The sequence below is a fragment of the Pituophis catenifer genome, unplaced genomic scaffold, assembly GCF_029215685.1.
Source record: "Pituophis catenifer annectens isolate HBS135680 unplaced genomic scaffold, rPitCat1.0.hap2 SCAF_5, whole genome shotgun sequence".
Lineage (NCBI taxonomy): Eukaryota > Metazoa > Chordata > Lepidosauria > Squamata > Colubridae > Pituophis > Pituophis catenifer.
Genome location: NW_027256885.1, coordinates 45,740,357 through 45,812,445, shown reverse-complemented (window position 1 = coordinate 45,812,445; position 72,089 = coordinate 45,740,357). Strand labels below are relative to the sequence as shown.

Sequence of the window (72,089 nt, the reverse complement as noted above, 5' to 3'; positions counted from 1 at the left end):
GAAGATAGCTAGGCCCGATGCCATGGAGCGCTTTAAAGGTGATAACCAACACCTTGAAGCGCACCCGGAAGACCACTGGGAGCCAGTGCAGCTCGCGCAGGAGCGGTGTTACATGGGAGCGCCATGCTGCTCCCATCACTACCCGCGCTGCTGCATTCTGGACCAGTTGGAGCCTCCAGGTGCTCTTCAAGGGGAGCCCCATGTAGAGAGCATTGCAGTAGTCAAGGCGAGAGGTGACGAGGGCATGAGTGACTGTGCACAGGGAATCCCGATCAAGAAAGGGCCGCAACTGGCGAATCAGGTGAACCTGACAAAAGGTCCCCCTAGTTACAGCTGTCAGATGTTCCTCCAAGGACAGCTGCATATCCAGGAGGACTCCCAGATTGCAAGCCCTTTCTGTGGGGGCCAAAGACTCGCCCCCAATAGTCAGTGATGGAGTCAACTGACTATATCGGGATACCGGGAGCCACAGCCACTCAGTCTTGGAAGGGTTGAGCTTGAGCCTGTTCCTCCCCATCCAGATCCGCACGGCCTCCAGGCACTGGGACATCACTTCAAGGGCATCATTGGGGTGGCCTGAGGTGGAGATGTACAGCTGGGTGTCATCAGCGTACTGGTGGTATCTCACCCCGAAGCCACGGATGATCTCGCCCAGCAGCTTTACATAAATGTTGAACAGAAGGGGCGAGAGGACCGATCCCTGCGGCGCTCCACAGATGAGAGGCCTCGAGGTCGACCTCTGCCCCCCTGCCAACACAAACTGCGACCGGTCGGAGAGAAAGGAGGAGAACCACCGCAACACGGTGCCTCCCACCCCCAACTCTTCCAGCCAGTGCAGCATGATACCATGGTCGATGGTATCAAAAGCCACTGAGAGATCTAACAGGACCAGAACAGAGGAGCAGCCCCTGTCCCGAGCCCTCCAGAGATCATCAACCAACGCGACCAATGCCGTTTCCGTGCTGTGCCCAGACCTGAAACCCGACTGGAACGGATCTAGATAAGATGTTTCCTCCAGGAATTGTGGGAACTGTCGCGCGACCACACTCTCAACAACCTTCGCCATGAAGCGAAGGTTGGAGACAGGACGATAGTTGGCCAATATTGCCGGATCCAGGGACGGCTTCTTGAGGAGAGGCCTCACCACCGCCTCTTTCAAGGCAGCGGGGAAGTGGCCCTCACTCAGCGAAGCGTTGATAACACCCTGGAGCCAGCCTCGTGTAACCTCCCGGGAAGCCAGTACCAACCAGGAGGGACACGAGTCCAGTAAACATGTGGCCGCACTAAGTCTCCCCAAAATCCTGTCCACATCATCGGGAGTCACAGCGTCAAACTCCTCCCAGATAACATTCTCAAGACTACTCCTCGTCACTCTGCCCTGATCTACCCAGTCAGAGTCCAAATCCCCCCGTATCTGAGTGATTTTGTCATACAGGTATTGTCCAAAATCCTCCGCCCTGCCTTCCAAGGGATCCTCCCGCACTCCCGGATGGAGCAGGGAGTGGGTCACCCTAAACAGGGCGGCCGGACGATTCCCTGATGACGCAATAGAGGCGGAAAAGTAATTAAACTTTGCCGTCTTTATCGCCACTAGGTAGGCCTTAATATGCGACTTTACCAGTGTTCGATCAGATTCAGCGAGACTGGCCCTCCAACCGCTCTCCAGGCGTCTTTTCCGGCGCTTCATTTCCCTCAGCTCCTCAGTGAACCAAGGAGCCTCACGGGATCGGCACTGGGTCAGAGGCCGCAAAGGCACGACTTGGTCCAAGGCCCCACCAGCCGCCCGATCCCAGGCGGCTACCAGGTCCTCGGCCGAGTCATGTGCTAGAACCTCAGGAAATGGCCCAAGCTCCATCTGGAACCTCTCAGGATCCATCAGGCGCCTGGGGCGGATCCATCTAATTGGATCCGCCTCCCTGCGGCGGGGGGCAGCGGTTCGAAGATCCAGGCGAAGGAGTGAGTGGTCTGTCCATGACAAGGGTTCCATGTCTATATCCCCAATAACAAGACCACTCAACCACTGGCCAGAGACAAAAATCAGGTCCAGAGTGTGACCTCCCCTGTGAGTAGGGCCATGAACTAACTGGGTCAGGTCCATGGCCGTCATGGAAGCCATGAACTCCCGAGCCACCTCAGACGTTTCACCAGCGGATGGCAAGTTGAAATCACCCATGACTAAAAGCCTGGGTGTATCTACTGCCACCGTGGCTATCACGTCGAGTAGCTCAGGTAGGTCTGTTGCCACGCGGCAGGGAGCCAGGTACGTAAGCAACAAGCCCATCTGAACCCCATGACCCCACCTCACAAGGAGGGACTCACATCCGGCTATCTGAGGCACAGTGGTCTCCCTCGGACCCAGATCCTCGTTAATAATAACCGCCACCCCCCTGCCCCTCCCCTGGGCCCTCGGCTGATGGAATGCTCTGAAGCCTGGTGGGCACATTTCGACCAGAGGGACGCCGCCCTCCGGGCCCAACCAGGTCTCCGTAATACCCGCCAGGTCCGCTCCACCCTCTTGAATAAGATCGTGAATGAGGGGGGCCTTATTTACCACGGACCTGGCATGCACAGCATCAGCCGAAGGCCCAGATCCTGAGTATCTAAGCCACCTAGTGTCCGAGTGGAGCCTTGGGGCCCGGGGCAAGCAATTGCTCTCAGATAGCAAGTGCGAGCCCCCGACACATGATATGGTCCCCTGCTCCCGCCATATCTGCCCCTCCCATTCACCGTGCTGATGGAAAATTCCTCCTCCGGATAGTCCTCCAGCCCCTCCCCAATCCCTCGACCTGCACCCTCCAAACCGTCCCCCTGTGCCAGGCTCGGCTCTGACCCTAGTGGGTTTGTCCCCCCAAACCCCTTGGTCTTCCTCCCGGTTCCCCTTAAAAAATCATTATTCCCACCCCTTAAAAATTTCATTAAAAATTTACGTAAAAAACCCCTCAACCCCCTCTTCGCTGCATGCCATCTCTCGGGGTTCCAAGACCCGTCATCAAGATAGGCCCTCGATAACATGGAGGGCCAGGCCTGCGAGAGGGGGGAGTCTCGCAGTGTGAAGAGATCAGCGGATGAATACATCTTAAGGTTCCAAAAGTCTGTCTGGGGAAGATGGAAAGAGGCCAAGGATTCTTAATGATGGTTTAAAGAAAAGTCCAGGGGAGAGAGTCCACCATTTCGGCCGGGGGTCAAACCGGACTCCACTGTCCTCCCACGACAGTGGAGAGGAGTCTCAGGCAGCTGTCCCAGAAGGCAATGACCCGGTCACCCTCTCACGGTGGCCAGTGTCAGCTGGTCTTATGCAGTGGCAGCTGCAACAAGATGACTCCCTCGGTGCCCCCGCCCAGGCTCACATCTCTCCTCACAGCAAGTGGATGTTAATGTCAATAGGGCCGATGGAATTGCCGGAAACTGGGGCCAGCTGTGAGCATACAAGGAGCTATTAAATCCGGGTGCAAGAAAAATCTGGTCGGGGAGATAGAAGTCCAGGCCGCGCCCACAAACCAGGCCGCGGCGGAAAAAAGAAAGAGGGAAGGAAGGGGGGGTGTGGAGACAAACCAAGAGGGGGCGGGACAGTCCACACCATCTTCCAGCTCTTCCCAGCTCCCCCAGTCTCCACCAGATCTTCTTCCCCCCCTTAACTCCCAGATCTTCAATAAAGCCTCCAACCAGAGAGCTCCAAATCGATGGTTTGCACTCTCTCCCTCACAGCTGACAATAGACCTAGTTTGTAGAGGTCTAGATTCAAAGAGATTCAGGCGGGGCCCGGCAGTCCTCCCTTGGCGTCGCCCCAGCGGACAGCATTTTACTCGTCGCCACCGCAGCCCTACGTCACCATCGCTGCTGGTAGCCTTCCCTTCGGGGGGGGGATGCTCCACCATCATCTTCGTACCCCCCCCACCGTTCCGGCCCTTGCTGGGGGGACATCGAGGCAAAAGAAACACCGCCCCAGTGCCGTCCCAACGCCGTCCCTGCCGCTGCTAGTTCTTCCAAGTGGGGGGCAGCGACGCTCCGGCCCTTGCTGGGGGGACATCGAGGTGAAAGAAACGCCGCCCCAACGCCATCCCCCGCCGCTGCTAGTTCTTCCAAGGGGGGGGCAGCGATGCTCCAACGCCATCGCCAGCACACTCCCACCCCCATTTCGGCCATCACAAGGGGACCGCTGGGGAGACGCTAAGGCAGGAAGCACCGCTCGGCCGTACCTGAACCTCCCATCAGCGTCGCTATAATCCCGCGGCGCTCTTCGGGTCCAACCGGCCACATGAGTGACCCAGGGCAGCCGAAAAAGATCACAACAGGCTGTCCTCAGTATTCTCTTGCTGGGCTGGGGCTCATAGATAGAAAATTCAGCCCTCGAAGAATCCAAAACGGCCCTACATTGCCCCAGGCTTCAGGAGCCTCAGTCACAAACCGCCATCTTCGGGCATGCGCAGAGGGTTTTGTTTTTGGCCATAAATAAAATCTGCTTCTTTTTACAAGCCTCGTCTTGAGTCTCTCTCTTTGGCATTCTGGTGACTCAAGTACATTTTGGGACCTTACAATCCTTTTCCTGAAGCATGTGAATCCAGTTTTTTCTTTCTCATCTGTTGTGTCTCCATTTTGTTGAAACTGATTTATCTGTTTAGCAACTGCAATAATGTCTTTTTTTTCTCAAACTCTGGCTGCAAGCTATCTACCCCCCCACTCCAGCCCCCTCCCCCATCTCTAATCCTGTTACAATGCCTTTCCTGGGAAGATTACCCACAAAAGGGGGGAGGGGACCCTTGTTCTCATGTCTTTCAGCCCTGTACAGATGACTCTGCAACCTGTGGAAGCAGAGCACATGGATCCAGATGCTGCCTCCAGAGGAGACTTTCCATTCATTTGAGCCAGAGAATTGGGTTTGGATCCAGTCACCAAGAGTCGTCTCAGCTAGCAAAGCACAGGACCTTCTGTTAGGGAAAAGATAGAGTGTGAAAATGGAATGGAAAAGTGAATGAGAGAGTTAAACTTGGGTAACCAGCTAGGAAGTCACTGAGCAAAGCCCTGTGTTAGGAGGTGCCAGTACTCACTGCGTAGGGGGCAGCAGGTCCTCCCAGATCCACAAGGGGTCTGAAAACCGTTGGCAGGAAAGGAGGTGCCAGTACTCACTGCTTAAAGGAAAAGCGGCAGGTCCTCCCAGACTGTTTTTTTCCATCAGTCTGAAAACCGTTGGCTTGAGTTCCCTTGAGGGGAGGGCCCATATTCTGATAGGGAACCAGAGTCTCCCCCGGACGCTTTTTTGTCCGAAAAACCATGAGGTGGAAGGTTTTTTTTCTCCTTTTGTACCTGACTGAGCCAAAGTGAGCCCCACATCTGAGAGGGAACATGGGAAGCAGCAGTTCAAAGGTGACAATTAGGACTCCCCTAGCAGATTTGCTTGAGGCTTGGGATGAACGGGAGATGCCTGTCCTAGCTGGTAAGAAGATGTGAACAAATTGTGTAAAGAGAGTGCTTTGCTCAGGGATGAAGTTGGAAAACCAATTTGGCTAAATAAAGGTACTTAAAAGAAAAGGGAAATATATAAATAGGAAGGTTGGGGTTTTTGTTTGTTTTCTCTTCCTCTCTGTCTTCCATGCAACCATGTGGTATGTTTGTTAAGATTTGTGCCCTCTCTAATTTAACTGAGATTTATGGTGGGATGACCAGTATGTGTAAACCTGAGAGTTCTGTTTTCCTTTCCTTTTCTGTTTTGTTTCTCTGTGTGTGTCTAAGTCTTCATGTGCCCTTGAGATAATTACAACTGTTAAATGTATCTGATCCCTAGAGACAAGAATTTTAAATTGTTAAGGGGGAAAAAAAAGAGCTGAAGTAATGAGGGGAGAGAGAAAGAAAAAAAATGAGCCTTTGCCCAGTGTTTGTTTGGCCAACAAAAACAGAGTCAAGAGAAGTGTTCTTTTTTTCCCTTCCCTTTCTGTACCTTTAAGAAAAGCCGAAGGTTATGAGATAATGTTTTAAGTTCACTTACAGGAAAAGTTTCATTCTTGCATTTACTGTATGGTTTTATCTGTCCATCCTTTTTCTGAAGCATGTGAATCCAGTTTTGTTCCTCATCTGTGATGTCCCCATTTTGTTATAACTGGTCTATTTGTTTAATAACTGTAGTACTGGTGGGTTTTTTTTCTCAAACTGTGCCTGCAAGCTATCTAACCACCCCCCCACTCCACCCACCCCCACCCCCCCACCCCATCTCTAATCCTGTTACAATGCCTTTCCTGGGAAGATTACCCACAAAAGGGGGAGGAGACCGTGTTCTGTCTTTCAGCCCTGCACAGATGACTCTGCAACCTGTAGAAGCAGAGCACATGGATCCAGATGCTGCCTCCAGAGGAGACCTTACATTCATTTGAGCCAGGAAATTGGGTTTGGATCCAGCCCTCCACTAGAAAGTCATCACAGCAACCAGAGTGGAGCAGACCTTCCCAAGCCTGACTGACCACCCTTACCACCAAGCCAAGCCTAATGCCACCCAGCAGACATGAAAGAGAGGACCCTGAGATGGACAAGTAAAGACTAAAAGACTCTTTTCAATCCCCAGAAGACAGCTGGAAAGACTATGGGAGAGTGTGAAAATTCATTGTAAGGTTTTCTTTCTTGTCTCATTTATGTTGTAATCAGTTAAATGGACTCATGTAGGAATTGTATTTGCCACAATTTGTCCAGAATTTCTGTATTGTCTGTATTTTAGAAGTAGCTGCATACACAAGCACACACACACAGACATCCCATTCAGAATTAGACTGAAACTATCCCCTTCACCTACCTCCTCACAAAGCTTCTCCTTTTTGCTCTGTGGCACTAAGGCCCAAGCAGTCACTCCCTGCTAATCCCATGGGGGAGGGGGCAATTCCCCCACAAAAGGGGATCATGTGATCCTGGGACACTGCAACCATCATAAATATGAGTCAGTTGTCAAGTGTCCAAATTTTGATTGCATGACCATAGGGATGCTGCAATGGTCGTGTGAAAGATGGTCATAAGTCACTTTTTTCAGTGCTGTTGTGATGTTGAACAGTCACTAAATGAACTATTGTAAATCGAGGATTACCTCTGTCTCCTGTCTTGGTGCATAGGCTTGGTAGTTCCTGCTGCCACCAAGTGTTTTCAAAGGGGCAGCCCTCTTGGCATCCTTCTCCGGCATAAGTGGGACAGAGGATTCCCATGTGCTATGTTGCTTGTCTGGCAATTTAAAAGAAAAAAAATCTAGAGTCCCAAATCCTGGACCTTTAGTATTTAGGTACATGCCTTTCCTAGGGATAATTTAAATGCAACTTGAGGAAGAAGCAATTTTTAGCTTTAAGTTCTCCCATGCCGAACATTAATTGGCAAAAATAGAGGGGGAAAATAAAGCTACTCAATTTCCAGAGGACTTTAGAAAACTATAAAAGAAAATATGAACCTCTGAGCAGAGCCATTGGTCTGGATCCAATGTAGAAGTAGCTGCTTATAAAGTTGCAAAAAAAACCCCAAAACAAATACTGAGTTTGCATAGAGAGGATACATTTCAGACACGATAAAACCTAAAACAGTTTTGCTTAGAGGTACAGGTGAAACTCGAAAAATTAGAATATCGTGCAAAAGTTCATTTATTTCAGTAATGCAACTTAAAAGGTGAAACTAATATATGAGATAGACTCATTACATGCAAAGTGAGATAGTTCAAGCCTTGATTTGTCATACTTTTGATGATTATGGCTTACAGCTCATGAAAACCCCAAATTCACAATCTCAGAAAATTAGAATATTGTCAAAAGGTTCAATATTCTAGGCTCAAAGTGTCCCACTCTAATCAGCTAATTAAGCCGTAACACCTGCAAAGGGTTCCTGAGCCTTTAAATGGTCTCTCAGTCTGGTTCAGTAGGAATCACAATCATGGGAAAGACTGCTGACCTGACAGTTGTGCAGAAAACCATCATTGACACCCACCATAAGGAGGGAAAGCCTCAAAAGGTAATTGCAAAAGAAGTTGGATGTTCCCAAAGTGCTGTATCAAAGCACATTAATAGAAAGTTATGTGGAAGGGAAAAAGTGTGGAAGAAAAAGGTGCACAAGCAGCAGGGATGACCACAGCCTGGAGAGGATTGTCAGGAAAAGGCCATTCAAAAGTGTTGGGGACTTTCACAAAAAGTGGACAGAGACTGGAGTCAGTGCATCAAGAGCCACCACACACAGACAGATCCTGGACATGGGCTTCAAATGTCGTATTCTTCGTCAAGCCACTCCTGAACAACAAACAACGTCAGAAGCGTCTTACCTGGGCTAAAGAAAAAAAGAACTGGTCTGTTGCTCAGTGGTCCAAAGTCCTCTTTTCTGATGAGAGCAACTTTTGCATCTCATTTGGAAACCAAGGACCCAGAGTCTGGAGGAAGAATGGAGAGGCACACACTGCAAGATGCTTGAAGTCCAGTGTGAAGTTTCCACAGTCTGTGTTGATTTGGGGAGCCATGTCATCTGCTGGTGTTGGTCCATTGTGCTTCATTAAGTCCAGGGTCAACGCAGCCGTCTACCAGGAGATTTTGGGGCACTCCATGCTTCCTTCTGCAGACGAGCTTAATGGGGATGCTGACTTCATTTTCCAGCAGGACTTGGCACCTGCCCACACTGCCAAAAGTACCAAAACCTAGTTCAATGACCATGGGATTACTGTGCTTGATTGGCCAGCAAACTCGCCTGACCTGAACCCCATAGAGAATCTATGGGGCATTGCCAAGAGAAAGATGAGAGACATGAGACCGAACAATGCAGAAGAGCTGAAGGCTGCTATTGAAGCATCCTGGTCTTCCATAACACCTCAGCAGTGCCACAGTCTGATAGCATCCATGCCACGCCGCATTGAGGCAGTAATTGATGCAAAAGGGGCCCAAACCAAGTACTGAGTACATATGCATGCTTATACTTTTCAGAGGTCCGATATTGTTCTATGTACAATCCTTGTTTTATTGATTTCATGTAATACTCTAATTTTCTGAGATTGTGAATTTGGGGTTTTCATGAGCTGTAAGCCATAATCATCAAAAGTATGACAAATCAAGGCTTGAACTATCTCGCTTTGCATGTAATGAGTCTATCTCATATATTAGTTTCACCTTTTAAGTTGCATTACTGAAATAAATGAACTTTTGCACGATATTCTAATTTTTCGAGTTTCACCTGTATAGCTATGGTAATTCCTCTGGGACGCACAGATTCCTGAAGTAAAACATTATGTTTGCTTCCCTGCATTTTTCCCCATTTCCTAATACAATAGTTTTCTACCTTGACAACTTTAAGGGGTGCGGACTTCAACTCCCAGAATTTTGACATCCATACCAGTCGTGGGTTGCTACCGGTTCTCCCCAGATTGGGCGAACCAGTGGCGGCGGGAGGCCACTGGTTGTGAAGCAGGAGGCCACTGGCTGTGGAGCACACCCACAAGCGAATCAGTAGCGATGGGTTTTGAAACCTGCCCCAATCCATACCTTTTAAAATTGTCAAGCTTAAGAAACACTTCCCTAATAAATTCAGACTTTGATCAGGAGGAAAGATGCCATTTTCCCTGGCTTTGAGCCTGTGTCTTTATTTTCAAACAAAACTTTCCAATACAGGATGGTAGGGGCTAGGAGAATCTGCTTCTTAATCTCTCTCTGAGATTATTGTAGATTTGGATCATTGGCTGCCTGTTAGTGCTCACGGGATGCCACCCATTCAGTTTACCTTTGCTATACAGTAGTCAATAAATCATAGGGCTGTTTGACAGGTTCTAAGCCACAATGCTGAAGTTGGCAATTTTCGGTGCCTTCAAATCATTTTTGGACTCTGGTGACTCGTGGGATACGTCCTGGCAATTTTCTTGGCAAGGGTTTTTGGAAGTGGTTTGCCATTGCCTTGTTCCCAGGGCTGAAAGTGACTGATCCACTGTCATCAATTGACTTTGTGCCCAAAGCAGGCCTAGAACTCACGGTCTCCTACTTTCTAGCCTGATGTCTTAACCACTACATCAAACTGGGTGTCCAGGGAAGTCACACCTCAGCCAAACCCAAGTAAATTGTGGTTTAGTTACATTATGTCATCCTTGCTCTGCCCCCCAGCTCACCAGAAAGGTGCCTCCCTCCCTCTTTTTCTATTAAGTATCAAAAGTAGTGTTGTCTTGGGACTTCCGGTGGCACCGTAGGCGTTGGCGGTTGCTCCCTTCAGAGCGCTAGCCCCGCGATCGCATTAAAGCCGCTAGAACAGCGAAAATCAGCTGTCTAGCGGCTTGGAAACTTTCCCCTTGGGAAAAGGGGGAAAAGAGAGCAGCCGGGCATGGGTAGAGCTCCCCAAGATCCCCAGGAGTAATTCTGGGGCTTGAAGGGTGAGAGCTCCCTGGAAGCCCGACAGAGCTCCGGATCCAGGACGCTTCTGCTTTAAGCAGAACAAGATGCCGTGACCACCCCTGCAACAATCTTTCAAAATACTGGATACAAAAGCAGGCAGAGCAAAGGCAGGAGTGATCATAATTGCAAGTACCAAACTTTAACTCTGAATGTGCATTATATACTTCCTTCTGGATTATTAAGGGAAGAAAGAGAAAGGAAATGGCGCCGGAGCTTTAATGGGGCATGAAAGTGAAAGTTAAGAGCAAAGTATCGTCTAGTGCTGACAGCCCCTGTTTAAAATTATTGGATTTTACTTTAAAAGAATGAAGATTTAAAATTGACTTTAGATGAATCAAAAAATTTACAGAGGACTGGAAATTAACTTGATTTAGTGGACTTATTGTTTTGGCTGCTGCAAAAGTTTAAAATTAAAATTGAAAATTAGAAAATGGCTTCAAGGCAAATAAAAACTGTTGTGGCTAAAAGTGCTGGGGGATCACCAGCCCAATTATCTAAATTGCAATCTTTGTCAGCTCCAATGGAACCACAAATATTAACACTGGAAGCTTTGCAGGAAGCTTTAAAGACACAAGCCTCTGTTTTAGAGGAAAAAATTACTTCTGTCTTTGAAGAAAAAATGCGGGATGTGGCTGAAGAGATGGCAGAAATTAAAGAGGTAATTTAAATTCGAAATAAGGAAATCAGAGAAGATATTGTTTTGGCATTTCAGGGTCTGGCAAGCCATATTGAAGGGCTGGATGAAAGAGTGGAAGAAATTAATCAATTGAATGTGGATTTGGAAAATAAAATGGGCGAGGTCCAGACAAAGATGGAGAGGGCAGATTTAGAAGTGACAATGATACAATATAGGGCGATGGAGTTTGCCCTGAGAGTAAGAGGCCTGAGAGAAAATAATCAAGAGAATTTGCGAGAGACCTTTGCAGAAGAATTAGCACAGATAATTGGAGAACAAAAGGCAGATCTTGAATGGCAAATTGACAAAATTTATCATGTTAACTCATGGGTTGCCAGACAGAAACATTTACCAAGAGATATTGTAATCTACTTTACAACAAGGAGGATACAAAATGAAATTTTACAAGCGTCCTACAAAAATAAACTTCAAGTGGCAGGGCAGGTGGTTTTAATATTGAAAGAAATTCCCCCCAAAATGCTGAGAACCAGAAAGGACTATGCTTTTTGGTGGAAGAACTTAGAAATCGCCAGATACAGTACAGATGGGAGGTTCCAGTTGGATTAGTGGTGAATTACTCAGGAGAAAGATATCATCTCAATACAGTTTGGAAGGCAAGAGACTTTTACACAAATGTATTAAAGGTTAGATGCCCACCGTCCCCAGAAGCTAGAAGAAGAAAGGAAGCAGAGGAGGCAAGAAAGGGAGAGAAAGAAGAAATGCAGGCACAGGCCCAAGGAGGGATTTTGGTTACTCAAGAAGACTTAATACAACTCTCGGGCACTGTTCAAGCTCCGGTGTTATTGGAAAAAATAGAGGAACCAAAGGATCAGAGACAGACCCGAACGGCAACTAAGCACAGAGAAGAATTAAAGGTGCAGCAAATTCAGACGAAAACTCAAGAAATCACAAAAACAGAAGCAGTGGGAGGAGCAAGGCCGAAGAGGAAAATGCAGGAAGATTTTCAGCTGATGCTCCAAAAGCTTCAAGGTGCCAAGAATGGCAACTAGATTTTTAACTTGGAATGTCAATGGTTTAAACTCACCGCAAAAGAGGAGGAAAATATTTCATTATTTGAAACAGTACAAAAATGAAGTAATTTGTTTGCAAGAGACACATATTAGAATGAAAGATCAAAAATATTTGATAAACGCAAGATTGGGAACACATTTTGTAGCATCTGCACCAGAAAAGAAAAATGGCATAGTTATATACTTAAAAAAAGACTTAATAGCTAAACTAATTGAAGCAGATGATCAAGGAAGTTATATAGCAATTGAAATTTTAATAGAGGGGGAAAATACTTTTAATTGGAGTATATGCACCTAACCAACAAGAAAAATTTTAGACTTCCGGTGGCTCCGCGTTCCCCGAATGGACGCTCCCTTAGGAGCTCCAGCCCCGTGATTCCATTTGCTCCTGGAACAGCGAAAATCAGCTGTTCCAGCGGCTCGAAACTCTCCCCCAGGGAAAAAGGGGGAGAGAAGAGCAGAAGGGTCTGGGTAGAGCTCCTCTAGACCCCCAGGCTTTTTTTTTTAAGCCTGGGGTTTGTAGGGTGAGAGCTCCCTGAAAGCCCTTCAGTGCTCGGGATCCGGGACAATTCTGCTTTATGCAGAACAAGGGGTCGCGACCACACCAGCAGAGCAATTTTAAGGATTGTGAGAAAATTTGAACCTGGACGCTGGCAGAGCAAAATCAGGAGAACAGAAAATGCAAGTATTAAACTTTAACTCCGTTGAAAAGAAAAGGAAAAAAGATGGCGCTTAAGGGCATTTTCACTTACTAGTGAAAGTGATCGTTAAAGCTGCACCATTGTAAAAGCTACTGGATTACGCGGCAAGGAAAAGATTTAAAGTGCTAGTGGATTGAAAAAGACTATGGTGCTGACTCTAACTACTTTATACTTCTAAACTGTGTGGAAAATTATTGGACTTATTGACCTGATAGCTGAATAAATTTAGACTGGAAATTGAAATATGGCTGACATCAAGGATGGAGGATCATTATTATATGAGCCAGCAAATTCACAAGTTGTGACTGTAAAGGTTTTACAAGAACTCTTAAATTTTTATACTTCTGTTATATTAGAATCAATGGAAAGAACTATTCAAAATTATAATCTGGAGAACAACAATGTTTTGCTGGCTGGAAAAGAGGAAGGAAATCAACTTATTTCGACTTTGGAGCAGGGAAAAGAAGCTGTCAGGATCACGATGGAAGTTAGCACACTGACAGAGGTTTTGGCAGAAACTTCTATGCAGTTAACTGAAAAGCAGCAAATAGACTCTTTCCCGCAGACTGTTTCAAGGAAGGAAGTGACTGATTATATAAGCAGGAAGAGTCGAAATGGAGGTTTTGGATTGAAGGAGATAACTTTTAGAAGACAACAATTTCCAAAGATGCATCAGCCTCAAATTATCAAGGTATTAAAATGGTTAACTTTAAATTTAATTGATAACTTTCTGAAAGTTTTGAAACAGATATTTTGAAGAATGAACTCAAGAGTTAGAAATAATTTAACTCAATGGATTAATTGTATTTTTAAGGTTATACTGGATCCGGCAATATTGGCCAACTATCGTCCTGTCTCCAACCTTCGCTTCCTGGCGAAGGTTGTTGAGAGTGTGGTCGCGCGACAGTTTCCACAATTCTTGGAGGAAACATCCTATCTAGATCCGTTCCAGTCTGGTTTCAGGCCTGGGCACAGCACGGAAACGGCATTGGTCGCGTTGGTTGATGATCTCTGGAGGGCTCGGGACAGGGGTTGTTCCTCTGTTCTGGTCCTGTTAGACCTCTCAGCGGCTTTTGATACCATCGACCATGGTATCATGCTGCACCGGCTGGAAGAGTTGGGGATGGGGGGCACCGTATTACGGTGGTTCTCCTCCTTTCTCTCCGACCGGTCGCAGTTCGTGTTGGCAGGTGGGCAGAGGTCGACCTCAAGGCCTCTTATATGTGGAGTGCCTCAGGGGTCGGTCCTCTCGCCCCTCCTGTTCAACATTTATGTGAAGCCGCTGGGCGAGATCATCCGTGGCTTTGGGGTGAGATACCACCAGTACGCTGATGACACCCAGCTGTACATCTCCACCCCAGGCCACCCCAACGATGCCCTTGAAGTGATGTCCCAGTGCCTGGAGGCTGTGCGGATCTGGATGGGGAGGAACAGGCTCAGGCTCAACCCTTCCAAGACTGAGTGGCTGTGGCTCCCGGCATCCCGATATAGTCAGTTGACTCCATCACTGACTATTGGGGGCGAGTCGTTGGCCCCCACAGAGAGGGCTCGCAATCTGGGAGTCCTCCTGGATAGGCAGCTGTCCTTGGAGGAACATCTGACAGCTGTAACCAGGGGGACCTTTTGTCAGGTTCGCCTGATCCGCCAGTTGCGGCCCTTTCTTGATCGGGATTCCCTGTGCACAGTCACTCATGCCCTCGTCACCTCTCGCCTTGACTACTGCAACGCTCTCTACATGGGGCTCCCCTTGAGGAGCACCCGGAGGCTCCAACTGGTCCAGAATGCAGCAGCGCGGGTAGTGACGGGAGCAGCCTGGCGCTCCCATGTAACACCGCTCCTGCGCGAGCTGCACTGGCTCCCAGTGGTCTTCCGGGTGCGCTTCAAGGTGTTGGTTATCACCTTTAAAGCGCTCCATGGCATAGGGCCTAGCTATCTTCGAGACCGCCTGCTGCCACCGACAATCTCCCATCGACCCGTGCGCTCCCACAGAGAGGGCCTCCTCGGGGTGCCATCAGCCAAACAGTGCAGGCTGGTGACCCCCAGGGGGAGGGCCTTCTCTGTGGGGGCACCTACCCTCTGGAATCAATTGCCTCCAGAGATAAGGAGAATCCAAGACCTCGGTGCCTTCCGCCGTGCCCTTAAAACCTTCCTTTTCCAGCAAGCCGGGCTGGCCTAATTTTTTTAAGTGTTTTTAAGTGTTTTGTTTATTGTTTTTAATTAATGGGGCCAAATTTATATATGTATATTTTAACTGTATTTTAATATTTGTACTTGATGTTTTTACTTGGCTGTTCACCGCCCTGAGTCCTCAGGGAGAAGGGCGGTATACAAATTCAAAATAAATAAATAAATAAATAAATATTTTGAAGAAAAATGTTTAACTAAAAACTTTAAAGTTAATGGATAGTTTTCTGAAAGTTTTGAAATTGATATTTTGAAGAATGAATTTAAGACTTAGAAATAACTAAACTCAATGGATTAATAGTATCTTTAAAGTTATATTCTGAAGAATATTTTATTGAAGTATTTTTTTTGAGAGAGAAAGAAAAAATAAAAAAAAGAACTTAATGAAGTAGTAAAATGGTTAATTTAAAATTGAATGGATGCAAAATAATATTTTCTTTTTTTTCTTTTTCTTAAAGAGATATGCTTTAAAGAAAGTTTTAAAATGTTTAAATTAGAATTTTAAAAGGGGAGGCTGATGAACAATTTTTAAAAGAGGAGTTAAAGAGGGTGAGGGAGTTTTGAATCTTGTAGCAAGTTAGTATATTTTAGCTTATGTTTAGTTTAATGCTATACCCTGTTTTTGCTCTGGGAAGTCGGGGGTGGGGGTGGGGAGGGGGGGTGTTGAAGGTTGAAGGTTGTGTGGGGATAAAATGGTTGTCTAATTTTTAATATAATTAAAAGATAGATTAAGGTATTAATAGAGAAGTAAGAAAAACATATTGGAATATTTGGGGAAGAACCCAAAGGACCTTCGCAAAATATTCAAATGCGCGCTAGATTGCCTAAATCTTTCTTTGATATGATGGAAGATATGGAGTTGAGAGATATCTGGCGAGAACGGAATGTTGAAGAAAAAGACTTTACTTTTTTTTCTGATAGACACCAATCCCTTTCTAGGATTGACTTTATATTAATTACTAATGATTTTCTTTCTAGGGTGAAGAAGACGAAGATATGTCCAAGAATATTAACAGATCATAGCCCGGTTTGGATGGAACTGGAACATGAAAAGGGACCCAGGAGGTCCTGGAGGTTAAATGAAAATTTGTTTAGATATGAGGAAAATGTGAAAGAATGTAAAAAATTTTTGAAAGAATTTTTTGTTATGAATATGCATAAAGGTACATCTATGGAAGTGGTATGGGATGCAAGCAAAGCATATATGAGAGGTATTTTAATATATTTGAATAATATACACAGATGTAGACAGGAAAAAAAACGGATTGATTTAGAAGAGGAAATAAAAAAGAGAGAGCAAGTATTAACATTGAACCCAGCAGATAAGAAAACAAAAGAAGCAATTAATTTATTGCGAGGGCAATTTAATATGTTGATGGCAGATCCAGCTGCAACTAGTCTGCAATATGCTAAACATCATACTTTCTGCAATGCTAACAAACCAGGTAGATGGTTAGCATATTTGTTAAGGAAAAAACAAAAGCTACGTACTATAGAGAAAATAGAATATAAAGGTAAAGAGGTGTATCAGCAAAACATGATTAAAAAAGCATTTTTAGAATTTTACACGAGGTTGTATGCTAGTGATAAAATTCAAGGTATAGATATAGATAGATATCTACAGAAGGAGAATATTTCTATAGTTACAGAAGAGCAAAGGGAAGGTTTGAATCAACCGATAACCTTGGAAGAAATTGTCTTAGCAATTAAACAGTTGAAAGTGGGTAAAGCTCCTGGGACAGATGGATTGACAGCTGTTTATTATAAAAATTTGCAGTTAGAAATGGTGGAACCACTTAAGGAATTATTTATTAAAATACAATCTGGAGGAGATGTACCCTCATCTTGGAGAACAGCATTTATTTCTTTAATTCCAAAAGAGGATCAAGACCATAGTCAGCCAAAGAACTATAGGCCTATATCGCTTTTAAATACAGATTATAAGATTTTTGCTAAAATATTAGCAAATAGGTTAATGCTAGTTATGCAACAAACGATTCATAATGATCAAACTGGTTTTATAAATGGGAGACAAATGAAAAGTAACGTAAGGCAAATAGTTAACATATTGGAATATTTGGGGAAGAACAACCAAGTCCCTGCGGCGCTTAGATTTTTGGATGCGGAGAAGGCATTTGATCGATTGAATTGGAATTTTTTATTGAAAATAATAGAAAAGATGCAGTTTGGGGAGTATTTTACACAATCTATTAAGGCAATATACCAGAAACAAACAGCACAAATAATAATTAATGGTAGTTTAACAGAAACTTTTAATATTGAAAAAGGAACAAGACAAGGATGTCCTTTGTCTCCATTACTGTTTATTTTGACTTTAGAATTTTTGCTGAATAAAATACGTGGTTCAGATAAAATAAAGGGAATTAAAATTAGGCATTATGATTATAGATTATGAGCATTTGCAGATGACTTGGTTGTTACTTTAACCCAACCAGCGCAATCGGTTATAGGTTTAATGGATATAATTAATCAATATGGACAAGTATCTGGATTTAAAATAAATGCAGGGAAAACAAAGATAATGACTAAAAATATGACTATAAATCAAAAAGAAGAAATAGAAAGAGTAACAGGATTTGAAATAGTAAAGAAGGTTAAATATTTAGGGGTTCATATAGTGACTTCAAATATAAAATTATACAAGTATAATTACGAACCGTTGTGGCAAAAAATACAGAAAGAGATGGAAAACTGGAAAAAACTACAACTGTCTTTGTTGGGAAGAATAGCAGCAGTAAAAATGAATGTTTTACCAAAGTTTTTCTTTTTCAAATGATACCAATACTTAAAAAAGATGCAAATTTGAAGGAATGGCAGAAGGGTATCAGTAACTTTGTTTGGGCAGGAAAGAGACTGAGAATAAAGCAAAAAATAATGCAAGATATATGTGAGAGAGGAGGTATCAAAATGCCCAATTTAAGATTGTATTATGAGGCAGCTGCCCTTTCAGCAATTAGTGATTGGATTAACTCAACAGAAGAGAGAATATTGAACATAGAGGGATATGATTTGGTATATGGCTGGCATGCATATTTATTATAGGATAAAAAGGTGGATAAGAATTTTAAAAGTCATATATTAAGGAATGCGTTATTACGTGTCTGGAAAAAGTATCAATATAAACTAAACAATAAAATACCTATATGGGCAATACCCAGACATGCGATAGAGAATATAAGTGTAGAACAAAAACAAGATGTGATTACTTACAAAGAGCTTCTTATTATGGAAAGAGGCACATTGCAGTTAAAATATTTGAATGTATTCAAAGAAGAAAGGATAATTCAAACTTGGTTTCAGTATGGACAGCTGCAAGCTAGATGGAAAGAGGATCAGAAAATTGGTATCTTGCAAAATGAGGAAAACTTGGTAAAACAAATTAGAGACCAAGGTCAAATGCACATAAAAAGGTTGTATAATGTACTGATAGAGATAGATTCAGAAATGGAGTTAGTCAAAGACTGTATGATAAAATGGGCACAAAATATTGAGGAACCAATAATGATGGAAACGTGGGAAAAAATATGGGTTAGAAACATAAAATTTACGCAAGCCCAAAACTTGAGAGAAAATTTTTATAAAATGTTTTATAGATGGCATCTAGATCCTAAAATGTTAGCTTGTATGTATCCAGGTTTACAATCTAAGTGTTGGAGATGTAAGTGTGATGATGCCACGTATTATCATATATGGTGGACGTGTAAAAAAATCAAGGCATTTTGGATAAAAATATGGTGGATTATGCAAAATATTCTTAAAAAGAAGATAAAGTTTACCCCACAGTTGTTTTTATTGGGTATAATTACAGATTGTATGGTTATAGAGACTAATTTGATTTTGAACTTAATAACCGCAGCCAGACTTTTGGTGGCGCAGCACTGGAAGAAGGAAGATCTACCTACTATTGAAGAATGGACACTAAAAGTAGTGAATTTAGCGGAGATGGCTAAAATTTCAGCATATTTGAAGGATCACTCAAATGAAAGATATATATTGGAATGGAGAAGATGGATTGACTATATTCAAAATAAATATGGGACTAAAAAGTTTCAAATAGTTTATGAATGAAAAAAAAAGATATTTAAGGGAATTCTTATATTTAGTCATGTAAAGGGGAGTTAAAGTGCAAGAGGGAGATAGGAGTTTATAGATAGTTGCATATGTTAGCTTATGTTTGTTAAATGCTATACCCTGTATTTTGCTCTGGGAAGTGGGGGGGGGGAGGAAGGTTGGATTGGGAGGGGGGAGGAGGGGTGGGAAAATTGTTTGTAAAAATTTTTTTAAAAAACTTTTCAATAAAAAAAAATAGTGTTGTCTAGTAGTGCTAGTAGTAATACGTGGTTCATCTGCTGCATTTCCTTTCAAGGTAAGCAAACACCACTCCAACCTACCTACCGACAAGAGGAGGGGAGAGGCATGTGGCCCAGAAACATGCCTCTCCCCTCCTCTTGTCACTGTTTTTTTTTTTTACAAAGAATAACTTCACCATATAGAGCACTTGATTTTTCAAAATAAAAAAAAAAGAAATCATTGTTGAAACACTAACATGTCTTGAAAACTGGACTTGCATGGTTTTTTTCTCTGCTAGGTGAAATCAACAAGAATTCTGCCATTTTCTCCTAAACCAAGCAACAGAAAAAATGGTAAGTTTTCCCCCTCTGTGGTCAAAATTAGGTCAGCTGTTGGGCACCTCAGTGTTGAAGGCTGAAGTATTCCCATGAGCATTCCTGAGATTTAAGTGATTAACAAAGAGAGTTCATGGGGTAAATGCATAATGCTCTAGTTCAGTGTTTCTCAATCTTGGGAAGGTTAAGATGTGTAGACTTCTATTGGCTGGGGAATTCTGGGATTTGAAGTCCAAAGTTGCTAAGGTTGAGAAACACCACTGTAGCTACATCCCTCTCCCCACTTGTGTTTAGTAGGTCATGAGGCACTAAAAATATTAGTGCTCTTGGACTCACACCTCCAACAGGTGTGAGGAAGGTGGGAGCATGTCACGAGTGTTTCCAGGATTGCTGTGGCTATCTGCCTACTCACAAACAGTATGGTTTTTAATCAAGCCATCTGCTGTTGGCAATTACCTGCAAGCCTTCCCCGCCCTAGTTAATTGCAGGTTAACTCCCTATATAAGCAAGGACCTTTCGCTTGCTACTTGGGCCTAGTCTTCTAGGCCTAAAATGCACTGCTCCTGCAGGAAGCTTGGTGCAACGCTGCAGATGGGAGAAGAATGCAGATAAGGACTCCAGACGTCGTTACAGACTCCCACGGATGCTTGCCTTTTGCTGTTTTGTAGCACGCAAGCTATCATCGGGACTGCTGTTGCTGGACTTTCTTCCTCCCACAAGCTTCAAGCAATGTTTGCTGTTTGAACTGTTTTTACTTCAGGTGACTTTCAGCTGTGAAGCTCGTGCTGCTCCCACCATGATGGCCTTGATGATGTATCGACGCCGAAGCTGCTTACCTTCATGCTAGCTTTATTCTTTTGTGAACTGTTTCGGTATTGTGGAGAGGGATCTAGGGAGATAGCCTTGCTTCACATACCCAGATAAGACTTTGTTTTTAATGTGTTTTCTTAAAGACATAGTGCTTTTTAAATGTTTTAAAGTAAATTATATTTTTACACAAGATGCCTCTGTCAGAATTATTTCATTCTCAGTGTGTTTACTCATGAGCTGGTTCACGGTCCGGGGTACCCCTCAACCCCATTTCGTCACAGTTGGTAGCAGAGGATGGTTTAACGAACTTACGCTCATGTGGTAACACGCTAGACTGGAATGTCTGCAGTTGAATAGATGTTGACTAGGGCAGCAGCAGCAGCCAAAGTATGAAGTCACAAACTGGACTGTCTGGGGCTCAGGCCAAAAATGTTTTGGCTGAAAAACCCCAAACTCTAATTGACTTAGAGAATAGTGGAGCTATAAGTTTTGGAGCAGAGGCCTCAACTTCTGAAGGGCCTAAAATAGTGAGTAAACCATCATCACCTATAGAAGTAGAGACTGGAAGAACGCCACTTCAGGTCTTGAAAACAAATACAGAGGTGGATGATGAGTTTAGGAAGGCAATCCTTCAGTTTTTAGGTTTGCCCACAGTAAGTCAGAACCCGACTGCTGATTCTAGTGAATTATTAAAGAATTCAGCCGTGAAAGGAAAGAAGATCGAAGTCCTACAAAACACCGGATCGGTAAGAGACTTTCAATCTTTTCCTAAAACCCCCACCTCAGACCATAAGTGGAGAATGGGGGATAACAGACTGCCTGATTCGAATGTTCCTGCTTCTTTGTTAAACCAGCATGGCCAAGTTGATATTGCGCCACCTGCTGTTGAAGCCATCATAGATCAGGCCATAAAGACTTTAGCTCCCTTGATGACATCAGTGACTTCTGCTAAAAGTTTAAGAGACTCTCATGTTGAGCGTAAGGTTGCAAGTGTGATAGAGACTTTGGCAACCATTTTAGGCGATGGTTTGCAGGCACCATCGGCTCAACAAATAGGAGCTGCGCATCCCAAAGCCCCCCTGATGTCTGCGACTAATTCAGCGCACGCCACGAGTGGGATATATCCATCCGTGACGACATCGACATCCAGGACGGTTCCGGAGGCTACCTCAACTGAAGATAGGAATTTGGGAGCACGTCCAAAAATTCCTAGGGATGTGCACCAGAGAGGACCCTCGAGTTTTTGTGATCAAGCCAGGATGAGTTTTGCATCCGCACAACCTGAAGTTTTAATCCCTCCCATTGGGGAGGAACGATCGTCAGAATGCCTGATGGAAGACACTGTGCTGTGTGCTTCCATTCCAATGCCTTATTGCCCATTCCAGGACGGACCACATTTTGAACATCAATTAATGTCTATTTCCATGTTTAATAATGTACAGGTCCTTCCCCCTAATTTTAAAAGTTTAAGTGTGGGTGGAGGAAATTTTAAGGAATGGGTTAAAAGTATTCAAGTAATTTTAATGAAAGAAAATGTTTTATCGTTGCTGTTAAAACCCCCACCTAGACCATGGTCCTTAGAAGTTGATATTTTACACCATAAGGCCTTTTGTATTTTATTGATGTCCATTGACCCTGCACTATATCCCAGTTTACCTAGTAACCTGACCGTAACAGAAGTTTGGGTGAAACTCCATAAGCTATTTTGTTCAAAAAGCTCCCATGTTACAAACAGAGTTTATAGGGAGTTCTATTCCGCAAGGTTGAGGGCGGGAGTAGATATTAATGAACACTTATGTGAGTTAAACAGGTTAAGGCAGGAATTGATGTTGAGGGGGGAAACAGTGTCTGAACAAACCCTCATTACTGTTATACTCAATTCCCTTGATCCCAGCTGGGATAATTTTATATCGCAATTGGATAATGTTAGTTGTAATAACTTATCTTTAGAAGTGTTATCTGGCAGACTGATTGCTGAAGATAACTTGCGAAAATGCAGGGCGGCTTTTCACAAAAAGGAAAAACCTTTAAGAAGGCCCGATAGTTCAGATAGAGCATATACTATCGGAGAATGCTTCAATTGTGGTTCAAGAGAACATTATAGAAGGGATTGCCCACAAAATGTGAATGCTAGGGCATGTTCAAAGGCACCTTCTGATAATAAATGTAAAAGGAGGCCATTGCCTCCTGGTAGAAAGTCAAGTATAGATGTTCCTAACCACAGAAGGGGTAAAAAGCCAAATAGACGCAACAAAGGGAACAATCCCAGGTTTAATGATAGCTCTGTAGGTATAGTGGAAACTACTGAGTCAGAGCTTACAAGGGAACAGCGAGAGCAACTATGGTTAATGGACAGTGGAGCCAGCAACCATGTTGTCAGTGACCGAAGATTGTTAATATGAGAAGGCATCAATCCATGGTCAAAGTTGCAAACGGTAAAAAGGTGAATGTTGTTGGCATTGGAGATGTTTATATCCCTGGGATAGGGGAGATTCACGGAGCATTGTATGTACCAGAGATAGATCATAATCTGCTAAACCTGATGAGGATATGTGAGAACCCTAGAATGGAGATTCTGTTCTCAGGAGGAACAGCTGTGATCAAAAACAACAAATGTGTGATTGGGGAGGTTTTGAAGATAGGTGGCTTGCCTTATTATTCCCCCAATACGAATGCGGAGTCCTGCAGTGATAGCAATTATGCTATCTCATTTGGTAGTAACAATGAATCACAGTTAGAACTAGGTGATGAGGATCAAGACTTTCACCAGAGGAAGCCTTGTAAAGACAAATGTAAAGTTAATAAAAAGTTTTTAAATTTTAACTTAGAGTCAGATAATAGGGAACCTGAAAATGCTAATGCAATTGCTATAGGTGAGCCGTTGCACAATGAATGTGCTCACTTGATGCATCGCAGGCTAGGTCATGTGAGTTTTCCTATAGTGAAGAAGGTAACCGAACACTCAAGGGGAACCAAGATCAATGACTGTAACACATTCCTAGACTGTTCAATTTGTAGGAGTGCAAAGTTGAAGGCGAAATCTGCGCCCGAGAAGTCTCAGAGGTACTCTGAACACCCGTTTCAGCTCGTCCACATGGATTTGGTGGGTCCATTCGCACCTTCCGTGGGTAAGAGATGGTACTTTCTTACCATAGTAGACGACCATAGCAGATTTGGATTCGTTTTTCCCCTAATGTCCAAGAGTGAAACGTTGACTAAGTTTAAGGAATTTTGTAACTTAGTCCAGAACCAGCACCAGGTCAGGGTTAAGAAGATCTTAACTGACAGGGGGACTGAATTTAATTCCAGGCAGTTCTCCAACTGGTCAAGGAGTAAGGGCATAGTCCACTTACGCACCGCACCTTACTCTAAGTTTCAAAATCGCGTTGCAGAACAGCGCAGCGACGTATTACAAACTATGATGCGGTGCGCCCTAGAGGATTCCGAATTAAACTTCGCGTATTGGGTAGAAGCAGTTAGATACGCGAATTACACCCTGAACCGTGTGTGGTCTAGTGTGGTGCAGGAGACCCCATACGAGGTGCTATACGGCCATAAGCCTAGCTTGGCACACCTCCATGTTTTCGGGGTGATGGCTGATGTTCATGTCCCGAAGGAGCTCAGGAGAAAGGGAGACCCAATCTCTGTTAAACTGAGATTTGTTGGTTATGAGCAGGGCTCCAAGGCATTTAGGTTTGCCTACCCTAACGGGAAACTAATGATATCAAGGTCTGCCACCTTTCACGAAGGGGCCAATTGGAGTAAGATCCATGCCAATGAGATTCTTACTCGGAACCCTTCCCGTAGTTGTCATAGGCGAGCGGAGGATGTATCGGGAAACCTATCTGAGGATAGGGATACATCTGGTTCTGGGAAGCGTGCATCCCAGGCACCCTTGAAAGGGGTATTGAAGCGTAAGATGGGGGTAGCCAAGAAGGATAGGCACCCAGCTTCTGAGACGCATAGTGATAGTCACGAGGTAGATGACTCATCGGACGACTCTGATGTGAGTGACTCTCCTAAAGGCAGACCAGTTAGGGTTACCAGGGGCAATAAGCCTAAGAGGTACGATGACTTTGTTACCTCAGTCGACCAGGTTTTGGCCACCCCTCAGAGATATGAGGATGTGTTGGCCTTACCTGACCATGAACGGCAGAAGTGGCTGGCCGCTATGGATACAGAATTAGATAGCCTGAGAAGGCTCGATGTATTCATGCCAACAAGATTGCCCAAGGACAAGAGGGTGATCGGCACCAGATGGCTTTTCAAGCAAAAGCCCATTGAAGGTGGGGGCTTTATCTATAAGGCGAGACTAGTGGCGCAGGGATTTTCGCAGAGATTCCCTGACGATTATGAGGACACCTTCTCGCCCACGGTGCGCCCTGAGAGCGTGAGAACAGCTCTCACCATCGCTACCATGCGAGGCGAACATGTATATCAGTTCGATATTCAGACCGCGTACCTGCACGCCCAGTTAGACAAAGAGCTGTACGTGAGGATTCCTCAGGGAGTAAGCCATCGGGAAGATGATGTGTGGTTGTTGAACAAGAGCCTATACGGCTTAAAACAATCTGGTAAACGATGGTACGAGTGTCTCACAAAAAGCCTGATTGAGATGGGCTTTTTACCATCGTCGGCTGACGAGTGTGTTTTTGTCAAGGAAGATCAGGGCATTAGGGAAACAGTACTGTTGTACGTTGACGACATACTATATATTTGCAGATCAGAGAACAGGTATAAGAAGTTCTCTGAGGACCTAAGTAAGAGTTTCGCCCTAAAACCATTAGGTCACATTAGCAGATTTTTAGGGGTGCAATTCGTAAAAACCGAGAAGGGGTTTCGGCTCTCTCAGGAAGATAAGATTCAGGAATTGCTTAAAAAGTGTAGCATGGTAGAGGCGAAGCCATGCGATACCCCTATGGCAACAGACTTCCTTAAGAATATGTACACTGAGAGCACGGAGTTTGAGGATAAGACCCTTTACAAGTCCGTGATTGGGTCGTTGTTGTACATTGCAAATTGGACTAGACCGGACATCAGTCTAAGTGTAAATGTGTTATCTAGACATTCTGAGCATCCCACACAGTACCATTGGAGTGGAATCAAACGACTCCTGAGATATTTAAAAGGTACTGTGAACTATTCATTGTTATTGGAACCAGAAGCAACTAGAGAATTAAGATTGAGTTGTTTTTCGGATGCCGATTGGGCAGGGGATGTTAGATCTAGAAAAAGTACCTCGGGGTATATTGTATACCTAAATTGTAGCCCCGTGTATTGGTACTCTGGGAAGCAGGAGTTAATTGCAACCTCCACAGCGGAAGCTGAGTATGTCAGTTTGTCCAAAGCTTCCAATAACCTAGTTTGGTTTGACGATCTTCTGGTAAGCTTATGGAGGCAGCCCATGCAACCTATAAAAGTCTATGAGGATAACATGGCTGCCATTAACATATCGGAAGCCGATGGTGTAGGCCAGAGATCGCGCCATATTGATATACAAAACAAACATGTGAGGCAATTGGTGAAAACAGGTTTCATTAAGACTGTGTATTGTGAAACCAAGGAACAGGTAGCGGACGTGTTTACCAAACCGCTGCCCCGTGACCAACACCTCTATCTTCTGGGAAAAATGTCGATGGCTATGTGAATGTACTTACCATTGATGTATATATGTACCCAATGAAGAATGTATGTTTGTTAACCAGTCAAATAGCTGCAGAGAAGGGGATTGTCACGAGTGTTTCCAGGATTGCTGTGGCTATCTGCCTACTCACAAACAGTATGGTTTTTAATCAAGCCATCTGCTGTTGGCAATTACCTGCAAGCCTTCCCCGCCCTAGTTAATTGCAGGTTAACTCCCTATATAAGCAAGGACCTTTCGCTTGCTACTTGGGCCTAGTCTTCTAGGCCTAAAATGCACTGCTCCTGCAGGAAGCTTGGTGCAACGCCGCAGATGGGAGAAGAATGCAGATAAGGACTCCAGACGTCGTTACAGACTCCCACGGATGCTTGCCTTTTGCTGTTTTGTAGCACGCAAGCTATCATCGGGACTGCTGTTGCTGGACTTTCTTCCTCCCACAAGCTTCAAGCAATGTTTGCTGTTTGAACTGTTTGACTCCATCACTGACTATTGGGGGCGAGTCTTTGGCCCCCACTGAAAGGGCTCGCAATCTGGGAGTCCTCCTGGATAGGCAGCTGTCTTTGGAGGAACATCTGACGGCTGTTACCAGGGGGACCTTTTATCAGGTTCGCCTGATTCGCCAGTTGCGGCCCTTTCTTGATCGGGATTCCCTGTGCACAGTCACTCACGCCCTCGTCACCTCTTGCCTTGACTACTGTAATGCTCTCTACATGGGGCTCCCCTTGAAGAGCACCCGGAGGCTCCAGCTGGTCCAGAATGCAGCAGCGCGGGTAGTGATGGGAGCAACATGGCGCTCCCATGTAACACCACTCCTGCGCGAGCTGCACTGGCTCCCGGTGGTCTTCCGGGTGCGCTTCAAGGTGTTGGTTATCACCTTTAAAGCGCTCCATGGCATAGGGCCTAGCTATCTCCGAGACCGCCTGCTGCTACCGATGACCTCCCATCGACCCGTGCGCTCCCACAGAGAGGGCCTCCTCAGGGTGCCATCAGCCAAACAATGTAGGCTGGTGGCCCCCAGGGGGAGGGCTTTCTCTGTGGGGGCTCCCACCCTCTGGAATCAGTTGCCCCCGGAGATAAGAAGAATCCAGGACCTCAATGCCTTCCGTCGTTCCCTGAAAACCTATCTTTTTCAGCAAGCCGGGTTGGCTTAAGAAGAAATTTTTAAAATTTTTAAATCCTTTAATTAGTCTGCGATTTTTAATTTTTTGGGCCAAATTTTATATATATTTTTTTAAATGTTTTAATATTTGTATTCTATGTTTCTTATCTTGGCTGTACACCGCCCTGAGTCCTCAGGGAGAAGGGCGGTATATAAATTTGAAATTAAATTAAATTAAATTAAATTTACTTCAGGTGACTTTCAGCTGTGAAGCTCGTGCTGCTCCCACCATGATGGCCTTGATGATGTATCGACGCCGAAGCTGCTTACCTTCATGCTAGCTTTATTCTTTTGTGAACTGTTTCGGTATTGTGGAGAGGGATCTAGGGAGATAGCCTTGCTTCACATACCCAGATAAGACTTTTTTTTTTAATGTGTTTTCTTAAAGACATAGTGCTTTTTAAATGTTTTAAAGTAAATTATATTTTTACACAAGACGCCTCTGTCAGAATTATTTCAGTCTCAGTGTGTTTACTCATGAGCTGGTTCACGGTCCGGGGTACCCCTCAACCCCATTTCGTCACAGAGCAGAACATGGCCATGATGACCATGATGGCCAAAGAGGAGGAACTTCTCTGTAGTGCCTAAAAACCACTAGACAGGCTGGAAGGCTGAGTCAACTTTGAGCTGGTGAGAATCGAACTGCTGGCAGTCGGTAGAAGTAGCTTGCAATACTGCTGCATTTTAATCACTCCACCACCATAGCTCTTTAAGCATGATTTAAACATCATTTGCTAGTGAACTATAAATTGCCCAGTCTGCTGGGAGAAATAATCCCACACATTTGGAAACCCGGTTTAAGGAAAAGTGCTCAGCTCAGTTCCTCTTTTAGCTCCTTCATCTTCCTCTTGTATGTTCCCTCATTCCTGTTTTCTATTATTTTCTCTCCAGTTTCAGAGCCAATCTGCCACCAAACTTCACATCACCAGCATTCTTACCTCTTCCCACCTGGATCAGCCCCCAGACCAGCAGGGCGTCTTTTACAAGAATAACCGCACTGCTTCCCATCAGCGCTGCTGATGCGAGTTCCGAGGAAATCTTATCTGCCGGGAACAGTCTGGAGTCCGGGCTTCTTGTCAGCTCATTGTGTTAGAAGGCTGCATAGTGGAGTTGCAGGAATCCTCGGAGCATCATACTTTTAAAATCTGCTACCCTGATGACTTGCCTGACCAGTCCTATAAGATGGCAGTTGAGGATCAAGAGACCATGGAAGACTGGGTGTGAGCTGTGAGCACAGCGGGATTCGAGTACCTCCGAGCGTTGGTTACCAAGTTAGGCCAATTTCACGGGTTGAAGAGCCAACAGTACTCTAAGGAAGAAGCAAACTACAAGGCAACAGACCTTGCCCCGCCGCCTCCGAAACCGGTAGAACAAAGAAGATTCTCCCACATGAATTTCGCTTGCCTCCATCAGGAATTTGGGAAGGATGTCAAAAGGGCTAGGAAACAGTGGCAGCAGGGAAAGGGGAAGCATGTCCCAGAAAGGGAGAGTTTGATGCATTTTAAATAGGACAACCAGCAATCCCCAAACATTTGGCTGTGACTGATGAATTTGGAGGCACCTACAGTAGTGGCCAAAATTGTGGAAAGATAATTTAATCAAGAATGTAATGCAATAACTTTTATGAAGGATTTGCTATTAGAATAGCAGTTACAGTATAAAGAAGAAAAGTGAAACATGTAGAAAAAATTATCACCATAGAAAAAACGACATATACAAAAATTATCACATCAGTTAATACTTAGTTGGGTAACCTTTAGCATGAATTATGGCCTTACAACGTCTTCCCATGGAGTGAACCAAGTCTTTTAGTTCTGCAGCTGTTATGTGAAACCAAGATTGATCAAATGATTGCTTCTATTAATTGGATTTTATTGCTGGGTTGCTTCTGACTAACAAGTTTCTTTAGTCGGCTCCATAGATTTTCAATTGGGTTAAGGTCTGCGCTATTCCCAGGCCATTCCAGCAGTGGAATATGATTATCTTGAAACTCCCCCCAAAAAAGTGGTGTTATTAGCCATCAAACCTCAAAAATACTTTCCCCAAAAGGTTTCCACAATTTTGGCCACTACTGTAAAGTTTCAATGGAGTCGGTATTGGTGAAAAAGATCATTTTTGTTTCAAAATATTGGTTCTTCTTTAAACGCTTTTAATAAATGTGTCTTTGGATAAAATTGGGAGCCTTTTTTTTTTACAGAAATGCAGCAGCATTCAGGAAGATCAAACACTCTTAGGAAAGGAACATTTGTGGGTTTCTTATTGTGAGTTTTGATTACACCAAGGTCTAGTGAACAAAATCACCTATCCAGAATGAAAGAGTGGTTCCCCCCCTAGGATCTTTTCCAAGAAGACTCAAAATACTGTTTTCCAGCTAGGCAGGATTGGGATCCTCAAATACTGCAGCCTGATCTATACTAGACAGCAGGGGCCTATTACTAACAAAGATAACCACAGATTCCCAAGTGCATATTTAGAATAAAACATGGAATCCAGTTTTGAAAAAATGCTGTCTAAACTGGTTTCTGCTGTCTGATACTATCTAAACAGCTGGGGTTACAACGGACAACTTCTAGCCAGGATAGCCACTGGGGTGCAGATATGCTAATTAAACAAGTATTAGCAATAGCGCTTAAGACATATATCACCCCATAGTGCTTTTACAACCTACTCTGGGACTGGGAGGGTTTACAAATGTCAGCTTATTGCCCTCAACAATCTGGGTTCTCATTTTATCAACCTTGGAAGGCCGAGTCAACCTTGAGCCGATCAGGATCAAACTCCTGGCTGTGGGCAGAGTTAGCCTGCAATACTGGATTCTAACCACTGTGCCACCAGGGCTATTAGCTGAGGTCAGCAGTATCTAGGTTAGAGGATCTTATCTGGCCTGCTATCAAATACCACTGTAGATAAACCACGGGTGATGGTGTTTCCCAAGACGCTCTGGACTATAAGATGCACATTAGCTTTAGAGAACAAGAAAAAAAAAATCTGCCCGCTCGCTGCGGCCCGTTTGCTGCCACCAACCCGTTTGCTGCTGCCGCTGCCATGTCCCATTTGCCGCCGCTGCCCGATCGCTGCGATCAGGCCGCAGCGAACAGACAGCAGCGGTGGCAATAGGCAGCGGCGGTCCACGCTGCCTAGAACAGCTGTTTGGCACCACACCAACATCCCTCCCCCGCCGCAATATTCACTCTATAAGACGCACAGACATTTCCACCCACTTTTGGGAGGGGGGGGGAAGTGCATCTTATACTCCAAAAAATACTGTATCTTTTTCTCCCACTTTGAGTGGAAAGTTTTATACGTATCATTTCTTAAGGATTCCCTCAAGCTTTACTACAAGTTGCATCATCTGTGATGTTCTACCTTTATTTAGCTCAGCTTCAGAAAAAAAACAACAACCCTTACTTCAGACAACTCTTTCAAGAGTCCACACCTTTTCTGAAGTCTGATTCTGCATAGAATCATTGGGCAGCGATTCTCAACATGATCTCCCAGTAGTAGCAAATTGAGTCTGGAGGATGTTCTTACTTTGGGGAGCCAATGGAGGAAGTGCACCCTGGGAATACCTGCTTCCCTTCTGCAGGAAACTCTTGACAGACAGCAGAGATGAGATGTTGCATACTACTTATTCTGAAGAAAATCTCAAATCTCAGGGACTTCCGGTTTGCGAGCTTCGGCGACGGCGGTGATTTTTTAAAGACCGCCAGCCCCGCCGCCTGTAGAGCCGCCCCGCGAACGAGGAGCGGCTCGAAAACTCCGAAATCTTGAAGATTGCAGGAGCAGAGACAGCAGGGTACAGGTTGAGCCCCTGTAACCCTCCCAGGGAATTGCTTCTGGGGGTGAAAACAGGAGCGGCTCCCTTCCAACCTGCGGAGACTCCGGGCGGCGTGGGACGATTCTGCCTTCAGCAGAACAAGCCGATAGCAGCAAACTTTTAAAGTGAGAGGAACTAATTCTAACAAATAGCGGAAATATCAACTTGAATCCAGAAACCTGAAAATTGCAAGTATTAGTGCTTTATTGACTTTTTAAATCAAAGAGAAAGTGAGCGAGTGAAAGTGATTTGAAAAAATATGGTGTCCAGCATTTGAGTTAACGAGCTAGTGAAAGTGGATTTGCGAAGCCTCCCTGCTTTGCTACAAAGTTGAAAAGTTGCTACAAAGTTGTTCTACCTAAAGAAAAAAAAAAATTTTTTTTTTGCTAAAATTTGACTTTGCTTTACTTCAGTTTTACTTGATTAAATCTGGGGGACTTTTTTAGAAGTTTCTGTGGAAGAGGGAAAGGAAAAAGAACTTCCCTCTTCAGAAAAACTAGCTTACGTGGCACGATGGCTTCAAAGAAGCAGGAAGGGAAGGCATCAGGGGGGGGATCCCCCACACACAAACATCAAACGCAACTTCCCCCTGTTCAACAGCTACAAACTCAGAAAAAAGAATTTGATGTGGGAGATTTAAAAGAATTTATTTCTAAAACTTTGGATGACAAATTTCAAGAATCTCAACAGGAAATAGATTATAAACTTCAAAAATCACATGAGGAATTTCTGCAGGAAATTAATGAAGTTAAAGATATGGTGAAACAGAATCAAAATATGGTGACCAAAAAAATATCAGAAGTGGCGTCTGGCCTGGCAAATTTTATTGGGAAAGTTGATTTTAAAGTTGAAGAATTCAAATTAGAAGTTAATGTTAGGATGAAAGACAATGACTATAAAATTGATGAAGTTGACAATAAAATGCAGAGAATTGAAGATGAGATTGTCATGATACAATTCCGGGCGATGGAATTTGCCATACGGCTTCGGGGAATTCGAGAGGAGGAGAGACAGGATTTGAGACAAATTTGCTCTGAAGCCCTGGCTAAGATTTTACAAGTTAATCCTGATTTGGTATTTCATAAAATAGATAAAATTTACAGAGTGAACTCCTGGGTGGCCAGACAAAGACAACTGCCTAGAGATGTGGTCATATACTTTACTGAGAGAGAAATTAGAAATGAAATCCTCCAAAAATCTTTTCACACCTCTGTACAAGTGGGGGGCTCACGACTTGTAATTTTTAAAGAATTACCTCCTAAAATGCTGAAAGCTAGAAAAGAATTTGGTTTTCTTGTTAAGGAATTGAAAGATTTACAGATACCCTTCCGGTGGGATGCACCAGCTGGGATAATTTTTAGATATAAGGGAGAAGGATATCGGTTGAATACCGTGGAGAAGGCACAACATTTTTATAGTACTATTCTTAAGGAAAGAACACCATCTCCACGTACATCTACAGTTTTGGAGATTAAGGAGAGTGAAGAGAGGCAACTGGAAGAACAGTCTAAGCAGGAATTAGAAAATGTGCAAGGTGCAGAAGGAGGTTTTCTGAGTGAGCCCTTGTTGGATTCTTCTCCAATTTTGGATTTGATTCAGTTGACTGAAGTTAAAGATCAACGTATAACTAGAGCTCAATCCAAGTTACTTAAACAAAAGCAACAACAACAACAGGAAAGACAAGACAAGAAGGCAGCTAAGAGTACCCCACAAGAGAGTGGAGCTATGGGAGGAGCAAGATCGAAGCTCTTGGATGAACTTCAAATATTTTGCTCTGCGCTCCAGAAACAGGCTGATGACCTTTAAGTGTCTATCTTGGAATGTTAATGGGTTGAATTCAGCACAGAAAAGGAAGAAATTATTTACATATTTGAAACAATTTAATAATGATATAATATGTTTACAAGAAACGCATATTACAACTCAAGATCAAAAATATTTGATAAACTCAAAATTAGGAGCACATTATATATCTTCAACTTCGCAGAAAAAGAATGGTGTGGTTATTTATGTAAATAAAAAATTAACAGCAAAAGTTATAGAAGTAGATCAAGATGGTAGGTTTGTAGCAATTGAATTGCTCACAGCAAATGGTCAAATTCTTTTGATTGGAATTTATGCTCCCAACCAACAACAGGATTATTTTTACAAGATGTTACATACTAAAATATTGCAATGGGACTATAGATCTATTTTACTTATGGGAGATTGGAATGGAGTAATTGATTCTAAATTAGACAAAAAGAGCTTGGCAAAGTCTAGAATTAGACTACCGCAGACCTTTTTTGATATGAAAGAAGATATGGAACTAAAAGATGTTTGGAGAATACATAATCCAAATGAATTGGATTACACTTTCTTTTCCGATAGACATAGATCTTTTTCTAGGATTGATTTTATCCTGTTGTCAAATGATCTACTTGTTAAGACAAAAAGAACAAAGATTTTTCCAAGAACTTTGACTGACCATAGCCCTGTATGGATAGAAATCGAGATGGATAAGGTTGAGAGACGTTCTTGGAGATTAAATGAGAACTTGTTTAGATATGAAAAAAATACAATAGAACTTAAAAAGCATTTGAAAGAATTTTTTGAAATAAATTTGAACAAAGGTACCCCAATTGAAATTGTTTGGGACGCAAGTAAAGCTTATATGAGAGGGGTACTTATCTACATGAATTCTAAACATAGACTGTTCCGACAAAAGAAAAGATCTGAGTTGGAAATGGAAATAAAGAATAAAGAACAGTTACTTATTAAAAACCCAACAGATGAAAGAATACGAAGTGCTATAAAACTTTTGAAAGACCAATTTCAAATGCTTATGGCGGAACAAGTTGCAACAAGTTTACAATACGCGAAGCATAATACATTTTGCAATGCTAACAAACCGGGCAGATGGTTGGCTTACATACTGAGGAAAAAACAAAGTATACGGACTATTGATAGTATTGACATTGGAGGGAAAGAAATTTTTCAACAAAAATTAATTAAAGAAGCTTTTGTGGATTATTATACTAAATTATATGCTAAAGAAGAGGTGCAGAATGGACTTATAGAAAAATATTTAAAGGATAAGAGAGTTACAAAAATTACTGATCAACAAAAGGAAAGAATGAATTATCCCATAACAGAGGAGGAGATAATAGCAGCAATCAAGCAGCTAAAAACAGCCAAAGCTCCTGGTACGGATGGTTTGACTGCAGTGTATTACAAAACTTTACAAGCTGAAATGGTGGGACAACTTAGAGATTTATTTTGCAATATTCAACAAGGGGGTAAAATACCCCCATCTTGGACAACTGCTTATATATCTTTGATACCAAAGGAACAAGTTGGTCCTAAAAAACCAGAGAACTACAGACCAATATCTCTTTTGAACACAGATTATAAAATTTATGCGAAGGTATTAGCCAACAGGTTGATGCCAGTAATCCAAAAAGTGATTCATGAGGACCAAGCGGGATTTATTGAGGGCAGATACATGAAGGACAATGTAAGGCAAGTAATAGACTTATTGGAATATCTTGATAAGAATAAACAGATTTCTGCAGTGCTGGTTTTTTTGGATGCGGAGAAGGCCTTTGATAGAGTGGATTGGAACTTTCTACTAAAGACTTTAAAAAAGATGGGCTTTGGGGACCAATTTATACAGGCGATCTCAGCAATTTATCAAGAGCAAAAAGCACAGATTATTATTAATGGAAGTTTGACGACAGAGTTTAAAATTGAAAAAGGAACAAGACAGGGATGTCCGTTGTCCCCACTTTTATTTATTTTAACATTGGAAGTCTTGCTAAATACAATACGGGACTCAAAAATATTGAAAGGCATAGTGATAAGGCAAGAGGATTATAGAATAAAGGCATTTGCAGATGATCTGGTTGTTACCCTATCACAACCAATGGAATCAACAATCCTGATGAACGACATTATACAAGACTATGGTAGAGTTTCAGGTTTTAAACTGAATTCAAAAAAGACTAAAATGATAGTTAAGAATATGACACAAGATCGTAAACATGAGCTTGAAAGGAGGGCAGGTTTTGAAATTGTACCTAAGGTAAAATATCTTGGAGTTCAGGTTGCAGAATCAAACATGAAATTGTTTCAAAATAATTATGAGGTGTTGTGGCGAGAGGTTCAGAAAGACATGGAGACTTGGAAAAAGCTGCAACTGTCTTTACTTGGAAGAATAGCAGCAGTTAAGATGAATATTTTGCCAAGATTTCTGTTTTTGTTTCAAATGATTCCGGTGCTTAAAAGTGATAAACAACTGAAAGTCTGGCAGTCTGGTGTGAATAAGTTTGTCTGGAACGAGAAAAAGCCGAGAGTGAAATTGAAAATTATGCAAGATGTTCCAGAAAGAGGAGGCCTTAAACTCCCAAACCTACAGTTATATTATGATGCAGCAGCTTTAACTTTAACAAGTGATTGGTTTGGAAATAAAAAGGCTGGAATATTGAATGCAGAAAGTTTTGATCTTGAATTTGGATGGCATGCTTACTTATTTTATGATGATAAAGTTGACAAAGTATTTAAAAGTCATATACTCAGGGATTCTTTGATGAGAGTTTGGAAGAAGCACCGACTCAAATGGGATTATAAAATACCGCTATGGCTGGATCTTGGTCATACCTTGTGGAATACAAATATAATGTCACTCGGGGGGTTTTTATACAAAGAGGTTCTTTTTACAGATGCGGGCAGATGGCAGCTGAAGACATTGCAGACACTGTTGGACGAAGGGATTAATTTAACCTGGTTACAATATAATCAATTACAATTGAGATGGAAAGAGGACCAAAAAACTGGTATTATACTGCATGAGGAAGAATTAGTTAGACATATAAGAGAGAAAGGTCCAATGCATATTAAAAGGCTTTATAATGTTTTGTTAGAAAGGGACTCAGAAACTGAATTAGTTAAAGATTGTATGATTAAGTGGGCACAAAATTTTGAAGAACCAGTGATGTTGGAAACATGGGAAAAAATTTGGGTTCAGAATGTTAAGTTCACACAGTCGCAGAATTTGAGGGAAAATTTTTATAAAATGTTTTATAGATGGCATTTGGATCCTAAAAAGTTGTCATGTATGTACCCTAATGTTCAGCCAAAATGTTGGAGATGCGAATGTTTGGATGCTACGTATTATCATGTATGGTGGACCTGTAGGAAAGTTAAGGCTTTTTGGATAAAAATTTGGTGGGTCATGCAGAATGTTTTGAAGAAAAAAATTCAATTTTCTCCACAATTGTTTTTATTGGGTATAGTTAAGGGTTTTACACGGGGTGAAATAAAACTAATATTGTATATGATAACAGCAGCAAGATTGTTGATAGGTAAATATTGGAAGAATGAAGCTTTGCCTACTATCGAGGAATGGACTTTGAAGATGGCCAGTTTTGCAGAGATGGCGAAGATTTCAGCGTATTTAAAAGATTGTTCACAAGAGACTTATGAATGGGAATGGAAAAGGTGGATAGAATATGTTCAGAACAAATACCAAACTAGAAAGTATCAAATAGCTTTTATTTGAAAATAATGTATTAGAAATATTTTAATGTAAAGAGACAAAGAGGAAAAATTATATAGGGGGAGGGATGGGTTCAGGTTTATATATTAGTGTTATTAGTATGTAATAGGGAAGTCTGGGGGGGGAGGGTTAGGGAGGGTTAGGGAGGATGGGAAGTTTGGGGAGGGAGGTGGGAGGGTGAAAAAAGGGGTGAAAATGTAATTGTAAAACTTTTGCAATAAAAAAAAAAAAAAAAAGAAAATCTCAAATCTCAAGATTTTCTGTCCAGATTCTTAAACATAACAAAAAAGAATAAAACCAAAAGCCTAGCATACACTACTGTACTTTATTTAAAATTAAGCCAATATATGTGTAATACCAGAATGAAAATTTAGTGGGGTGTGTGTGTGTTTCAGTTGGCAACAAAGAGAATAGAGAATTGGGTTCCCAAAATAATCCCAGTATAATATGTATAATTATAATCCTAGTATATTTATCTTTTACTCCTTGTTTTAACTTCCAGAATATAGTGCTTCATTTTCCTTTCCTACTTCCGCCAGGTTTCCAATGAAACATGAACACTCACAAATGTGAGTGACAAATAGTTCTCCAGGTGATGTACAGCTGTTAATGGCTACACCAGTGGTCCCCAACCCCTGGGCCTTGAGCTGTTCGGAACTGGTGCGTGGAAGTGGCAGGCAGGCCTGCACAGCAGGCCTGCATGCCCGCAGCTCATGCAAATAGAGCTGTGCATGTGAGTATGCTTGCTCGCCGCTCGTGCTGAACCATCCCCCCCCCCCGCCACTGGTCTACAAAGCATTGGGGAACTCTGGGCTAGACCCAAGGAGTTGACTTCAACATCTGGAGGGCTAAAAAATCACAGAATGTATGGGCTAGGAAGAGGGGAAGGAATCTGATGGAAATTACTTGTAGAAAAAAGGGATATGAAATATTTACAGTGGTAAGTCTTGGTACTCAGCTGCTTTGAAACATTTTGACGTGAAATGTTTGTCCCGGAACTCATTGTTTGGCACTCAATGCACCAGCTAGAACCTGTCAGTGTTGGCTGCCTTGTGATTCACTACATTCTTCTTTATGGGAAAAAATTGTTTGGTATTCATCATTTTTGGTATTCATCACACCTCCCGGAACCAATTAATGATGAGTACCAAGGTACCACTGTATTTCCTTATCAGCTTCATAGCCTCCCTCCCAGTTAAGCATTTCCCCAGCCTAATTAAACTCATAAAAATGCTTAAGGAACTGCAACAGAAACATGTGGAGGGAAATGCAAGTTCAAATCTCCAATGACCGTGGCAGATTCATCATAATTCATATTACTGATCAGCAGGAGAGCAAAGTGAAATTCCATCAGGTGCCCACCCAGGTACTATTCAAAGAACAGGATGTGCAATGTGTCCAAATCATTGTAACAGACCCAGGGGGTAAAATGCTTCAAAGGGCTGATCCAACTGGAGGCTTTGCTGTGAACCAAGACTTCTACCTCTTCCCCCATGCCAGGCCTGTCCACACGAGTCTTGGATGATCAGATCATTCATTTGGCCAAAGAAGCCGTAATCTCCCTTTCCATTTCCTAGTTTTCCTTCTGAAGGGGAAAACAAATCTGTGGTGGCACCGTAAGAGTTGGTACAACCTTAGACAGGTTTAGGGGAAAAGCAGACTCTCACACATCTCTGTCCATTTTGCCCCCTGCCCTCATAGGGCATGGGATGAAACGTACAATGAGATGGAGTGCCTAGAAAAACCAGGTTTTAGCAAAGCTTCTATAGGACTTGATTTCAGTCACAAATGTCAGAGAATGCAGTTAGCTGTCCAGAAGAAATTTGTCTGACTCTCAGCACAATCTGGACTATTTAGGACTAAATCTAAATCACTCTGGGTTGTCTGAATCCACCTCCCTCTGGTTAACTGAAATTTGTGTGATACAGGCTTTCTGAACTTGGACTTCTTCAATAAACAAACCATTGCTTTTGATCTGAACCATCCCATAAAAATAAATATCTTAATTCAGAATAACATAAGAAAGTGGGAAGGGACCTTGAAACTCTTCTAATCTAGCCCCCTGCTCAGGCAGGAAACCCTACACCATTTCAGACAAATGGTTGTCGAATCTTTCCTTAAAAACCTCCAGTGTTGGAATTTCAGTCCAATTCATCCTTGGTTAACAAAGTCACTCAACAAACTTGGTCTCCATTTTGTTTTGTTAACATTTTTAGACAAAGCAATGCAGAAGGATGGGGAAATCTAATAAAAATGAAGCACAAATTACAAAAAAACAAAAAACAAAGAAAAAGTATTAACAAGTAGGACAGCAAAGAATTGTTATTTGTAATTTACTGCTTGACCAAATTAGGGGCAGCGGTTAAAAAAAAACTTTAAAAATAACAATAAGGCATGGGGAGATGATGGATTCCTAATTTCCAGTGTCTGTCCCATTAAATAAGAGCACAAGATCAAAAAAAAAAAATAATAATCCCAAGGATCTGTATACATAATTACAATACTGAAACATATATATAATATATGTGTTAGAGAGAAAAAGTATATACAGAGAGGTGAAAGGGCTAATAGAACATTTTTGTTAGGGATGTGACTCCAAAGAGAAACTGCTATTTGGTACAGATACAGGTGAAACTCGAAAAATTAGAATATCATGCAAAAGTTCATTTATTTCAGTAATGCAATTTAAAAGGTGAAACTAATATATTAGACTCATTACATACAAAGAGAGATAGTTCAAGCTTTGATTTGTCATAATTTTGATGATTCTGGCTTACAGCTCATGAAAACCCCAAATTCACAATCTCAGAAAATTAGAGTATTACATGAAATCAATAAAACAAGGATTGTACATAGAACAACATCGGACCTCTGAAAAGTATAAGCATGAATATGTACTCAGTACTTGGTTTGGGCCCCTTTTGCATCAATTACTGCCTCAATGTGGCGTGGCATGGATGCTATCAGCCTGTGGCACTGCTGAGGTGTTATGGAAGACCAGGATGCTTCAATAGCAGCCTTCAGCTCTTCTGCATTGTTCGGTCTCATGTCTCTCGTCTTTCTCTTGGCAATGCCCCATAGATTCTCTATGGGGTTCAGGTCAGGCGAGTTTGCTGGCCAATCAAGCACAGTAATCCCATGGTCATTGAACCAGGTTTTGGTACTTTTGGCAGTGTGGGCAGGTGCCAAGTCCTGCTGGAAAATGAAATCAGCATCCCCATAAAGCTCGTCTGCGGAAGGAAGCATGAAGTGTTCTAAAATCTCCTGGTAGACGGCTGCGTTGACCCTGGATTTAATGAAGCACAGTGGACCGACACCAGCAGATGACATGGCTCCCCAAATCAACACAAGACTGTGGAAACTTCACACTGGACTTCAAGCATCTTGCAGTGTGTGCCTCTCCATTCTTCCTCCAGACTCTGGGTCCTTGGTTTCCAAATGAGATGCAAAAGTTGCTCTTATCAGAAAAGAGGACTTTGGACCACTGAGCAACAGACCAGTTCTTTTTTTCTTTAGCCCAGGTAAGACGCTTCTGACGTTGTTTGTTGTTCAGGAGCGGCTTGACAAGAGGAATACGACATTTGAAGCTCATGTCCAGGATCCGTCTGTGTGTGGCCCCAACACTTTTGAATGGCCTTTTCCTGACAATCCTCTCCAGGCTGTGGTCATCCCTGCTGCTTGTGCACCTTTTTCTTCCACACTTTTCCCTTCCACATAACTTTCTATTAATGTGCTTTGATACAGCACTTTGGGAACATCCAACTTCTTTTGCAATTACCTTTTGAGGCTTTCCCTCCTTATGGTGGGTGTCAATGATGGTTTTCTGCACAACTGTCAGGTCAGCAGTCTTTCCCATGATTGTGATTCCTACTGAACCAGACTGAGAGACCATTTAAAGGCTCAGGAACCCTTTGCAGGTGTTACGGCTTAATTAGCTGATTAGAGTGGGACACTTTGAGCCTAGAATATTGAACCTTTTGACAATATTCTAATTTTCTGAGATTGTGAATTTGGGGTTTTCATGAGCTGTAAGCCATAATCATCAAAAGTATGACAAATCAAGGCTTGAACTATCTCGTTTTGCATGTAATGAGTTTATCTCATATATTAGTTTCACCTTTTAAGTTGCATTACTGAAATAAATGAACTTTTGCATGATATTTTAATTTTTCGAGTTTCACCTGTATATTAGGGGAAGTGCGATTCTGAAACAGGCTCATGATTTTCAAACTATTCACAACTACAGAGAACATGACACAAGAGAAGGAAAAGATGCTACGGAAGAATTGGGAACTCACAAATCCAGTATGGACTCATAATACTGTAGCCCAGTCTGACTTCCAAGGCAGCAAGAATTTATCTTCCAGATTCAAACTCCCCAAACCTCTTTCCACCATTCCTAAACTGATCAACCCTACGACCTGCCAATATTATTTTCCTAGACTGCATAGAATAGAAACCCAGAATTTTGACAGGTGCCTTCTGCTCCACCATTATAGGTTTGCAAGGCAGTATTGGCTCATAGTTCCTTAAAAAGAAACAGATCTCCATTGTGGCCGCACAGCGAACCACAGGAAAAAAAATGTCTAGAGCAAAAAACATTCCAATTACTTTAAAATAGTGATTCCTGATCCCGGCAGCTTTAATATGTGTGGACTTCAACTCCCAGAATTCCTCAACCATTCCCCATGCTGGCTGGGGAATCCTGGGAGTTGAAGTTCCCTCATCTTAAAAGTTGCTAAGGTTGAGAAACACTGCTTTAAAGGCCCATTTTTGTGGGACAAGGAAATCAGGCATGCATCATATTTGTTAATATCTACATCAACAAGCTATAAACCAGTTTTAAATCAGCTTTATCAGCCACTGCTCAAGAAACCCTGTCAGTTTTGTGAAAATACAGGGGAGCAGCACTAAAATAGGAAAACACTTTCAGTTATCTTCAAAAAGTACACCTCAGGAACTATCTAAGTAAATCAGTGGAGGTTAAAAACTAATTCTTAAGGAATTTATTCTGTAATGGAGAAGGATCTTTTGTTTTTAAGGGATAGGATTAAAAGCTAAATGTAATCCAGTAACAAATATTTCAATATAGCCATTTGGAGAGACACAGTTTGCCAAAATCTCTTGTAGGGGACAGAAGTTCTCCCCAAAAGTAAATATCTCTTTTGGACAAAATAGCAAGCGGTCAGACAAAGGTTACCCTCCTAGATTTCTCAGGAATGTTTCTGCCAAAAGCTATTTCTGAAGGGCAGGAAATTGACCTTTTTTTTTCCTTTGTTCTGACTGAAACTATTTGACTACATGTTAAAAACTGAGAAGCAGAAAATGCAGCCTCTCTTTCGAACCCAATCTAATTACTTCTCTTTTCTGCACCAATGTAGCAAACTTTTCTAGAAACTGAGGGGCTTTTTTTCCTTGTTGATTGCTAGGAATCCCTTATATGGGAACAGTCAACTGGCCAAGCCTAGCTTCCTTAATCTCCTGCCACAGTTTTCGCATAGATCGGTTTTGGCACAGATCGTTGTAAAAAGCCAACAGGACCAAGCTTCTCTTTTCTTGAATGTCCAAGCTTGAAGAAGCTACCCTGGTTCCATGTGCCTATCAACAATTGGTTCTGAAAAGAGGCAATTTGGCCAGGAGACAAGGCAGCTAGCTTAGCCTGTAAGAAGTCATGCAAGGGGGAGTGGGGGGGCAAGTACCTATCTATATGGGATGTTTCCTAAGTGCCTTGTGGAGCCCATCAGGTCGAAGAGAATTGGGGAAAAAATATGCGATAATGTTAAAAGGGCCAATCCACTTTGCAATGGGAGAAGAGTCTGTTAATATTGGGGAGGGGGCAGAGTCCATATTTTGCCTTTCTGGAGGGAGGTGATGTCATCCCTGGAGCGGTTAAACAGTTTTAAAGGGAAGCGGTTCTGTACAAAGTACTTGTTAAGAATGTAATTGCTTCCTTGGTTAGGCTCCCAGATTGGAGGAGGAGGAGGAGGGTTGTGAAGTTGCATCTGTTGGTTGTGATGAAATTCACACGGGGGCCACCAATTTCCATATCCACGCACAGAGCACAGCAGCTATCGTGGATCTTTTCTCTCTGGTCATTACGGTTGAGGAGCGCAGGATGGGGGACTCAAGCCCAACTCAGGCACACAAAAGAGGTAACCCCATGGACCCTAGGTAATTCTCCTCCAACCCCCTCTGACCCTCAATCTGGGGCATTTCCATGTCCAGTTGCGATTCCCCTTGGCGTACCTCTCCTCCAGTCCTTTGGGTCCTTCAACCACACTATGCCTCTAGCGGCAACCATATTCTTGGTCCTCGGGAGTTGCTTAGCCTTGTGCTGTCCCACCCCTTTAGTATTATTCAAAAATAAGTGTCCTGGAGCACAGACCCCCCTGAGGTTTCCCCATCTCTTCCATCTTCGGGGGCTGATTTGGGTTCTTTTTTCCTCAAAGACAGTTTCTTCTCTTTCTTTAGCTTGGCTTCCTCTTTGGTTCGTTCTTTCTGATGCTGCTTCTCCCGCTCCTTTTCCTGCTTCTCCCGCTCCTTCTGCAGCTTCTTCTGCAGCTTCTGCTTCTCTATCTTCTCTTGTTTCTCTTGTTCTTTTTCTTTTCGCTTTGCTGCTTTGCTGCTGCTGCTTTTCTTAGGGCCACCTAAGGGGGTGTTGTTCCCGGTAGGGGAGGGCAGGGCAGCGTGAAGACCTTCGGATACCACCACCTGGTTCTGGGCAGCAACAGGGACCCAGGAAGGTGAAGGAGATTCAGACAGGGTACTTATGGAATGAACTGGGGAGAAGGAGGGACCGCTGATGCTGCCTAGGGCAACCCTGTGCTTTAGCCCTGTGAGGCTCAGGAGGCTGGTGCTGGCAGTCAGGGGTGGGTTCATACGGTAGCTCGCCTCGTGGATGGCTCGCGAGCCGTGGAGTCGGCAGGAGGGCTTGTACTGGAGCTCCCCCCGAGTTTCCCGCCATTTCTTTAGCTGGGTGGTATTCTCTCGCTCGATGAGGGTTTCAGTAACTGGAAGATTAATCACCTGAATCAGAAGGAAGAAAGAAACAGGAGAAGGAACAATACAGTCAGGTCCAGAAATATTGGGACATCGACACAATTCTAACATCTTTGGCTCTATACACCACCACAATGGAGTTGGAATGAAACAAACACAATGTGCTTTAACTGCAGACTGTCAGCTTTAATTTGAGGGTATGTACATCCAACTCAGGTGAACAGTGTAGGACTTACAGCAGTTTGCATATGTGCCTCTCACTTGTTAAGGGACCAAAGGTAATGGGACAATTGGCTTCTCAGCTGTTCCATGGCCAAGTGTGTGACATTCCCTCATTACCCCAATTACAATGTGCAGATAAAAGGCCCAGAGTTCATTTCAAGTGTGCTATTTGCATTTGGAATCTGTTGCTGTCAACTCTCAAGATGAGATCCAAAGAGCTGTCACTATCAGTGAAGCAAGCCATCATTAGGCTGAAGAAACAAAACAAACCCATCAGAGAGATAGCAAGAACATTAGGCGTGGCCAAAACAACTGTTTGGAACATTCTCAAAAAGAAGGAATGCACCGGTGAGCTCAGCAACACCAAAAGACCTGGGAGACCATGGAAAACAAGTGTGGTGGATGACCGAAGAATTCTTTCCCTGGTGAAGAAAACACCCTTCACAACAGTTGGCCAGATCAAGAACACTCTCCAGGAGGTAGGTGTATGTGTGTCAAAGTCAACAATCAAGAGAAGACTTCACCAGAGTGAATACAGAGGGTTCACCACAAGATGTAAACCATTGGTGAGCCTCAAAAACAGGAAGGCCAGATTAGAGTTTGCCAAACATCATCTAACAAAGCCTTCACAGTTCTGGAACAAGATCCTATGGACAGATGAGACCAAGATCAACTTGTACCAGAGTGATGGGAAGAGAAGAGTATGGAGAAGGAACTGCTCATGATCCTAAGCATACCACCTCATCAGTGAAGCATGGTGGTGGTAGTGTCATGGTGTGTGCATGTATGGCTGCCAATGGAACTGGTTCTCTTGTATTTATTGATGATGTGACTGCTGACAAAAGCAGCAGGATGAATTCTGAAGTGTTTCGGGCAATATTATCTGCTCACATTCAGCCAAATGCTGCAGAACTCATTGGACGGCGCTTCACAGTGCAGATGGACAATGACCCAAAGCATACTGCAAAAGCAACCAAAGAGTTTTTGAAGGGACAGAAGTGGAATGTTATGCAATGGCCAAGTCAATCACCTGACCTGAATCCCATTGAGCATGCATTTCACTTGCTGAAGACAATACTGAAGGGAAAATGCCCCAAGAACAAGCAGGAACTGAAGACAGTTGCAGTAGAGGCCTGGCAGAGCATCACCAGGGATGAAACCCAGCGTCTGGTGATGTCTATGCGTTCCAGACTTCAGGCTGTGATTGACTGCAAAGGATTTGCAACCAAGTATTAAGAAGGGAAAGTTTGATTTATGATTATTATTCTGTCCCATTACTTTTGGTCCCTTAACAAGTGGGAGGCACATATGCAAACTGCTGTAAATCCTACACCGTTCATCTGAGTTGGATGTACATACCCTCAAATTAAAGCTGACAGTCTGCAGTTAAAGCACATTGTGTTTGTTTCATTCCAACTCCATTGTGGTGGTGTATAGAGCCAAAAATGTTAGAATTGTGTCAATGTCCCAATATTTCTGGACCTGACTGTAACTACATGTGGCATCTTTTGACCCATCTTCCCTTCTACAGCTGAGGACTTTGTCATGAAGTGTAAAGCCAGGAGCAGATCTCATTCAAAATCCTTGTCAGTAGAACCAGATCCTCTGCTTTTATATATAAAGCAATAGCGCCTAGACTTATATATTACTTCAAAGTGCTTTAAAGCACTCTTAAGCGGTTTACAAAATCAGCATATTGCCCCCAACAATACACACACATACTGTATACACAACCCTATCAGTGACCATCACAGCATTAAAGCCAGGAAAAGCCTTCTAAATATTTTTTATTACATAATTAAAGAAAAGCTAAGGATATTCTTATCAGCCAATTTCAAACTACTGCATAAATGTGATATTCAGAAAGTATTAAGCATCCCAACTAAGTTTCTGAATTTAAAATCCATTAATAAATTCAAAACGTGACTATTTCAGCAGGCTTGAGGATCTCGCCCCTCCTTCAGTCCTCTCGCCCCTCGTGTTCAACATTTATGTGAAGCCGCTGGGTGAGATCATCCGTGGCTTTGGGGTGAAGTGTCAACTGTATGCCGATGACACGCAGTTGTACATTTCAATCCCAGGCCACCCCAATGATGCCCTTGACGTGATGTCCCGGTGCCTGGAGGCTGTGCGGATCTGGATGGGGAGGAACAGGCTCAGACTCAACCCACCAAGACTGAGTGGCTGTGGTTTCCGACATCCCGATATAGCCAGCTAGAACCATCACTGGCTATTGGGGATGAGATCTTACCCCCCTCAGAGAGGGCTCGCAACTTGGGCGTCCTCCTGGACTCACGGCTGTCGTTGGATGATCATATGACGGCCGTAGCCAGGGGGGCTTTTTTATCAGGTTCGCCTGATCTCCCAGTTGCGTCCCTTTCTGGATCGGGACGCCTTGCGCACAGTCACCCACGCCCTCGTCACTTCCCGTCTGGACTACTGCAATGCTCTCTACATGGGGCTCCCCTTGAGAAGCACCCGGAGGCTCCAACTGGTCCAGAATGCGGCCGCGCGAGTGATAATGGGGGCGACTCGTCGCTCCCATGTAACACCTCTCTTGCGCGAGCTGCACTGGCTCCCGGTGGTCTTCCGGGTGCGTTTCAAGGTGTTGGTTACTACCTTTAAAGCGCTCCATGGCTTAGGGCCTGGATATTTACAGGACCACCTGCTGCCACTGACTGCCTCCCACCGACCGATACGCTCCCACAGAGAGGGCCTCCTCAGGGTGCCGTCGGCCAAACAATGTCGACTGGCGACTCCCAGGGGGAGAGCCTTCTTTGTGGGGGCTCCTGCCCTATGGAACGAATTGCCCCCGGATATACGAAGGATCCCTGACCTCCATGCCTTCCGTCGTGTGCTGTAGACCCTGTTATTCCAGCAAGCCGGTCTGATGGGACAATAATTTTAATCGGGTTTTAAATACGGGTTTTTAACATGGTTTTATAAGGGTTGTAGAATGGGAATTTTAAATTCGGCCAAAAATTGAATTATTTTAATATGGTTTTTAAATTTGTCTTGTATATTGTTTTATTATGGCTGTTCACCGCCCTGAGTCCTTTGGGAGAAGGGCGGTATAAAAATATAATCAAATCAAATCAAATCAAAATCAAATCAAATCTCAGGGAAATGGAGAGTTGTGTGATGATGTAATGGGATGTGGGATGACCTTGGGAGAAGAGAAGAGATGCTGGCCAAGGAATGGTCAGGTAAGGTAGCCAGCAGCATGGCTGGCTCAGGGATTCTGGGAGTTGAAGTCCACTGTTCGTAAAGTTGCCATAGTTGCTCATCCCTGGTTTACATTATATTTGAAAACTGTGTTTCATTACCTGGCCAAAAAACTTTGGGGCAATATAAGTAAAGAAAAGCAACAAAGAAAAAAGTTGGGATTCCCACCTCGTGGACCAAGTATTCCTCTTGCATGGTCTGAACGGGGAGATTTCGCAATTTCTCCATTGTCTCATACATGCCTTGACAAGACCGCAACTTTTCCACTGAGCCCAGGGTGTTCCGGAGTAGCACTAAGCCCACTCGGAAAATTATCTTCACTCCTGCAAGAAGATAAAGAGGAGGAAGAAAGGATCAAATCAAAGAAAAAGGGGAAAGAAAGTTGGAATAGAGGCCCAAGGATATGGTCACAAATGCAAGATCTGATGCAGCTGAAGGAACCAAAGTCCATTAAAGGAGAAATGTCATAAGGTTTCAAAACAATTCTAGCTGAATTTGGCTCTCAAATCCAGCACCCTGTTTTATACAATGTGCAACCAATCAGGGGCCTCTGGGTGTTTGTGAAGGTGTATGTTGCCAGCTACTAGGAAAATGTACCACCTATCCCTGGCTCTAATCTTCATTTTATTGTTCACTGAATGAGTAATCACCATTACCTTGTAGAACAAAGAGGATTCTATTATAAGCTCCTGTGCAGAGAATCATTTGGCCTATCCTGAATGTTTTGCTATAATCACATTTTTAATTTAATAATCTCAGGTTGCAGCACAAAGAGTCACTTGGTTGAGGAGGGCTTGATTGAATAAATAAATAAATAAGAATAAAATAAATACTGGAACTGTTATTCTAAGCATTCTTGCGAAGACAAGCTTTGTGGAATACAATGGAATTCCAAGTTTTTGTAGCTTTTTTTGGCTCATTTTTGAGGCTTTTTTTGGCCTGTTTTTGAGGCTTTTTCGGCCCGTTTTCGAGGCTTTTTTCAGCCCGTTTTCAAGGCTTTTTTCAGGGTGTTTTCTGAAAAATTTGGCCCAAAAAGCCTCGAAAACAGGCTGAAAAAAGCCTCAGAAATGGGCCAAAAAAGCCTTGAAAATGGGCTGAAAAAAGCCTCAAAAATGGGCCAAAAAGGCCTCAAAAACGGGTTGAAAAAAGGCCTGAAAATGGGGCATGTGGAGGCAAAAAAAAAAAAAAAAAAACAGCCGGCGGGTGGGCGGGCTGGGCTTTGGCAATATTCAGTCTATAAGACGCACAGACATTTTCACCCCTTTTGGGAGACAAAAAAGTGTGTCTTATAGTCCAAAAAATACAGTATGTTAGACTAGATTTGACATCATATAATTCTTCTCTTTCTCTCCTTCCACCCGGTTTTTTTTTTGGTCATCAGCCATTGAGACTGCCAAGATGCTGGCAGGGACTATTTAAATAATGGCTGAGGGAGGTTTTCCTCCATCCAGTGAATTAAAAGCATTTCAGGGGGGGAAAAAATCAGATGTTGCAGAATCACTGTGGGTTTTTTCCCTTCCTGATGGAATCTGTGTAACGGAAGAAGCAGGTATGCAGCATTTGACAGAAAGCCAAAAGAGAATTGAAGGTCACAGCTCACCTTCGCAGAAAAACATATCCCACACACGTAACACGGAACACCAAGGCAAGGTCCGGGAGAAGATGCACATAAACCACTCGGTCATATACAAGATGGGGTCAATCTTGTATCTCTTCAGGTGACGATAGGCAATGGGAGACGCTCGTCGGAGAAGTGCAAAGAAGATCTCTCCGTCTAACTGGATTGCCTCCTGAACAAGAAGCACAGATGGGATCTGGAGTGAATTCAGGGGCTCTAGACATGATAGCCTGTATTCCCCTGCCAATGTTTTTATCTTTTTCTCTGAGGCCTAGATAGGGTTTATAACCTCTGTGAGCAGCAAAGAAAGTTGGGGAGATGAGACGCAGAACTGAATAGTACATTGCACCAAGCTATTGTTTGCTTAACTACTATTTGTTGAACATAGTACAAGACACCAGACACCAGACTAAGCCATAAAGCATGTTTCATATGACATTCTAAACCAAAGTCAAATAAAATTTATGACTGGTCATCCTGCTACCTGAAGGCCAAAAAAATCTGCAAGACTGAAGTGGTTGCAACCGTTCAAGGTTTCTGTAAAAATTGTGTTGCTCCTTTCAATTCAATGAATTAAGAAACCAGATTGACCTCAGAGGGGTGGGCAGGGCTCAGCTTTGCTCATCATCAGACACCTGCCAGAAGTCGGCCTACTCATGACAGATAACTCATGATTTAACTCAGTCTTAAGATCAGTCAGAGAATATGAAATTTCAAGTTGACTCAGAGGAGGGGAGAAGGGGAAGTGAGAAGAGGTTGGAGAAGAAACCTGCCAAAAAACCAACTGAGATGAGGTGGCCCAACAGAAAAACCACTGCCTTTCTTTACAAGAAGTACATATTCTAACTGTGGAAAGCCAAAGGTTTGCAGGCAGCATCTGTTGGGAATTCCTTAAGACAGGGGTGTCAACCTCAAGGCCCGTGGGCCGGATCCGGATCCTCATCCGCGATGAGGCCAAATCTGGCCCGCATGGGCATCCTGGAAACTGTAAGGGTCCGGCCCACATCACTTCGACCCGGCCCACACCATACTGGTGGGCGTGCACGCACACAGGCCTAGTTCTCCGTCGCTGCGTGCAGAGCAACTAAAGTAGTCTGTGGGACTATGGTAAAAAAAAATAGTTCAGACCAGTGGTGAAATCCAATTTTTTTTTACTACTGGTTCTGTGGGCGTGGCTTGGTGGGCATGACAGGGGAAGAATACTGCAAAATCTCCATTCCCACCCCACTCCAGGGGAAGGATATTGCAAAATCTTCATTCCCACCCCACTCTGGAGCCAGCCAGAGGTGGTATTTGCTGGTTCTCCAAACTACTCAAATTTCCACTACCGGTTCTCCAGAACCTGTCAGAACCTCCTGGATTTCATCCCTGGTTCAGACCTTCCAACCTCACAAGATCTTTTTTTTTTTCGTGAGAAGTTGGAAGGTCTGAACTATTTTTTTTACCGTAGTCCCACAGACTATTTTAGTTGCTCTGCATGTGGCGGTGGCAAAAGGAGCTGGAAAGGTTAGTGAAGGGATGTGGGTGGCGGGGGTGAGAGTTTGGCCTGGCTGAAGGACCCTCAGGTAACCCAGGGCGGGTGGGGTAGCTCTGCACCCCCTGCCTTGCTTTGTCCTCCACCCCCCAGCCTCACTTCATTCTTCGTTCTTTGCCACTTCTACGGGACAGCAGGGCCTCTCATTTCTCCCTCGGCATGGCGAACTCCAGCTTCAGTTGGGGCATTCAAGCTGCTGGCGGCGGCAGCCACATAAGCAGCTATGATTGCCCCCTCCCCAACCAGCCAGCCAGCACCACCTGACCTCCTCCCTACCTGGCCAGCCGGCGCAAAGCCTCGCTGTTCTTTTCATTGTCATCATCCTCCCCGCCCAAGCGACAGCGGGCTCTGCAGGACAGGGTCAAACAGTAAGGCTGGCCCACATAAGTGAGCAGCAGATCACGGCCACGGAAGGCATTGGTTCCTGCACCCGTCTGATTCCGATTCCACAGCCGGCCTTACTGTTTGAAGGCTGAACGAAGCCTTCAAATGAGTGAGGAAGCACTGTGGGGCCAGGCCCTTCACACCAGCGTCCAACCCACTGGAGTTCGTTGCGCCGGGGCAGGAATGAGAACCTGTCCCGCAGAGCCCGCTGTCGCTTTGGCGGGGAGGATAATGACGATGAGAAGAACAGCGAGGCTTTGCGCCGGCTGGCCAGGCAAGGAGGAGGTCAGGCGGTGCTGGCTGGCTGGCTGGTTGGGGAGGGAGCAATCATGGCTGCTTATGTCTCTGCCACCGCCAGCAGCTTGAATGCCCCGACTGAAGCTGGAGCCCGCCACTGCTTGAGTGGGGAGGACAAGGAGAAAAACGGCTGCTCAGGTGGCTCCTGCCCTCCCCCCCCGCCACTGCCAATAGCTTGAATACCCCAACTGAAGCAGGGATCTCCCTCCCTCTCTCTCTCTCTCTCTCTCTCTCTCTCTCTCTCATACACACACACACACACAGAGTTTGGAAAGCCCCCCTCCTCTCTCTCTGTCTCACTGCAGCAGCAGTTGCGGTGCTTCAGTGCCTGGCTGGTGGGGCGCTCAGATAAGCCAGTGTGGGGCGTGGCGGGGAAGCTCCGCACACACACCCCACCTTGCTTCGTACTCCACCCCCCACCACCTCACTGCTCAGGTGGCTGTTGCCGCCCGCGCCGCTGCCAGGAGATTGGGTGCCCTGGCTGAAGATTGCTCTCTCTCCCATACACACACAAACAGAGGTTGCATTGCATTGCTCTTGCTCATTCTCTCGTGCTCTCTGTCTCACCCCATTTGCATGCAAGCGTGCTCAGTGGGACAACAAGGTCTCATTAAGTAGTTAAGTGGAAAGTAGTTTGGGAGGGGAAGAGCAGGAGACCGGCAAACACTTTTCATGCTGAGAATGAAAGTTTCTGGGTCCCTGACACTCTGCAAAAGAGGATGGGTACCTGAATCTGCGCAATATTATACCAGGATCGTCCATTCTCAGCACGAAAAGCATTTACAAGCCAAATCTCATCTCCCTTCCTCAGAGGCAAAGAAACAGAAACAAAGAGAGGAGACAGATGTTTGCAAGGTGAGTCCTTCTGGCAGGAAGGGAGGGAGAAGCATGAGGTATCTTAGTGGGTCGGGAGGCCTTGAGGGCCTGTTCTATCACTAGGCTCCCCATGGCCTTCCCCACCCTGAGATACCTCATGTGCACATTGGTATTCTTGAATTGTGAGCTCTTAGGAAAGTATCCCCCTCCCTGTGTGTTGCAAACAGCTATTTCCAGTGGGGAAAACAAGACAAAGCAAGTGGGGAAAAATATTTTCCTTTGCTATATTTCCAGTCTGAATTAAACCATGGCAGGGTTCCTACAGGAGAGCCCTTTTAAGGATTATGTATTAATAGAAAAGCAACTAACTTACCTCGGTTCTCAAATGCTAAAGCTGTTGCACATAAAAAACAGAGGAGCTCTGATCAACTATCAGAGCCATCATTTTGACAGTTTTGCTGTACTGTAGTTTACAGACGCCCCCACTAAATGCAAGCATGAGATAAACTGAGCCTGGTTTGTCTTATAAGTGGCCACAAACTACTAGCAAAAGTGGCATTTGATCACAAGGCGAGGAATGTTTCCCATTTTGCATTTGAGCATCCAAGAAGGCACAGGAAAGAGAAAGAAAAAGGAAAGAGAAGAGAGCAAGGAAGGAAAAAGAAGGAAAGAGGGGAAGGAAGAAGAAAGAAAGGAGAATGAATAGGGAAGAAAAAAGAAGGGAAGGAGGGAGGGAGGGAGGAAGGAAGATTATAATGAGAGAGAGTGATGGTCTGAGGTCAATCCTGCCTTAGCACTTGGCCATCAGCAGCCCTGCTGCCTTTTGCCATCCCCTTGTCCCCTCCTCCTGACCACTCCTGGTGGTCTCCCATCCTATCACTGAGGATGCTTTGGTTACAAAGCCAGGTCTCCTCGTAAGGAGATGGAGTGGGCCTCCCCGAGCCCTCCCGCGCACACCATGAGCAACCTGGCCAAGGAGAGCGAGCACAGCAGCAGTGGGAGCTGGCCACGCTGGCCCCCCAAAGTCAACCACAATCCTGATGCGGCCCTCAATGAAATTGAGTTTGACACCCCTGCCTTAAGACCACAACATCTATTTTCAAAACTGCTCTGCAGCTGCGCAATCCTGAAAGAGGATGAGCTCCTTTAAGGAGCTGCGAAGAGGTGCTATTTTTTCGTCTTCAGATCCAATGCTTTACTGAATATTTTTCAAACTCTGGGCCTCCCACTCTTTTCCAGGAAGCTTCATCCTCCAGCACAATATGTTTTTCTACTAGAGACAATGCTATGCCTTCCTTAAATCATACCGAGAACCACCATCATTTCTGTACATTAATAAGGGAATTCCATCAGTTTCAGCCAGATTGGAAACCTACAGGCTGAATCAGGTACCCTTCCATTCATAAATCCCCCAATACTCTTGAAGATTCCACTGCCAAGATTCAGCAACCAATGAATATTTTTCATCTGTGCAACCTATTTTTTAAACCAACAAGGTGTAAAATCAAAGCAGGTTTGTTAAACTTCCAGCAACCTTAATATAGGTAGTCCTCAACATATGATCACAACGGAGCCCAACATTTCTGTTGCTAAGTGATTCATTTGTTAAGTGAACGTTGCCTCATTTTACAACCTTTCTTGCCACAGTTGTTACGTGAATCACTGCAGTTGCTGAATTAGTAACACGGTTGTTAAATGAATCTGGCTTCCTCACTGACTTTGCTTGTCAGAAGGTTGCAAAAGGGGATCACGTGACCCCAGGACAGGGGTCAGCAACCCGCGGCTCTGTAGCCGCATGTGGCTCTTTCATCCCTCTGCTGTGGCTCCCTGTTGCTCAAAATATGCGTCACAACTGCCAATGTGCAATACCTGCTGGCACACGATTTAATGAGTTTTTTGACTCCCGGTAGGCCAACCATGGATAAATCCAAGAAAAGAAAAGTTTCAGAAGAAAACAGAATGTTTAATTCAACTACATATGCTAGTTTTGTGGCCGCTCAGGAAATAGTCAGGCACGGGAAGGGTTTTGTGGCTCCCGGTGTTTTCTTTTCTTTGGGAAATGGGTCCAAATGGCTCTTTGAGTGTTTAAGGTTGCCGACCCCTGCCCCAGGACATGCAATCGTCATAAATATGAGTCAGTTGCCAAGCGTCTGAATTTTGATCATTGAAGCTGCAATGGTCATAAGTATGAAAAATGGTCATAAGTCACTTTTTTCAGTGCCGTTGTAACTTTGAATGGTCACTAAATGAACTGTTGTAAGTAGAGGACTACATATATATTTACTTATTTGTATACATCTATTTTGGCTGTTTTAAAAAATCCACCCTTTAAAAAAGAACTATTATACTGTTTTCCTTCTGGTGACACCAGGGTTACTAACTCCTTGATTTCCTGGATCATCAACATTTAAACGATATGGTGATTGGCATAAAAATGACATACTGTAATATTGAATAATTAAACAATTGAAGATTATAATTTAACATAAATATGTACTATTGTCAAAACTATATAAGATTGTCAACTGTAGTAAATATGAAGATTATTATTTTATTTGTACTAAAATGTAAGACACTCAGGTGCCACACTTCACACATTGATATGTTTGTAAAAAAATAAAAATAAAAAATAAAAAACTTAACAAACAAAAACATTTTAACAAGAAAGGGAACCCCTAGCGCCCATCCTTACATTGGAAGTTTCTGTGCCCAGATAATCCTCAATTTATAACTGTAATGGAGCCAGGATTTCCCATTTTAAGTTATGATGGCCATAAGTTGAGGCATCCACATGACCAACCCAATTTTACAACTTTTTTGCAGCGGTTGTTAAGCAAACGTCCTGCACTTGTTAAGTAAACACCACAATCAGTAGGCAAACCCATTGGCTGTTTGTTTGTTTTTTGCCAGAAACCATAGTAAATTGTAATCATGTCTCTGCAGGACACTGCAAATGGTCATAAATGCAGACCAGTTGCACTCAAAAGGCAATCACATGAATGCAAGGGGAGGGAGTGGGAGGGCGCAGCCATCGGAACTTCAAATATGGGTTGTAAGTTCCTTTTGGGGGGGGTCCATCATAACTTCAAATGGTTGCTAAGCAACCAATCGTTAAGCAAGGACTACTTGTAGTACAAAAGGTATTCCCAGTGAAGAATTCTAAACTGCTTTTCTCTATGGGAAAGCAGTTAAACTTACCAATCCAGCACTGTAGTATCCAGGAAGATATTTCTCACAGATTTGGACCAGGCACCAGAAAGCTTGCTGTAGAGAGAGACCAAGGAATCTTTAGCTTGGATAATCGCAGTAGCCACAGTTGGGTACATAGCAGACCAGCATTCTAGCAAACTCCCAGTTAAAACTTTCCAGTTACGTGAACTAAGCCAGCAAATTCAATTCAGGGGCCTTAGCCCTTTCCCAAACCTGGGGCTTCTACGTTTCTTCAACGACACAGAAGTTAACACATCAGAGCCGGTAGCAAAGCCACAGAAGGAGAACAACGTCACAATTGGAGAAGAGACACAGATCCCATCAGGGCTGCCAGTTAATGTAATGGTTATGTTTTAACCTCACGTATGCATGATAAAAGGGCCTCGGTGGTGCAGTGGACTAAAGTGCTGTTAAGTGCTAGCATTTAGCTACCAGCTGCCTGCAATTAGTGCAAGTTCAAATCTCACCAGGCTCAAGGTTGACTCAGCCTTCCATCCTTTTGAGGTAGGTAAATTGAGGACCCGGATTGTGGGGGCAAGAAGACAACTTTGTATAGAACACCGCTTAGGGGGGGCCGAAAGCCCTAATAAGCAGGTATATACAAAAAAGTATGCAGGCTATTGCTATAATGCATTGTAAGCCGCCCTGAGTCTACGGAGAAGGGCGGCATATAAATTGGACTAATAAATAAATAAATAAATGATGCTGCATAAAAACATGGTCATTGTCAACGCTCTGGACCCAGCTTCTGGAACTGGTAAAGTCCCTGGCAGTCCAAAAGGATAGAGTTTGACATGTAGCAGAGCAGGATGCCTGGTGTTGTGACCCAGGCCCAAGTAAGTAGTAGGAAAATCAGTCAGTGAAAAAACAAACAAACTTTATTCGAACAGCTGAGAATTACTTCATTCCCAGTGTCGTTCAACTAAATTAAAGCAAATTCCTCCCAACACAAATTCCTCAGTCCTATCGCAAACCTTGTCCAATTAGGCAAACTGCCAAAGGCCTTTCTTGGCAAACGTTCAGAAGTCACAGATACAAAAATAAATACAAGACGTAGACGAAGAAGAAGACAAAGCTACCAACGCTGTTTTCTGGCAAAGCCCAAACGCCGTTGCTGGTCTGTTTTAAGCCTTATGGAAGGGGCCAATCATCTCTTGGCCCTACTCCCGAGTTGTCCTCTTTGCTTGAGCTGCTCTTGCCTCTGGCAGCTCTTCTCATAAGTGCATTAGGAACAGGCTCCTCCTGTTCCTCTGCCTCACTCCTATCAGTCTCTGGAGGCTCTGGAGTCCACACCTCACTCCCCGATGGCCCTGGCCCCATCTGTGCCTCTGACGCAGAGCCCTCATCCGGGCCTTCCCCAGCCTCCAGGACTGGCCCATGTTCTTCCTCAGCCTCATCGCTGTCCAGCTCCGCAGGCTGCTGGCGGACCACAACACCTGGTGTAAAAAAGACTTCCAAAGTGCAGCGACTATTATATACATCAGCGGTCCCCAACCTTTGCAGCTTGGTGGACTGGGTGGGGTGGGAGAGAGGAACTGGGCCACATGAGTGGTGGGCTGGCATGAGTGTAGTTCCTCTCACAAGAGAAGAGAAGCCTTTGGGGTGCGGTTTCGCGCTGCTTCAGGCTTCTCCACACCAAAAGACAAAAGCAGTACGAGATTGGTTCCCCAAAGCTTTTTGTCCATTTTCAAAAGCTTTTGGCGCAGATAAGAGAAGCCTTTGGGGACGCAGTCTCGTGCAGGCTGCCTGACAGTCCAAAAGTGGGTTGGATGTCCTGCACAGGCAGCCTCAATAAGTCAGCAAAGCTGACTTCCAGCTGGCGCCGCGGTGATTCAGACGGGGAATTAGCGGGGCTCCTTGGAGCCCCGCGAAAACCCTGTCTGTCAAGTCGCCGCCGGCAGGTCTGTGGACCTACCCTGTTCTGTAGGGACAGGGGGTTAGAGAGGGACCCCTCGGATGGCCGAGAGGAACGGGCAGGTTCCTCAGGGCTGAGGGATTACCCTCTGTGCCGGCGGCGGTGGATGCAGCAGCCATGGCAGCTGCCCCGAGACCACGGCAACCGGAACAAAAGGATGTGCAGGAGGAGAAGCGGAGAGCAGAGCAGGGAGTTTGAAAGCCAGGTGAGTGGACTTTTGCCCAGGCGGGAACTGCCCATAAATGCTGGATTACAATAAGTGTGCCCCAGCCTTAACAGCGGCTGAGAATAGGAATATAACAAAAGAAATTAGAAAAAAGAATTAGAAAAAGTAGAGGGGGAAAAAAGACAAAGGAGAAAATAAAAAAAAAAAGAAAATAGAGAAAGAACAAAGAGAAGAAGGAAGGTGTCTCCTAACGTTATTCAAACATCCAGACACCATTACATCCATTTAAATCAAACTATAGTATTTTGTTATCTTGTTACGTAATATATTCCTTTTTTTTCTTTCTCCAATCTGTCTAAGTATGTTTCTTTTCCATTTCAATGTTGTCAAAGTTATAAGTTCTATAAAATTAGTTCTGAATTAGCTATTCCATATATGGTATCATCATGTCCTCCTTTTATTGCCGCGCCCTTTTTCTCTTGTTACCACACTTATTAGTTCAGTTTTCATTATTCCATTTAGTTTCTTCTTTCTGATCTTCAATAAATCCTCCAATAAACAGATTATACATCCAAAGTCAAGCCTCCTGAATTTTTTCTGAAAATAATCCACTTTAAGTAACAAGCAACAAAGTTTCTCTTTCAAGTAACAAGCAGTCTGGAATTTACACTTTCACTTCTCAGCTGGCAGCCATTTTGACTATCTCCGTTTGTCTTTGTCTTTGCTTTTAAGAGCGTATTTATTTCCTCTTCTCTTTTCTCTCTCTCAAACATAATCCATTCTCATTTAGCCACAAAAAAAGAAAAAGAAAAGCTAAATCTGTAGTGGAATCGTTTCCAAGAAGTCGATAATTAACGCTATCCATCATCAGATCTTTTCCTTCCACCATTCATTTGAGTCTTTTTGCCCCTATAGTTCTCTTTCCTTTCATTATTTTTGCTTCTTTTTTCTTTTTTTATTCTAACTATTATAAACATTGTTACTATTCTCTTTCTTTACTATTATTTTTATTGAAATTGATTTTATAAATATACAAATAATTTGACTAGAAAACAAGAGTGCATATGATTGAAAAACATGATTTTTGGATGTTCTAATGCCTTTTTAAATTTTGAATCTTTAATAAGCTCCATTTACAGATCTAATAATTTAGAAGAAAATGTTTTTCAAGGTGCTGGATATTAAAAAGAACTATTTACAGACTTAACAATTATAGAAAATTGATTGTAAAGTGACTTAAAATGTTGTTACTTATAGAAAATAAGAAATAAGCATGGAATGGGAGAAAGCCTAGGAGAGAATAGGAGCTAAGATATTTGTTGATATACATTCTTATTTTAAATTAGTAAAAGATATGGAGGAGAATGGATTGAAAAATAAATATGGGAAATACATTGTGAATTAATTTAAAGTTGAAAAACTGAATAAGAGATATAGGAATGGAGGAAAACATAAAGCTGGACAATAACTAAAATAAAATGCTATGAACCAGCTAAACAAATGAAGTTAGGAGTGGAGGGAAGCATGATTCTGGAGAACAGTGAAAGCAAAGCTGTGATCCAGTCTTACAAATAAGGTAGGAGTGGAGGAAAGCACGTGCTGGAAAACAGTTAAAGCAAAGCTGGGAACCAGCCAATAAATAGAGTTAGGAGTGGAGGAAAGCATACGCTGGGTAACAGTTAAAGCAAAACTGTGAACTAGCCAAAAAATAAAAAGTTAGGAGTGGAGGAAAATATATCTGGAGATCAACTGAAATAAGGTTGTGAACCAGTTAAAAATAGAGGTTGGAGAGGAGGAAAGCATTGCTGGAAAGCAGCTGATTAAGATGTGAACCAGCCAAAAAATAAACCTATAATACTGGAGAATAGTTAAGCCAACTGTGAACCAGTTAAACAAATAGAGATAGAAGTGGTGGAAAATATTGCTGGGAAATAGCTACTTAAATTATGAACCAGCCAAATATCAGACTTAATAGTATTTGAGAACAAGCCTGAAGTAAACAAAATAAAGTATTTTGGGAGTAACAAATTATAGATGGAAATGTTGATTGATTTTGAAATGACTTTAAGAGAGGAGGAAAATATTTTTTGTCAAGATCATGGATACTAGCTGTCATTTAAGAGAAGTAGAATATAGATTTGATGTAACGGGTCTTAGGAATGAGGAATATATATGAAAAATTGATTGTTAACATGACAAAGATTTGGAATGGTGTCTATTTGGAAATAACTGTTTAGAATTTTGGGTGATACAGTAGAATGATAAATGTTTAGAATAAGATTTTTTTCTTTTTTTTTCTTTTTTCTTTTTAAGATGTAAATGGATAAAATTTGGAACAAAATTGGTTGAGGGAATGTGAGTAATTGTACCTATTTTATACCAGATCAAATTCTTGCTCTAAAAAGATGTATTTTATGTTGTATGTCTAAAAAAATAATTAAAAAAATTTCAAAAAAAAAAAAAGTCAGCAAAGCTGAGCAGGGCATGCTCTCAGCCTCTGCTCTCACCCCTCCACTTTTGGAGAATCAGGAGCAGGCACTTGGCAGCCTAGCTGGGCGGGGGGAGGGGGGGAGAGGGGAACCGGTCCACACAAGCGGCGGGCCAGTGCACACTCAGCTCCACTCACACAAAAGAGAAACCTTTGTGGCACCGCTCGTTTGAGTGGAGCTGTGTGTGTGCACGGGTCATCTCTCATGCAGCCCAGTTCCGAATAGTAGTGGGCCATGGCCTGGGGACCCCGATATACTTGCCCCAACCTGATGAAATCTTCTGCAAATATAGGTAAAACTAGGAAATATGGTTCTTTCCCAGAGAAAATATGCTTTCTAAGATGGCAACTGCAGTGCGAATGAAGCTCACCTCCGCGGGCATATGCATCAGCAAAACTGCAGCTACGGGCGCTTGTGCTTGGCAGTAACCTTCTTCTGGCCGGTAGATGGTATAGGCTTTTAGGATGCGATAGAGGTCCTGCTGCCTGTGACGGAGAAGGATAAGGAGTGGAAAATTTAATCTAGACTCTTGGACTCTATCAGAGCTCCGTGTTCACGAGACCAAACTCTAGGAAAGCAGAATTCTCTGTTATGTTTCTTTGGGGTCTTTAATTAATAACAAGGCCTATAGGCCAGTTAATGATCAGCATTTCTCAGATCTTGTGCCAGGATGTTAATGAAACAGCTAAAAGTGTCATGGCAGACATGAGTTCCTGATTAACCTTGTGTCCCATTATCTTAAGTCTAGAGATGAAGAAAGGCACTGAAAGGCACATCAGAGGCCAGATATGAGAGCAGGTGTAGGGCTAGGGTGGTAGAGGCAATTCAATATAAGAAAGAGCTGGGCCAATACAGATAGTCCTCAACTTACTACCATTTGTTTTAAGTTACAACAGCACTGAAAAAAGTGACTTATGACTGGTCCTCGCATTTACAACTGTCACAGCATCCCCATGATTATGTGATCAAAATTCAGGCCCTTGGCAAATGGCATGTATTTATGATGATTGCAACACCCCAGGATCATGTGATTGCATTTGCAACCTTCCCAGCCAGCTTTCAACAAGCAAAATCAATGGGGGAAACTGGATTCACTTAATGACCATGTGATTCACTTAACAACTGCAGCGATTCACTTAATAACTGTGGCAAAAAAAGCTCATAAAATCAGGAGCGACTCACTTAACAACCACCTGGTTTAGCAATGGAAATTCTGGTCCTGATTCTGATTCTAAATTGAGGACTACCTGTATGCTTATGAAAATTTCAAAAGGAGTTGGGGGCGACGAGCTGATCTAGTATGTTAGAGGGAGAATTGTTTTATGCATTCTGAGAACAGAAAGGATTGTAGTGATTTTCAAATCCTAGACGTCTGAGCACTGGAACAAAAATGCCCCTTCTTTAATTTTCTCACCCATGGCCTCCCCGAGCTGCAAACATCTCATGGAAAGGGAATTGCCTGTGGAGGTCCTTCTCAATCACATCCAGCCATTTGGGATCACCAGGCTGATGCTCTAAATCCTAAGAGAAAAGAAAAGGCAACAAGGAAGGAAAGTCGGTGAATTTGGAGGCAGAAGCCTATCTTAGAGGACTTTTCCTTACTGCCTCTACACAGTGTTTCTCCACCTTGGCAGCTTGAAGATGGGTGGACTGCAACTCCCAGAATTCCGCAGCCAGACAAGCTGGCTGGGGAATTCTGGGAGTTGCAGTCCACCCATCTTCAAGCTGCCAAGGTGGAGAAACACAGCTCCACAGGATCAACTGCTATCAATTGGTGTTATGGAAAGAATTCCAGAAAGACACCAGGTGTCTTCTTGTTCCAGCTCAACCTTCTCCCTTCCCATCCTGTTATTCAGGAGAGTTCCCAACTGTTAAGTTTAGGGGCTTTTTATTGCAGCTTATTAATATAGCTTGATATTATGTGTAAGCTACCTAAGAATAAGTTGCGTTTGGAAAAGTAAGATATAAATATATCTACATATATTAGACATAATCAAACCTTCTGCATTCTCCAAGATAAAATAACTTCCCTGCATTTTAGTAGCCTTAAAAGATTCGTGGAAATACCTCAAATTTTCCCCGATTTTGATCCAAAAGTTCCTTGCTATTTGAGAGTAGCTGCCATGCTTTGGCACGGAGAGAAGAGGGAATCCCCTTCCGGCACCGCAATTTCACCTGCGATAAAATGAACAAACATTAATATACAAAGTAAAGAGACAGAAATTCAAAAACCCCAAGCAGAAATTAAAGATCTTCTTTATTAGCCAGGAATAGAGGTCTCTGACCCTGATTTCTGCTCACCTTCTGAAATCTACGTGACAGCCACTTATCCCAATGAGAAAACATGTCCAGCCACTTAAGTTCCCTCTGCCGGGCCACATCCACAGGGATGGTGCTTTCCCTGCAGCAAAAAAGCAAACAAGAAAGAAGTGGAGCTAAGAAAAATGCTACAAATGTTGTGTGTCTTGCACAATTCTAAGGTTTCTGCTCTTCAGGGGAAGGACTAAGGAGCTATGCAATACAATGGACCTCTCAGCCTCTCCTTTATATTATGAGATTTCATACCAACAGAGACAAAGTAAACTCCTTTACTGAGGGAGAGCAAAGCAATTCAAAGCGTAAAAGCGTAAAACACAAACCCTTGGGATGGTGGTAAATTAAGCTTCTCCAAGCTATATTTTTACCTATTTTAACCTATTTTTCCCCCCAGCGTCTTAGTTCTTGGAAGCTCTCATCTAAAATCCCTTGCTCATTTTGACAAAATGGGTCACAAACACCCTACAACCACAATTGAGCCCAAAATTTATGTTGTTAAGTGAGACATTTAAGTGACTTTTGCCTCATTTTACGACTCTTCTTGCCACAGTTGTTAAGTGAATCACTGTTGTTGATAAGTTAGTAACCCAGTTAAGTGGGTTCGCGGCGAAGGTTGTCGAGAGTGTGGTGGCGAGGCAACTTCCTCGATTCCTGGATGAAGCTGTCCATCTAGATCCCTGAAGCCAGTCGGGCTTCAGGGCGGGTTACAGCACGGAAACGGCATTGATCGCATTGGTTGATGATCTCTGGAGGGCTCGGGACGGGGTTGCTCCTCTGTTCTGGTCCTATTAGACCTCTCAGTGGCTTTTGATACCATCGATCATGGTATCATGCTGCGTCGGCTAGGAGTGGGGTGCACCGTTTTACGGTGCTTCTCCTCCTTCCTCTCTGACCGTACGCAGTCTGTGTTGACGGGAGGGCAGAGGTCGACCTTGAGGTTCCTCACTTGTGGGGTGCCACAGGGATCGGTTCTCTCACCCCTCCTGTTTAACATTTATGTGAAGCCGCTGGGCGAGATCATCCGTGGCTTTGGGGTGAAGTGTCAACTGTATGCCGATGACACGCAGTTGTACATTTCAACCCCAGGCCACCCCAATGATGCCCTTGACGTGATGTCCCGTTGCCTGGAGGCCGTGCGGATCTGGATGGGGGGGAACAGGCTCAGACTCAACCCCTCCAAGACTGAGTGGCTGTGGTTCCCGGCGTCCCGATATAGCCAGCTTACACGATCGACTGACGGCCGTGGCCAGGGGGGCTTTTTATCAGGTTCGCCTGATTTCCCAGTTGCGCCCCTTTTTGGATCGGGACGCCTTGCGCACAGTCACTCACGCCCTCATCACTTCCCGTCTGGACTATTGTAACGCTCTCTACATGGGGCTCCCCTTGAGGAGCACCCGGAGGCTCCAACTGGTCCAGAATGCAGCCGCGCGAGTAATAATGGGGGCGACCCGTCACTCCCATGTAACACCCCTCTTGCGCGAGCTGCACTGGCTCCCGGTGGTCTTCCAGGTGTGCTTCAAGGTGTTGGTTACCATCTTTAAAGCGCTCCATGGCTTAGGACCTGGCTATCTACAAGACCGCATTCTGCCACCAATTGCCTCCCACCAACCGGTACGCTCACACAGAGAGGGCCTCCTCAGGGTGCCATCAGCCAAACAATGTAGACTGGCGACCCCCAGGGGGAGAGCCTTCTCTGTGGGGGCCCCTGCCCTCTGGAATGAATTACCCCCGGACATACGAAGGATCCCCGACCTCCGTGCCTTCCTTCGTGCAGTGAAGACCCTGTTATTCCAGCAAGCCGCTCTGATGGGATAAATGATTTTAATTTGGTCTTAATGGGGTTTTAAAATTGGTTTTAAAATGAGAGTTTTAAATTTGGCCCATGATTTAATTATTTTAATCTGCTCTTAAATTCTATTTTTGTACATTGTTTTTATTATGGCTGTTCACCGCCCTGAGTCCTTCAGGAGAAGGGCGGTATATAAATTACATAAATTAAATTAAATTAAATTAAATTAAATTAAATTAAATTAAATTAAATTAAATAAGTAAGTAAGTAAGTAAGTAAGTAAGTAAGTAAGTGAATCTGGCTTACCCATTGCTCTTGATTGTCAAAAGCTTGCAAAAAACTTGTGACCTTGGGACACAGCAATGGTCATAAGTATGAACCAGTTGCCAAGCATCTGAATTTTGATCCCATGATCATGGGGATGCTGCAAACGTTGTAAGTGTGGAAATGGTCATGTCACTTTTTTTCAGTATTGTTGTAACTTTGAACGGTCACTATATGAACTATTTTAAGTCGAGGACTACCTGTAGTCATCTCATTCTGAACATACTAACTTTGTCAGGTCTATATTTAGCTAAATAGCCTGCAGACACTATAACTTAACACATTCTTCATTGTTCACACATATGCAGTCAGGTGCTGTACATGGTAAAAAAAAATTCCTGGATTACACTTTTGGCATCTCCCCCTTGTTTTATGGCTCCAAGAGGATTATGGGAGAACAGTTCCTTATACATCTGTATCTGTAGGAGAAGGAAAAGCAAAACCTGGGAGTGGAGTGAAAAGAGGGATCAGCCTCAAATCCGTATGTAGCTACAAACAATGTACTTCCAACCCTATCTGAGGAGCCACTGACCCTTATTTAATTCTACCCAGGTGCTGACCATTATTTGAGAAGATTTCTGTGCACAGGCCTTTAGCAATAAATCAGCTTAACTGAACCTTCACATGTGTGGACCTGACAGTATCTCACAGAAATGTTTCTCTACCACACTGTTTATGGTTTCACTCTGCCCATTATTGCCTCCAGGATGAGCTGATGCACATCATCACCACAAACACGGCTCACATGTAGCCTCCACCTTAACAATAAAACAAAGACATGAAAGAACATGCAGGGCAGCTGGGCTAGTGTGATCTGAAACTAGGAAGCTGCCTTCAGCCCGCTGTGAGTCACAATTCACTGAGTCTTTCTTGAGAGTTTATGGGGCAATGAGAATTTGGTTAGTTATATGAAAAACTAGAATTGTGCAGCATCCGATTAAAGGTACCCAACTTTATAGGTTTCAGGCAAGGGGGTTCAGGATGATGGTGATCATAAAAGCAAGATCTATGCAGGGCTCTCATTAACACAAAACCCAGCAAAAAACAGGAAGGGCTGCTTGCCAAACAGGAAGTGGTGAGACCGATTGTAAAAAGTCATACAAAACATGCTGAGTGGGTGAGAAGAATACTGTTCCCCCAAAGCCACACCAATAGGAAGAAGGCAGTAACTGGTGCTTTTGTGAAACATTTTCTGTCAAAAGAAGCAGGTGCACCAACATTATTAAGCATGTCTTTCACTGCCCTAAAGAAGCCTATCAACCAGCCTCCGGTCACTTACTGACCATGGTCGTATCACAGATACAATCCTGGACTTGGTCATTAATGCGACCTCAAATCTGCATCCTACCCTTCCTTACGTGTCCTCCCCTAAACCTTCCAAGCAATTTGCCAAGGATAAACATGAGACAAGAGATAATTTGGATCACACCGATCAATATCCAGGTCTCAGTACCTGGCCAATTTTATTTGGACTCAAAAGCATGAGGAGGCCTGCTCAGTACTTGAATTGGACCCCATTAGCAAATCCCAAAGTGATAAACTAGTCCAGGAAGTAAAAAGAACATACTGGAAGAAGGCAAAAGCAAACCTTTATATTTGCTAAGAAAACACAGATGTATGAGGGGAGGAAAAAAGAATACTATTGCACAATTAATTTACATAAGACCCATGTTGTAGCTAAATGTTTTGGCTACTGGAACAAGGTAGAGAAAAAATGATTAAATGTGAACTGCAAACCCCAATTCTAGACTGCTTTTCTAACCCTCTTCCAGTTCAAGCTATGAATAAAAGTTAATGTAACTGGAAAGTATATTCAAAGCTTAGTCAAATACTAAATACTACCTTCTCTTTTTCAATTGTAAGCCAATTTAGTTCTTAGCATGCACATCGTTTTCTATTGGTTACTCTGGCTTGTGCTGATCAGCTTTCCTCAAAAAACAGGCTTCCTGTAGAAGGTTTCCACTCCACAAGCAGCTGAGAGTGACATAAGGTTAGTACAGATGGTTAGGCAGGAATAGCAGCTAATCCACAACCAAAAAGAGAATCTTGCCACAAAGAAACACCATCATCCCCTTCCACAGCACGTACGCCAACGGAAACAAAGTGAAACCTACACTATATAACATTAACATGCTTTGTTATTATCTGCTTTCCTGCAGAGAAATATCAGCAGCCTCAGGATGGAGAGCACACACCTTTTTTACATGTGTAAATCTGTAAGAAAAAAGGGACACGGTGGCTCAGTGTCTAAGATGCTGAGCTTGTCGATCGAAAGGTCAGCAATTCAGCAGTTCGAATCTCTAGTGCCGCGTAACGGGGTGAGCTCCCGTTACTTGTCCCAGCTTCTGCCAACCTAGCAGTTCGAAAGCACGTAAAAAATGCAAGTAGAAAAATAGGGACCACCTTTGGTGGGAAGGTAACAGCATTCCATGCGCCTTTGGCGTTTAGTCATGCAGGCCACATGACCACGGAGATGTCTTCAGACAGTGCTTGCTCTTCGGCTTTGAAATGGAGATGAGCACTGCCCCCTAGAGTCGGGAACGACTAGCACATACGCTTCTTTGAGTGAGGGTTACTTCCCCGCCGCCTTGGAGGCGGTGGTGAGGCCCCTCCTTAAGAAGCCTTCCCTGGACCCGGCTGTATTAGCTAATTATTGTCCAGTCTCCAACCTTCGCTTTGTGGCGAAGGTTGTTGAGAGTGTGGCAGCGCAACAGCTCCCCCGGTACCTGGAGGAAACGATCTATCTAGATCCATTCCAGTCGGGTTTCAGGCCTGGGTACAGCATGGAAACAGCATTGGTCGCGTTGGTTGATGATCTCTGGAGGGCTCGGGACAGGGGCTGTTCTTCTGTCCTGGTCCTATTAGATCTCTCAGCGGCTTTTGATACCATTGACCATGGTATCATGCTGCGCCGATTGGAGGGGTTGGGGGTAGGGGGCACTGTGTTGTGGTGGTTCTCCTTCCTTTCTGACCGGTCGCAGTTCGTGTTGACGGGGGGACAGAGATCGACCTCGAGGTGCCTTGTGTGTGGGGTGCCGCAGGGGTCGGTTCTCTCGCCCCTTTTGTTCAACATTTATGTGAAGCCGCTGGGTGAGATCATCCGTGGTTTCGGGGTAAAGTGCCATCTGATGACACTCAGCTGTACATCTCCACCCCAGACCACCCCAACGATGCCCTTGATGTGATGTCCCGGTGCCTGGAGGCTGTGCGGATCTGGATGGGGAGAAACAGGCTCAGGCTCAACCCATCCAAGACCAAGTGGCTGTGGCTTCCGGCAGCCCGATATAGTCAGTTGGTGCCATCGCTGACTATTGGGGGCGAGTCGTTGGCCCCCACAGAGAGGGCTCGCAACTTGGGCGTCCTCCTGGATACACGGCTGTCTTTAGAAGAGCATATGACGGCTGTGGCCAGGGGGGCTTTTTATCAGGTTCGCCTGATTCACCAGTTGCGTCCCTTTCTGGATCGGGATGCCTTACGCACGGTCACTCATGCTCTCGTCACATCCTGCCTGGACTACTGTAATGCTCTCTACATGGGGCTCCCCTTGAGGAGCACCCGGAGGCTCCAACTGGTTATGGGGGCGACTCGGCGCTCCCATGTAACACCTCTCCTGCGCGAGCTGCACTGGCTCCTGGTGGTCTTCCGGGTGCGCTTCAAGGTATTGGTTACCACCTTTAGAGCGCTCCATGGCTTAGGACCCGGGTATTTACGAGACCGCCTTCTGCCACCGATAGCCTCCCACCGACCAGTACGCTCCCACAGAGAGGGGCTCCTCAGGGTGCCGTCGGTCAAACAATGCCGACTGGCGGCCCCCGGGGGAGAGCCTTCTCTGTGGGGGCACCTACCCTCTGGAATGAACTGCCCCCGGAGATACGGCGGATCCTGGATCTACGCACCTTTCGCCGTGCCCTAAAGACGTTTTTATTCCAACAAGCCGGGCTGACCTAACTCTTTTAAATTGTTTTAATTTTTAAACTGTTTAATTATGGGTTATAATACAGGGGTGCTTTTAAATTGTGGGCCAAATTAATTTAATCGGATTTTAATACTGTTTTTAAATTTTGTATTTCTTGTGTTTTATCTGTTGGCTGTTCACCGCCCCGAGTCCTTCGGGAGAAGGGCGGTATATAAACAATAAAAAAAATATTTAAAAAAATAAAAAAAAATATGTGCAAGGGGAACCTTTACCTTTACCTAAATCTGTAAGAAACTTTCATAGTTAGCAAAAATGGGCATGCTTTGTTCCACCTCTTATTTTAACCACAACTTAAACAATTTCAGAGACAGTTCCTTGGAGATAATGCTTAGAAATAGCAATTAGCTGCAACAATTTATAACAGAGTACAGTCTCCACCATACCCTATTCCTATTTAGAAGAGTACTTTCATCTGCTAGCTGATGAAAGTGATTATTCGGTCTTCCCTTGAACGAGGACCGGCTGCTGTTAGACAAAGGAGCAGACATTAAAGGTTTCTAGAACTAGACAGACAGTTGTGAAATTTGCTTCAGCATCTCGAAATACCTTAGGCTGAATCTAATGCTGCATAAGAAAAGTTGGCATTTGTTAGCAAATCTTTTTCTTTAATGGTTAGTTACAGAGAAAACTGCTGGAATTGCTGCATTAGTGCCCAAATGGACACCATAATGAATGGGTCAATGTCTAGATATATACACAGAGTGTTGTTGTGGTCCGCCGGCGGCCTGCGGAGCTGGCAGCAGAGTCAGACAGTGAGGAGGTTGGGGAGGAACATGGGCCAGTCCTGGAGTCTGGGGAAGGCTCGGACGAGGGCTCTGCATTGGAGGCAGAGAGGTGGCCAGGGCCATCTGGGAGTTATGTGCTGCCTCCGGAGCCTCCAGAGTCAGACATCAGTGAGGCAGAGGAACAGGGGGAGCCTGTTCCCAATGCGTGCATGCACAGAGCTGCCAGAAGGCAAGAACAGTTAAGACAAAAGGGACGACTCGGGAGTAGGACTTGGAGATGATTGGCCCCTCCCATAAGACATAAAGGAAGAGCAAAGGCACGTGAGCCTTTGCAGGAAGCAACTTTGTTCGTTCTGGTCGGTTTGAATTCTGAAGCTGCGTTTTGACCCTCTCTCAGCTGCAGTCTCGTGGGAAACGTAAGCTGATTCTAAAACAATCAGGAGCTTTAACAGCTGCTTGAAATCAAGGCTTGCAGGATGTGCGCACAGAGCTTATACAAATTTATCTAATGGGAGGCAGCATCTTCCTGAACTTATCTAGGCTCAGAAACTAAGCAGAAGCAAGCCTGCAAGAATTTGGATGGGAAATGCTTATATTCACTCTAGTGCAGCGTTTCCACACATCTTCAAGTTGTCAAGGCTGAGAAACAGTGCCCTAGTGAAATACCAGAATTATAGGCTAGACTGGGAAGCAAAAAAAGAAATAAAATAAAATTCCAGGAGGCAGTGGCAAGCTGCTTGTCTATAATTGCCATGAAAATTACTATGTCTATAGATATCAGTTCAAGTTATCAGACTCAATCTTGACTAAGATTTCAACTTTTTGAAGTTTTGACCAGTCAAAATCCTGAAGCAGGATTTTTTTTGCTGCTTTTCTTTTTGCATCATTACAAAAGTATGCAGTTACTGCAATAGGGATGATTTCAAGAGAACAGTATGTGAAACAATTTTTATGACAAGTATTCAAACCAATGAGAAACCAAAGAGATTGTCAGGAGCCACATTACTGGTGCTCAAAAACAAAAAAATTCATCACATGTATGGGCCAAGTCAAGAAATACAGCCAATCACAATGAAAAGGTGTATGAAGCCACACCCCGAGGGATGCGATTCTGATTTCACACCAAAGGGAAGAGCATGCAAACTGAAAAGGAAAAATATAGTTATGGAAAAAGAGGATAGAAATACAACTTAGCTACAAATGGAGCAGAGAAATGACTCATTTGGCAGACCAGAGAACCAATGTTGTAATGTGATATTTAACTGTTTTAAGCTTAAGGAAAAGGAACCCGAGATAGTCCAATTGTCTATTTTATTGCCCCAAGCTACTCAGATTTATGGACCTTCCCTCCCACGCAGAAGTGAATAGTGTGTAGAGTATTGTCCACTTCTTTAGAGGAAGTAAAATGCAATTTGTTAGTCGCCCTTCAAATTTGATGCGTGCCAAATACAGAATGATCAGAAGAAAGCAAGTTTTTTTTACTGAAAACCAAGATTTTTTCATTATTCCTTCCTGAATGCTAATCAGAAAAATGAAGCATTATTATATCTCCCCAGAAAATTGTATTAGATAAGAGTAAGAGTTGGAAGGGACCTTGGAGGTCTTCTAGTCCAACCCCCTGCTTAGGCAGGAACTTTCCCAGAGTCTCAAACTAGAAAAAAGTCATTTAAGAAAACTGATCAATAATGGACCACTGATACAACTTGGTGGCCGCATAATCAGGACAGTACTTAAGACACAATTACTTCTCCTGAGTTCAGTTTCACCAGGATAAGAGCTGGTGGCCCACAGAGAAGAAATTTGAAGCTCTCCATTATCAGTACCCTAGTCCAAGTGAGAGTGATGCCTATCACCGGGACTAGTTTGACTGAGATAAAGCACTTCTCCCCAGCATAGAAAGGCCATCACAGTGGTGCCAATACTTACAGTGTAATAGAATACTGGCTGCCCCCCAGGAAGCCATATTTATCAGTCTTACGGTAGGCAAGTCCATTGATTTCAGAATCGGACCCCAGAGAGCTACCATCATCAAGGAATCCAGGACCTGTCAGCGATTCCAACGTGCCCGACATGAGACTAACAGAATCTAAATAGCTCAAAGTATCAGAAGCCAGAGGGACTTTGGATGCAGTAGTGCCCAAGCTAGACTGGGAACCCATGTCTTGAGGTGGCGAAGGGGTGGAAAAGTCATGAAGCGTCAAACCCTCCAGAGATGTTGGTGAAGTCTTCTCCGTTGGGGTCATAGGACTGGGGGCCACCACAATCACCGTCGGCGAAGCCTGTGCAACCGGTAGGGCTTTCACTACCGTGTCTCTTGGCAAAGCCACCAATGCCGGCATTACCCCATCGTTCACCTTAGCGATGACAGGAGCCAGCGAATTGACCACGGTGGCCACCAAAACCCCATCACCAGCATCCATCACTACTGTTTCAGACCTAGCCTCTCCAGGCTCTGCCACCTTTCCAGCATTGTTGGCCACAAGTGTCATCTCTGCAATCATTGTGGTTAATGTCACTGCTGTAGGGTTGCAAGGTGCTGCCGGGGTGTCACCGGTCGGCCCAGTTGGCACTTCTCCGGGGTCCATGGTTATTGCTGCATCGTTGGCTGTGGCCAGAGGCAAACCTGGCTTACTGTTCGTCATCCCTTCGAAGGCCTCAGGAGTGGGAGCCCTCCGCTTGAGAACGTGAAGGACCGAGCGAGAGGCATTGGGCCGAGGCGACGGCGACGGCGACGGGGGATCCCCAGAACCTGTCTCCATAACAATGCCCCCCTCCCCCCCAATGGGGGTGCGCGGCCTGGTCTCCCAGCCCAATGCCTGAGCGACGGTGAGGGAAGGGAAATGAGAGGGAGGAAGCTCAAAGCTTCACAGCTCTCTCCTCCACTAGACGGCGGCAGCTCCAGAAAAAAAGCGAGCCAGAGAGCTAGCCACCCGAGTTGCGCACGCACTCCGGGCCGACGTTTCACCCAATGAACAGCGAGAAGGGTTTATCCAATCACGAAAGGGCTTTAAAAAAAAAAGAAATGGACGCTGAGGGACTCGGAACGAAGACGGTGGGGGGGGTCCTACGAAGAAGCAGCCAATCGGAATAGAGCGGGGCTTGGGGACGCAGCCAATCACTAAGGGGACTTCAGGGAGACTGCGATGAAAATGAGGGAGGAGACGAGGTGTTCCGACGAGAGGCGGGACTAGTGGGAAGCGTCCGCCAATCCCTGACAGGAATGCAGGGTCGGGCTTCCGTTTCTCTTAGCCGAGAAGCTGAAGAAGCCGCAATAAAGTAGACCGAAGTCATCGTTCGGAGGCAGAGGAGGCGTGTACTTAAGCACTACGCAACCAATGAAAAGACGAACCGGCAAGCCTCCAATCAGCAAGGAGGCCCCTCCTCTTGGCGTTACCAACGCACGTAACGCTCGTACGTGTGCCGTATAGGCGACGGCCTGTCGTCAAATGAACGGCAGCCGTAAATGTGAGTCTTTCCAGAGTAGCGTCCTTCCAATCCGATAATGCGCCGGGTTGTTAA

General features: G+C 44.0%; 1 protein-coding gene and 1 pseudogene across 1 annotated transcript; one reads left to right on the top strand and one right to left on the bottom strand.

The window, feature by feature from the left end:
- Positions 1 to 28,064: 28,064 nt before the first annotated feature.
- LOC139317671 (sesquipedalian-1-like) lies at positions 28,065 to 28,721 on the top strand (annotated as a pseudogene).
- A 13,614-nt stretch (positions 28,722 to 42,335) lies between these two features.
- TBC1D10B (TBC1 domain family member 10B) lies at positions 42,336 to 71,329 on the bottom strand. Its single transcript, XM_070944379.1, has 9 exons — positions 70,497 to 71,329; positions 61,742 to 61,841; positions 61,508 to 61,615; positions 60,855 to 60,961; positions 59,811 to 59,925; positions 54,859 to 54,924; positions 48,612 to 48,801; positions 47,180 to 47,334; positions 42,336 to 43,591 (listed from the first exon to the last, which is right to left on the bottom strand). Exons 1-9 carry the CDS (start codon positions 71,327 to 71,329, stop codon positions 42,923 to 42,925), a joined length of 2,343 nt encoding a protein of 780 aa, XP_070800480.1. The 3' UTR covers positions 42,336 to 42,922.
- Between the last annotated feature and the right edge of the window lie 760 nt (positions 71,330 to 72,089).

Bases quoted from the DNA above. Each gene is read 5' to 3' on its own strand.
- TBC1D10B (XM_070944379.1), bottom strand. From the start codon at position 71,329: ATGGAGACAGGTTCTGGGGATCCCCCGTCGCCGTCGCCGTCGCCTCGG. The intron at 61,842-70,496 runs GTAAGTATTGGC...TTTTTGCTGCAG, and splicing joins AGCCAGTATTCTATTACACT to GGAAAGCACCATCCCTGTGG. The intron at 54,925-59,810 runs GTGAGCTTCATT...CTCTCTCTACAG, and splicing joins TGATGCATATGCCCGCGGAG to CAAGCTTTCTGGTGCCTGGT.